The 71,655-nt window shown below is 48.2% G+C and overlaps 1 protein-coding gene and 1 long non-coding RNA gene across 2 annotated transcripts; one reads left to right on the top strand and one right to left on the bottom strand.

The window, feature by feature from the left end:
- Window positions 1–31,388: 31,388 nt before the first annotated feature.
- On the bottom strand, window positions 31,389–50,700 carry Bmf (Bcl2 modifying factor). Its single transcript, XM_038331265.1, is given in 7 exon segments — window positions 31,389–32,383; window positions 46,126–46,286; window positions 47,719–48,015; window positions 50,078–50,164; window positions 50,167–50,206; window positions 50,577–50,648; window positions 50,650–50,700. Coding segments are annotated over 7 exon segments (810 nt in total). The 3' UTR covers window positions 31,389–32,281.
- A 323-nt stretch (window positions 50,701–51,023) lies between these two features.
- Window positions 51,024–54,065, top strand: LOC119814989. The gene is made up of 3 exons (XR_005285485.1): window positions 51,024–51,812; window positions 53,086–53,251; window positions 53,745–54,065. It is a non-coding gene; the product is annotated as an uncharacterized LOC119814989 (long non-coding RNA).
- Window positions 54,066–71,655: the final 17,590 nt, after the last annotated feature.

Here is a 71,655-nt window from a genome sequence, read left to right as displayed (position 1 = left end):
AGTGTACTTTCTGGCCCTCCCAAATGGCCTTTCTCTTTTCCTCCTTGCTTAGAGACACACATTTTACACTATCATAGCAGCATAGACCCTTTGCCAAGGCGCACAGGCTCCATTGCTAAATTAGGAAACGTTTCTGCTTGTTCGTTAATTCATATCTCATTCAACAGCATTAACTGAGTGGCTTCTGTGGGTGATCTGTGGTGCTGGTGTTGGGAACACTCCGAAGAAAACAAAACAAAAGCAGGCATGTGTCTTTGGAGAGCTCACAGGCCACATGCCAAGTGCCATAGTCAATGCTGGAGGTGGGTTACACTCTGTACCCAGCCGTGACTGCTGAATGCTTTCAGTTTCTGGAAAGATTCTAAAGACTCACATAACTATAAATTTCATAAATAGAATGCTGAGTTTTTTTAAATTTGGTTTTCTTTCTGTAATGATCACCTAAAACGAGGAAAAAAAATCAAGAAAGCAATTCTTCTACTTTCTTCCTATGTTCTCCTCTTTGCTATAAAGTAGCTTCGTGGACCAGGAGACACCTCAGTGAGTAAACGTACTTGCTATGCAAGGGTGAGAACCTGAGTTCTAATCCTAAAAACACACAGAACTGGACATGGAAGGATTTATCTGTAATTCCAGGGCTCCTCTGGCAGGAGTGGGCAGAGAGAGGAGAGCCCTGGAAACTTGTAGGCCAGCAAAAACAAGGGAGACAATTTGACAGGAAGGAGGAAGGGTAAGGCCTAATGACCCAGTCAGCCTGGGATCCATGGAACTCTGTACTAAAAAGAGCAACAATAATACACACATATAAAAAATAGAGAATGAATATAAAGTGTAACGAGGTGGGTTTTCACCAGGCCTGGGGGGAAAGCCTTGACAAGTATCTCTCTGTGTAGTGCTGGGGTAGCTCATCTTATTGCTTTGTTTTGTCTCTGTGAAACAGGGTCTCACTGTGTAGTTCTGGGATAACCTGGAACATGCTATATGGACCACGCTGGCCTCAACTTCACGGAGATCTGACTGCCTCTCCCTCCCAGAGTTCTGAAGTTAAAGGTGTGTGCCACCATACCCATTCTGGCATGGTTTATGTCTTACTAGATAGTCCAGCCTAACCTCTAACCCACCATCCTCCTGACTTAAACTACTGAATGCTGGAATAAAACCTATCACGCTTGCCACCAGGCACACACCATCATGCCTGGACTCGGGGATTTGGATTCTATTTAGGAATAAAGGGAAAAGAAATGGTCACCAAGATCACATATTACATGGACCAGGCTTTTTCTTTTGGGTCACCAACAAGTTCCCAGATCATAACATGGAGACAACTTATTAGTCATGAATGCTCAGCTTAACTTAAGCCCACTTCTGGTTAGCTCCTTGAACTTAAACTGTTCCTCTTTATCTACCTTTTGTCTCGGGACTTTTTACCTTTCTTCCTTCTGTGTATCTACTTTCACTGCTTCTTGTGTCTGGTGGCTGGTGGCTGCCTAGCTTCTTGCCGAGCAATGTCCCCCTCTTTCTTTCTTGTTCTCTTCCTTCTCATTCTCATATTCATTCTCTCTGCCGCACAATGCCACCTATCCCTCTCCTGCCTAGTTATCGGCCGGTCAACTCGTTATTAGACCAATCAGGTGCCTTAGGCAGGCAAGGCGAAACAAATGCAACACCTCTTTACATAATTAATCACTAAACATCACTAAACAAATGCAACACACCTTTACAGTAATATTCCGCAGCATAAACAAATGTAACACATCTTTGCCCAGTTAAAACAATATTCCACAACAATTACGTGATTCATTTACATGAAGCACCCAAAATAGAGCAATCTGTAGAGAAAGAAGGCAGGAGATTAGTGGTTGCCTGGAGCTGGAGGCTGGGAGGAAACAGGGAGAGAACATTAATGGATACTGGGTTTCTTTGTGGGGAGGGATAATGGAGATGTTCTAAAACCGATTGTGGTGATGTTTGCACAACCCTATGAATATACCAAAAAGCCATTGAATCGTACACTTTAAAGGAGTGAATTACATGGTGTGTGAATTATATCTCAATAAAGCTGTTATTTTAAGAAGGATCATGGGCCATTAAGAGAGTTGCTGTAGTCATTCAGGCCACTGTGGGAGAATAAACTATAGAGGCAGCGGAGAGGAGAGGGAGAGGCAGGAAGACAGTTGGGAGGCTATGGCATGGGGCCAGGCACAGCTTCATGGAGACTTGACTGGGACTGGCCACTCTGTGATGGGAATTAATGAGGAGGTCAGGCTGGGGTGTATTTTGAAGTCAGAGTTTGGTAAGGAACTAGTGTAAGGGTTTGGGGTGGGGGAGAACTGCGAGGACGAAAAGTTGGGTGAGGGGAGGGACAAGGGATCACAGCTCTGCTTTTGACACGTCAGGCCTCCACAATGTTTACTAGGCAAAGGAGATGTCAGGGAAAGGGTCTCCACCGTGCTGATGGGCACTGCTGAAGGGTGAACACGCATTTATTTGTTTAATTACCCGAATAATGGAGCAAATGCCACGTTATCCCCACCCATGCTGGACACATGTGCACAGACACATGTCCTTGAATTGGGCTGGGGAGATGGTTCAGTACCCACATCAGATAACTAACGGCTGCCTGTATTACCAGTTCCAGAGGATCTGATGCCCTCTTCTGGCCTGTCTAGGCACCTGTATCACATGGTGTGTATATTCATGCAGGCGCGCGCACAGACACATAAACAAAAGAAAAACTAAACCATAAAATCTTACTTAGAAACTAATAAATGTCCCTAGCCTCACTTCTTGTTCTAGCCTCTACTGCAATAACCAGCTTTGCATAGGTCTTGGCAAGTGTCACATAAAGGCACCCTGCCTGGGCCTTTGTGATGCTTCTGTCTCCTGACCCAGTACAGGGGCAGTTATTACGCGTGCTTAGCATTGTCATATGACCCACCTAGAATCAGAAGAATAAGGGCCAATAAGATGGCTCAGAGGGTAATGGTGGTCACCACACAAGCCTAGTGAGTTGCTCATCTGAGACTCATACAAAGGCAGGAGGAGCCGGGTTTGCTGATACACACCTTTAATCCCAGTACTCAGGAGACAGAGGCAAGTGGATCTCTCAGTTAGAGATCAGTCTCGTCTACAGAGTTCCAGAACAGCCATGGCTAATTTCCAGAGAAATATGGTCTTCAAACAAAACAAAAGGCAGAAGGAAAGAATGGACTCCACGGAGTTATCCTCTGACCTCCACATATGCATTGTGACGCACGGTCCCCACATACATCATACACACACACACACACACACACACACACACAAAGTGCGCGCACACACACGTGCGCGCACACAATACAGAATAATGGTGCGTTCTATGAGCTACTGCATGGAAGCTTCGGGACTCTCTGGCAAATTCTGAAATACTTTCCTAAATCTCAGAAGGATCAAGGAACAGCCACCAATGGTGATGTTTGTTTGTTTGTTTGTTTGTTTTTGTTTTTCAAGACAGGGTTTCTCTGTAGTTTTGGGGCCTGTCCTGGAACTCACTCTGTAGATCATGTTGGCCTTAAACTCACAGAAATCTGCTTGCCTCTGTTGGGATTAAAGGCGTGCACCACCACTGACTCATTTCTTAACGTATCTTGCAGCAGTACCCCAATGTCCTATTTCTCTCTTCCTCCCCGTCACTCCTGCTATCTGGAATCACATCCCCAAGTCAGCTACTCATTCTCTGAAGCCTGTTTCTCAAAGCTGCTGAAGGGAGAACCAGGGACACTGCCTTCTTACTGAGGCAGGAGACTCATTAACAACAGCGCAGCTACACAGCTCGTCTGTGCAGAGTGGGGTTTCCACAGGCCAGGCATGCTAGCACATCAGATTTTTTGTTTGTTTGTTTGTTTGTTCGTTTTTTGAGACAGGGTTTCTCTGTGTGGCCTTGGTTTTCCTGGAACTCACTATGTAGACAAGGCTGGCCTCCAACTCACAGAGATCTGCCTGCCTTCTGAGTGCTAGGTTTAAAGGCGTCTACCACCTCCACCTATCTTTAAATGTTTTATTGTCTACTTTCTCCCCTGTCACTTGCAAAGATTCCAATCTCTGAATTCCGTTTAAGGGTAGAGGCCTAGGTAGATCTAACCAGGGATAAGAAGAAAATAAATCTCATGTATTTTCTAACTTAGAAAGAAGTTTCCCAAGCCATGCTCATATTTAGAGGTCAAGAAGAGGGAGAGCCATGGAAGGAGGAGGACAAAGATCTGCCACAGAGAAAGAAAAGCTGGCTAGTGTGGTGTCTTGACCGCCAAGTAAAGGCACGGAAGAACCAACGTTCTTCTTGCCGTGCTAGTGAGACGCTGATGAGAGAAGGCCAAGAGATGGACCTCTGGGTGTGCCCACAAGGAAGTCACTGACGACTCGGACAATCTCAGTGCACAGAAGGAAGACGGTGACGATGGCTAGGGGGAGGGGCAGCCAGCACAGATGCAAAGGGGATGTGCAGAGAGCAGAGGGAGCAGGCAGGACAGAAGCTGGGGACAGAGTCTAAGAAGTGTTTGTTTGTAAGATGAGAGTTATATTACTCTGTCCGGAAGGAAATGATCAGCATGGTTGGGGTGGTGGGGTGGAACTCAGGTGGACAGAGTAGGGGGATGGGATGAGTATTTGTGATAGTTTGAAGAATGATCCTCATAGGCTCATATGTTTGAATATGTGGTCTCCAGTTGGTGGAACTGTTTGGGAAGGATTAGGAGATGTGGTCTTGCTGGAGGAGATTTGCCACTGGAGGTGGGCTTGGGGGCCATTCCTAGTGTCTCCCTATCTGCCTCCTGCTTGCAGATCAGACCTAAGTGCTCAGCTCTTTCTACTGTCATGTCTCTGTCCTGCCGTGATGGACTCGAGCCATCTGAAAGCGTAAGTAAAAATTAAATGTTTCCTTTCGTGAGCTGACTTTGAAAGGGCATCTTCTCTCAGCAATAGAAGAATAACTGGGACAGTTCTGGGTGGAAAAGGATTAAGATGTGATACACAGGGGCCAGGGTTGCTCGGGGATGAGAGAAGAGGCCACACATGGGCACACCCACCCATGAATTCATTCACCCAATGTGAGAAGGGAAGGCAGTTGCTAGGGCACACATACAGACACCATATGAGACCTTGGGGGAAGGCAAGCACCCTGCTTCTGTTTTCTCTCAAAAGAAGGAAGTTCATCAGCTATTAGTAAGAACAAAGGGAAGGGATCTTCCAGAGCAGAGAAGATTTAGGCGGATAATTCACTGGGGAAGCAGGGCAGGAAACTCAGCAGGGAAACACAGTAAGGCTGTGGGCAAGCCGAATACCTCTGTGAGGACCATGATCAGAAATGTGCGTGTGACCAGTCAGCATGGCTATGGATGGCCCCAATGACACTGCTCAGTGCAGGCGTGGTGGAGGCTGCTCCTCCAGGAGAGTCTGGCTCAAAGGAGACAGGGAAGGCTGCAGAGAGCTCCTACAAACGGCTGTCGGCTGTGGTGGAACACGGACTCTAGCTGGAGGAGGAGGTCACAGGGGCCAACAGATGGTGAAACGAGGCTCAGTGGGATAAGGGAAGGAAAACCAGAGTGGGAGTCCCAGAGTGGGGGTCCCAGAGTCGGGGGTGGAAATGTGTGGTATGAAGTACGTCCATGAGGGTGGCAGATGCCAAAGAAGAAGAGAGGGGAGTGGTTCTCAACCCAGAGCAGGGGGTGTTGGGAAGATCTCTGGCTAGCATCTCCAGCATCCCTGCTGCTACTCCCTCATCTATCCTGTTCTAGTTCCCAGACTTCCTCCCTGACATAGCATGCAGGACTGGCTTCTTTGTTAACTAGCCCTGCTCCCATCAGCATGTAAGCTCTTCCAGGCTGAGACAGTTTATGGCTCTCTGATTTATCCCTTAAGCTTCAACCTGAAGCAGCGTGTCTGATGTGTGGTAAGTGCTCAAATATATGTGTTGAATGAAAGGATGAATGAATGAATGGTAAGGCCTGAGAGTGATGAGGGAGCAGTTGTAGGGACCATGAGCCAGGAACTAAAATCTGAATGAACTGAAGTGATACAGAGTCTAGCAACACTAGAAGGGATGGGTTTGAAAATCCTCAAAGGAAATGTGGGGCTGGGTTGTAGCTCAGTGGTAGAGTACTTGCCTAGCACACAAAAGGCCTAGATTCGACCAGCAGCACCACAACCACCCCTACTAAATAAATAAGTGGAGAGAAAAAGCAAAAGACGTGCTTCAAAGTGGGGTGAGTTGGCTGTGGTGGACACCCTTTTAATTCTAGCACTGGGGACTGAGCTCAAGGCCAGCCAGAGCTACGTACTAAAAAGAGGGTAAGGGGTCTTGAGAGGCAATTCAGTGATTAAAAGCATAGATTCCATTCCCTGTACCACCTGGTGACTCACAGCCCTCTGTAGCTCCGGTTCCAGCTCCCTGACAGCCTCTTCTGGTGTCTAGGACACTAGGCATGCAGGTGGCACACACACATACACAGAGACAAACGCTTACACACATAAAGCAATTTTTAAAAGTGGAACGAAAGGAGGAAAAGAATCAGAAATCATTCCTAAGAGGTAGGTATGAAGGATCAGCATCAATATACGAATACCCACCCCCTCTCACTTTGAGGAGAGCTTCACTAAGAAATGTCCCTAAAGGTAGAAACCTCAGAGACTAGGGAGATGGTTCGGTTGGTAATAGTGAATAGTTAGCAGGCACAAGGGCCTGAATCTGGTCCCCAGAACCCACATTAAACACACACACACACACACACACACACACACACACACACGGGCTGGAGAGATGGCTCAGAGGTTAAGAGCACTGATTGTTCTTCCAGAGGTCCTGAGTTCAAATCCTAGCAACCACATGGTGGCTCACAACCATCTGTAATGAAATTGGGGCCCTCATCTGGCCTGCAGGCACACATGCAGACAGAACACTGTAAACAAAATAAATAAATAAATCTTTAAACACACACACGCCCATACACAAGACAAACCAGCTTGTGGTGGTCTGGATGTGGTGGTATATGCTCGACTCCAGACATGGAGACGTCTACTTGCAGAGTTCCAGGCCAGAGGGTGACCTCATCTCAGAAAAAGTGGAGACTGCCTGAATGCCCTCTCTCCTCCATACTGACACATGCATGCATTATTGCACACACACTACAAAGGAAAAAGGAAGAAAGAAATGAGACCCACGGCGCCCAGAGCGACAACTGGGGATAGCAGAGAAGATAATAATGAAGAAGTCAGTGAAGTGATGGAGGAGCAAGCTGAGCACTCTGTTGTCTTCAAAACCGAAGGGCTTACTAATCAAACTGTCAGTGATTCTTTGATAATACTATATAACTTGGAAGAAGTTCAAAGACTTGAATGACATCTCTAGAGTCAAACACACTGGTCCCCGACTCTGTATTTATTTATTTGGATATACAATTTCTCAAAGACAAAGCCTGAGCCGGGCCTGGTAGTGCACACCTGTGATCTCAACGCTCACTGTGGCAGGGGGCTCAGGAGTTTATGGTCAGTCTAAGCAACATAATGAGACCTCACAAAGGAGGGCAGCCTGTGATCCACAAACAGAGTGAAACCGAGGTTGAAATGTGTCAGTCAGTTTAGCAACAAGCCATTATCACTGTCACATAGCATGCACTAATTACGAACAAAAAATGCCTAATCATCTCATTAAGAGATCCATTTCTGGGCAGACAAGATTGGCTCAGCAGGGGAAGGTGCTTCCCTGCCAGGTCTGACAACTGAAGTTCTGTCCCTAGCACCCACGTGGTAGAAGGAGAGAGTGACTTCAATAAGTTGTTCTCTGACCCACATAAGAGCAAATGCATTGTGGTGCACACACAAAATCACACACACACACACACACACACACACACGTGCAAAAACAAATATTCTAAAAAGAGATACATTGCCAATAAAACTTTACTTCTTACATGTAATACTTATCAAATTTTATAATCAATGCTGTTAACTAAATATTAACTATTACAATAACTGAAACCATAAACAATAAAATTTTCTAACATTCAGAGTTTGATTAAATGTGTTAAAGTTTTTGATTGACTCTTAGAAGGTGGAGCTAGGAGAATCAGGAGTTCAAGTCCAACCTCAGGAGCATAGTGAGTTCAAAATCACAAAGTTGCAGAAGACTTGTGTTTCCTTCCTGCCAGACATGTCCGGCAGCTTCCTGACTGGTAACTCCAGCTGCAGAGGAGCATTTGCTGTCTTCCGAGCTCTAAGGGTACCTGGACTCTCATGTACACATCCCTGCACACACACCCTGCCACATACGCACAGTTACAAATAAAATAAAACTTCAAGATTTTTATTAAACTGAATAAATAAAACACCCAGGAATGGTCGTGTACACCTTTAATCCCAGGTTTCAAGAGGCAAGAGGTAGGCAGACTTCTGAATTTGAGGCCAGCTTGGTCTACATAGAGAGTTTCAGGCTAGCCGGCAATAGTAAGGCCCTGTCTCAAAAAACAAAAAAACAACAACAAAAAAAAAAAAAAAACAGTGTCTTCATTAGGGTTTCTACCTGCTGTGACGACACCATGAACACAGCAACTCATATAATGGAAAATATTTCACTGAAGCTAGCTTACAGTTCAGAGGTTTAGTCCATTATCACCATGGCAGGAAACACGGCATCATGCAGGCAGACATGGTGCTAATGAAGGAGCTGAGAGATCTATATCTGGATCTATATCACCACAAACAACAGTTAAAATACCCATAAAGCCAAACATTCTTAAAAGGGGACTGGTTAATAGTGGCATATACTTTTAACCCTAGCATTTGGGAGGTAAAGGCAGGTATATCTCTAAATTCAAGGCCAGCTTGGTCTACAGAGTGAGTTCTAGGACAGCCAGGGTAAACCCTAGCTCAAGAAGAAGAAGAAAAAGAAGAAGAAGAAGAAGAAGAAGAAGAAGAAGAAGAAGAAGAAGAAGAAGAAGAAGAAAAGAGGAGGAGGAGGAGGAGGAGGAGGAGGAGGAGGAGGAGGAGGAGGAGGAGGAGGAGGAGGAGAAGGAGGAAGAAATAAGTGAAGGATTAGTTGGGAGGCTGAAGCAGGAAAATCTTCAGTTGAGGCCAGCCTAGTCTGGGCTATACACTAAGACCTTGTCTCAAAAACATAAATCAACAGAAACTTTAGTTTGTTCCACTATGATTTTTATATGGTCTCAGAGAAACCTGGGGAAAATGACTGAGATGCCTATTCAACGTATCAAAGCAGATGCTGGCACCAGGCTCCTCTTAGCCTTCCCACCACCCCCCAACCTCTCCTACTCCTGAGCTCTGCTCCCCCCACCCCACCCAGCTTCTCTTTCCCTGTCAAACCCAGGCACTTGATTATGCTCTCTCTTGGTTCCTCATTTGGTTCTCTCTTGTTCTCCCCCCCCATCTCTCTCTCTCTCTCTCTCTCTCTCTCTCTCTCTCTCTCTCTCTCTCTCTCTCTCTCTCTCTCTCTCTCTCTCTCCTCATGGCCCAGGCTATTCTGCTGGTCATGCTCCATCTGGACTCTTCGTCTGGACTCTTCCGGAGGCCTCTGGCTGTTCACTCCTTCAGATCTACAATAAAAACCTTCTCCTCACCCACACCTAGGTGCAATCATGTCCTCATTTTATTCAGTGCAAAACTGCTGGGGGGGGGGGATGCTGCGCTATTTAGCCAGTCTTGGCTATTTAAAAGAACTCTACTAGCTCGCACCTATCATTGCAGCACGTATGCAGGAGGATGGCCACAAGTGAGTTGGAGGCTAGCCTGGGCTATATAGCGAGTTCCAGGCTAACCTCAGCTATGAAGTGAGACTCTGTCTCAAACAAAACAAACAAACAAATAAGAAATCAGGCCAGGTGGATAGTTGAGAAGGTAAAGGCATCTGTTGCCTGAGTTTGAGTTCTAGGATCCACACGATGAAAGGAGAGAATCTCTAACCTACGAGGACACAAGCCACTCGCGTCATAGAAAGAAGCAAATAGATATAATGAAAATTAAGACAAAAAAAGATAAAGATGCGTTATTTTTGTTTTTGTTTTTGTTGTTGTTGTTGTTTGTTTTTTTGGGTTTTTTGGGGGGGGGGTTTTGGGTTTTTTTTTTTTTTTTTTTTTTTGCCAGACAGGGTTTCTCTGTGTAGCTCTGGCTGTCCTGGAGCTCACTCTGTACACAAGGCTGGTCTCAGAGATGTACTTGTCCCTGCCTCCCGAGTGCTGGAATTAAAGGCATAGGCCACCACCACCCGGTAGAGATGCTTAATTATAATTGTAAAATGTCACTAAAACTTCGTGACTATTCCGTATAATGAAGACACTGGAAAGAATGATCTTGGTAACTAAACTTGTGATGAAAACATTTAAATGCCAACTTTAAAAGCACAAGACGGTATTTATTAGAGGTCTTTAAAAAAGTTCTTCAAGGGGCTTTGGAGGTAAGTGTGGTTTAAGAGTCGTGGGTCTGGTTTAAGGGTCATGGGTGTGGTTTAAGGATCGTGGGTGGGGTTTAAGGGTCTTTATTCTGCAGCACCTGCACCTCTGACTGGAGCCCTGAGGTGGCTTGGAGGTGCTTCTGCTTCTACCAGGAATCTTTCAAGCCCCTAAAATCCCAAGAAAAAGCCCTAACAGCAGGCCTGCCCTGGCGCTCTGGAGGCCTCCCCTGCACCCCATCCTCTCCCGCCCGCCCGCGCTGGCCGCCACCTCCCGTCCAGCCTGGAGTAAATAAACCACTGGGCAGGGACCCAGACAATGGGCCTTGGCGAGGAGTTAATGGGCTGGGCCTCTCGCGCTAGCCTAGCCGAGTGTGACCGGAGCTGGCAGGGGGCCTGGCCTGGCGCCAGCATCGATTACGACTAGACGGAGCCAGGGCAGACTTGGCACGGACAGGCCCCACAGCTGGCAGATTCAGTCACCCTCACCGAGAGGGCACGAGGCCTACCCTGGGCGCCCGCTGTCACCCGCTGGCTGAGCTCCCGCCACCACCATCACTGCAGGTGGGGGGAATTGGGAATTGCCAGTTATCTTACACACACACACACACACACACACCCTGGGCCCTGATTTGTGATCCTTCCCAGGTCTGTTCTTGATCGGGCCTCTTCTGTCACAGCCTGTTTGGGGCCCGCACAGACTAGGGGGATTGAAGGTTTGCTGTAGGCTATAGGCAGTGTTCTCCTGCTGTGAGGACAGAGCTTGGCTGGGGGCTGTCAAGCTGGACAGGTTTCTTTTCCCGCCCCCCCCCCCCGAAAGTCCTGCTGGACACGATGCTCCACCTCAGCAACCCCACCCTGGGAAGGCAATGGGAGGAGCAGGGAGCTGGGTTCTATGAAGCTGTCCAATGCAGAGCGCATAGCATAGGCATGTGGGGAAACAGGCGTCTTGACCTAGGACATGATGTCAGCTCTCAGCCTCCTTGCTGCCAATCAGGAGCAGTCAACTCTCGCTTAACGTTCACACCTCCGTTGGAAGTTGGCTTCTCATTCTGAGATCAGCAGTCTCGGAGTCTGAGCACAGGTGATACTGTGTGGCGCTCCCTCTGGCTCCAGTACCTCTTCACCCTCAGTTTCCCTCACCTTCATTAGCTTCCGCTCCAGCCGCGGCAGCAGCCTGCCTCTGCTGCCAAAGCAGTTAGGGGCCTTTCCAGCCTTGGCTATTCGACGTGTGCACCCCTTAAGAGTGTCTGCGGGGCACGGTTCGCTCTTTTGCCTCTTGCTCCTCTCTTAACTCTCTTGCTTCTCTTGCTTCTCTGTTTCCTCTTGTCTCTTCCCTCTTCTGTCTGTCTGCGCCTCTCATGTCCCCGCTCCGAGCAGATCTTTCACTCTTTCGCTCTCCCTCTCCCGGTCCCCCAGTGAAGCGCTTGCACGAACTCTTGCCTGTGGCATACCTTGGCAGGGCCGGAAAAGTACCCACTTCGCCTTTCTTTTTTTAATCCTTTCAACCTTTCGCTCCAGGCTCTGGACCAGATCCTCCCGCTCTGTGAGCTCCGATTTCCAGAGGCAGTTTGAAACACATTGACCGACAGCCAAAGGGAGAGCTGGGCTTGGGGTGGGTGGGCAGGAAGATGTTTGAGCCACCAAATCACCCTGGGATGACTGTCTCCAAACCGAAAATAAGACAGTGGCAAATAAAACTAGGGGTGAGAGGCGTCCATACATTTGGACAGGTGGGAGGGAAGGATTTTATTTATTTATGTGAGTGTTTGTGCTGTGTGGGGGCCTGTATACATGTGTGCTTGTGAAGGCCAGAGGTAAGCGTTGGGTGTCCTTCTTTGCTAATTCTCCACTTAAGCTTATTTTTTAAATTATTTTATTATTATTTATTTATTTTTGCTTTTTCGAGACAGGGTTTCTCTGTGTAACAATCCTAGCTGTCCTAGAACTAGCTTTTTTTTTTTTTTTTACAGAGTGAGGTTGAATATTTATTCAAGGGGGTTATGAAGGGGGAAGGGAGATGTGAGAGAGAGAGAGAGAGAGAGAGAGAGAGAGAAATAGAGAGAGAGAGAGAGAGGGAGAGGGAGAGAGGGAGGGGGGGGGGCAGAGAAATGGGGAGAGAGGCAGAGGCGAAGCTGCTTCTCAGAGAGGAAGATGGAAAAGAGTCAAACTAGCTCTTGGAGACCAGGCTGGCCTCAAACGCACAGAGATCCCCCTGCCTCTGCCTCCCGAGTGCTGAAATTAAAGGTGTGCGCCACCACCACCCAGCCCTAAAAAATTATTATTTATTTTATGCATGTGCCTTCAGAGCCAGAAGAGAGCATCAGACCCCTGGAACTTGAACTACAGGTGGTTATAAGCCTCCTGATGTGGGTGCTTGGGACTGAACCCAGGTCCTCTGCAGAAACAGCAAGTAAGTGCTCTCAACCTCTGAGTCACCTCTCCAGCTCTCCACCTCCAGTTTCTGAGACAAGGTCTCTCACTAAACCTGAAGCTTGTTGATTTGATGAGGCTGCCGGCTAACGAGCTTCAGAGGTCTCAGAGGTCTACCTGTCTCTGCCATTCCTACGCTCTCTGTGCGGGGTGACTGGCACATGGAGGCTATGCCCAGCTTTTTATGTGGGTTCTGGGGAATCCGAACTCATGTCCTGTGCTTGCAAGAAATACGTGTTACTACTGAGCAATCTCCTCTACTTCCCTTTTTTTTCTTTCCTTCTTTCTCTGTTTTGGTTTTTGAGACACTGTAGCCCAGTTCCAGGCAATAATCCTGCTTCAACCTCTCAGTGGGATTACAATCATGAGGCACCATACCAAACTGAGAAATAGATTTTTTTATGATTTATTTTCATTTTCATTTATTTATTTGTGGGGGGGGGGAAGGAGTGGGTGCATGGATTCCCTCAGAGACCAGAAAAGGCTTTGGATGACCCTGGAGCTGGAGTTATAGGTGGTTGTGAGGCCCCTGACATGGCTGTTGGGATCTAAACCTGGGTCCTATGGAAGAGCAGCAAGTTCTTGTAACCACTGAGCCATCTCTCCAGCCCCAACACTTACTTTTTAGTGTCCGTGAAGGACCTACAAAAATTACCGAGGTCGTTTAGGAACATAAAATGTGCTACGCACAACTTGGCTCATAAAATTGTCACCTTTGTTATATGGTTTCAGAGATGTGAAGTCCTGTCTGAAAGTTTAAAATGTGTTGTTAATAGAGTCTATCTGTCTCCAGTGTTTTGGGGGCACCAAAGGACTCCTCAGGGAATCCCTCCCATCCCCCTTCCCATTTAGTCCAGGTTCATCCATCCCATGTCCCCTGCTCTCTGCCCTCTTCTCTCTGCTTAACCTCACACGCCCTCCTAAAGCAGCCAATGGCACAGGGCCTAATGCTCAGAAGGGTTTAATTAACAGCTTAAACGCATCTTTAGGGTTTTTTGTCTGTTTTGTTGTTGTTTTAACAGGGAACCTATACTTTCTTTGGCTTTAGGTCCCACAGGACAGGTCTCACCTCATAGCCCTGCCTAAGGCCATTGTTGATCTCCTCCAGTCTTCTGGACCATGGCTGGGCCTCATCGTTGCTATCCTGCCAGGACCCAGGCCGCCCTTGCCCTCATGTAGCTCCTGCCAGCCTCCGTGGGGACCACCCCTGTTGGTGACAGCTTCTTACATTCCTGTCCTCTGGTTCTGCTGATGCTGGGGACTCAACTACAGGGAGCGCAGCCTGCACCCAGTGTGGCTGTGAGGTGATGGGGAGGTTTACTTCTCGCTCCTCACCCTTAGTCAGGGTGGGAGCCTTCAAAGGAGCTCCTTCATCCTGGCTGCTCCTTCACATCCTGCTGGAGCCTCGTGGTGTTTGTGCAACTTTCCTGTCAGCTCGTGGGAGAAGTTCAAACAGTCTCGGCCTTCCTCTCGAGCTTCCTCTGCAGACAGGCAGCTTTCCCTGCTGGTCCCCTGCCCTGGTCTCTCAAGGAAACTACCTTTTCCTCCCCTCCCCCGCCGCTCTCCCCAGCTTCCCTCCCCCCCCCCCCCCCCCCGCCTCTCTAGAGCAGGTCATGGGAGTATCCTGAGAGCAGATGGGGCTATCTGAAGCAGGTAAGTGGGAAGGAAATCCACCAGGGCCCCCTGGAAGACGGAGTACGGGGGAGGGAGAGCGCCTCTGGTCACTAACCCCATAGCTGCCACAGTCACCAGGCTTAGGGAAAGTTCATGGATTGTTCAAGAACTTGGATCTCCGGGCTGTGCTTCCCTGTGGCCCATGACCTGAGAATCTGTCCCACAAGCTGCCTTCTATTTGAGGAAGATTAACCCCTGGGCCTCTTCACAGGGAAGAGCTTTGGATCCTAGGCCTCTCAGGAAGAGCCTCAGAACCGAGAATATTGTAGTCATTTCTGACTGTCAGTAAAGGCCAGAACTCTGAGATAGGTAAAGTCTGCTTCTCCAAGGCATTAATCAGACTTGCCCATCCTAAGAACCTCCAGAAAACCTACATGGTGCTCAAGGATACATCCTGACTCAGTGAATGCTACTCTACCATCTTGTCCTCCCTGTCTGTTCCTCCTTCACTAAAGAAGACCTACAGGTAGGACATCTTTCTGGGGCAACCGTTTTCCAGGCCCAGGGAGAAGCAGAGACGCCTGACCCCTCCAGAGGTGGGTCTAAATAGGCCGGCCAGGAGACCTGGTAAAGAGTGAGTCAGAACTGCCGAGGGCACACTCAGAAGATCTACATAGATCTAGAAACAATGGAACCAGTTTCTAGAGAAGCCACAGGGGTCAGCCTTGCAGACAAGACTCAGAAAACACGTGACTTCAGAGAAAGGGGCTCTGGACTGTGGGGCAGAGGACAAATGAGTTAGCAAAATGATTTCTCATGCCCCAAAGGGGAAGAGAGGGAGTATGGGGAATTTCCACCATCAAAGATTGGCAGGTGGTTGGGTAAAAGCTGAAGAGGAGACGGCTGCTTGGGGTGGGAACATAACACCACTGGATCGAAGTGATTTGCCTTGTGGCTAACGATGAGAAGAAGGGGAATTAAATGGGTTTTAGCCATTTCAGTGAGTTGTGTGACCCGCCAGTGTCTCAGCCTTCCTTTACAGAGTTAGTTCACGTGAACTTGGAAACGCGTGTTGTAACAAAGGGGAGAGCTAAGTGAGAAAGAAAAAGCCGGGTGCAAGTGAATGACTTGTATTCACATAACCAGAAGGCTATTGGTGCAAGCTCAGTCCTGACTGACAACATTCGTGTTCTAGGTCTTCTGGCGAGCGGCAACAGCAGAGAAGTGTTTCAGGGAACTGACTGCCTGTAGGAGAAACCCAAACTATAGTTCTCCATCTCAAACACATACACCAGAAAGAATGTCAGTTGGAATAGATGACTGTCTTTTGAAGGGAAGCAATGCTTTATTTGCTCGCTTGCTTTTTGAAATGCGGTCTTTTTCCATCATTCTATAGCCCAGGTTGGCCTAAGCTGAGATCCTCTGTCTTGGCCTCTTGAGCATGTGCTAGAGTTACAGGCAGGCATCACCAAACCCAACAGAAGTGAAGCACCAGGAAGAACTAGAAACTTTCGTAGATACACGTTTTGGGGTTTGCTGTTGCTGTTGACTGGTGCTAGGAATTGGACTCGGGGCTTCATGCATCCTGGACACGTGCTCCTACCACTGAACAATGTCCCCTCCTCAACCAACATTTGAATATTTTTCTTTTTTAAAGACTTACTTATTTTTATACAAAACATTTTAGAGGCATAAAAGCAGCAGAAGACATAAAGGAAAAGTATGGACAATTTCAGTATATGAAAAAATGTTGGAACTCACATAAACAAAATTATCAAACAAATAACAATTAGTAAGGAACTTTTACCAATGGACAATAAAATACTAACACCATAAGCTAAAGGAGTTAAATACTTATGGGCATGGTGGTAAACAAAACACCTGTGATCTCAGTGCTCAAGGGACTGAGATGGAAGGATTGCAAGTTCGCGGATAGCCTTGGCTATATATTAAGATCCTGTCTCCCCAAAAAGAGCTAATAACAAAGAGACAATTAACAGAAGAAACTATGCCAATTAAGCATGCACATATTTCTTGTTATTTTAGAAAATATAGAATATATCAAACAATGAAATGTTCCCCTTTCGTTCAAAATTAGCAAAATAAAAATGTTTTAGATTATAGTACTGCATTTCATTTTAGATAATCTTTGCTCAGTAGGTATTGACAGAAGCTTCTGTCCTGTCCACCTGTTTCCAAATAACTGACAGCAGCTTCCCAAATGACAAACTCAGAGACTTAATATAAATTATAAATGTTTGGCCAATAGCTCAGGCTTGTTGCTAACTAGCTCTTACATTTAAATTAACCCACATTTCTTATCTATGCTTTGCCACATGGCTCATGCCTTGGTACCTCATTTTCTACACATCCTGCTTCCTCGGAGGCTGGCTGGCGACTTGTCTGACTCCACCCTTCCTCATCCCGTCACTCTCAGTTTGGCTTTCCCACCTAACTTTACGGTGTTCAGCTATTGGCCAGTCAGCTTGTTTATTAAACCAGTCATAGTGACATATATTCGCACAGTGTACAGAAAGAATTGTCATATACTAGAAATAACAGCATAAAGTGGTATAGACTTAGTGAAAGACAATTTGGACACAGGCATCAAAGCTTTTGAGATAACAGCTGTCTACAATCAAGTGGCCTTCCACAATACACAAGTGCCAAGGAACGGTCCCCTAGGAGTGTAACAGCTATCAAACCTAGAGCAACTATGCTTACCCACAAGCCAGCCTCAATTTCAGACCTGTTAACTGGGACAGAGAGTCATTAGATCCTCACCTGAGATTCTGACCCCTTCCTCCAAGCTGCCCATAATTTGTCCCCAGCTTGGAAGTTGCCAGAGAATACAGAAAGTGGGAGGCCCATTAAGGGAGCACGCACTCTCTGTGGCTCTGGGGAAGTCTGGGATTAGACTTTCTGATGATGTGGCTACTTGTGGGTACCCATTCTTCCTGTGAGTAACTCCTGTTCCTATAAGTGAGCCCGATAAATTCACTGGTCCCAGCAACACTTGGGTAGAATCGCCCGTCCTTGGTTCCCTATCTGGGGTAAATAGACATTTGTTCATTCTTACCAGAAACACCTCACATAACAAGCGTTCTGAGGATGGTTACCTAGCCAGCAACTGTAGCTTTCAGTTTTCCGTGAGGTAAGTTTGGTCCTAGGTCACCAGTCCTTCCCTGATGCCCAGGGAGTGGGGGTGGCACACAACGCTTCCGAGCTGAGAGACGGCTGTGTGCTCTCCACCCTGTGTTTTCCAGACTCCATGACTTTTAAAGGAACTCGTTGGCAGTGACATCTTAAAAAGCCGGATGGACTGTGAGTTCTTGAAGAGCCACGTAAAGGTCGAAGGCCACGCACTCACATTGGACAGACGTGTGACTGAGAAATAAACTCTTGCCTGAAGCTTCTGAAAATGGCAGTTTTGTCTATTCTAGCATTTAGTAGCCCTTACATTTATTACACAGACACTGCGCTTAGGAATCATTTCTAAAGAAATAATGAGAGGCCGGGCGGTGGTGGCGCATGCCTTTAATCCCAGCACTTGGGAGGCAGAGGCAGGCGGATCTCTGAGTTCGAGGCCAGCCTGGTCTACAAGAGCTAGTTCCAGGACAGGCTCTAGAAACTACAGGGAAACCCTGTCTCGAAAAACCAAAAAAAGAAAAAAGAAATAATGAGAGGCTGGGCATGGTGGAGTGTGCTTTTAATTCCAGCACTCACTCGGGTGGCAAGGCAGAGCTCCACAGTGAAACCCTGTCTCAAAAGAAAGAAAAGAAAAAGAATGAATGAATGAATGAATGAATGAGTGAATGAATGAATGAAGAATGAATGAATCAGGGGTCTAAGAATGGAACCCATTTGGTAGAATGCTGCCAAGCATCACGAAACCCCGGATTTGATCTTCAGCTCTGCATAAACCGTATGTATTGACATAAATCTGCAATCCAACACTTTGGAGAATCTAAAGTTCAAGGTAATCTTTAGATTCTTAGTGAGTTTTAAGCCCGTCTGGGCTATAGACCCCAAGAAAGGGGGTGGAAGGAGGATGAAAGGGTGAACTAGGCTGTGGTGCCAGGACAGCCAGAGCTACGCAGAGAAACCCTGTTTTGAAAAACCAAAACCAAAAAAAGAAAAAGAAAAAGAAAAAGACAGAGAAAAGAAACTGATCTCTAAGTCTTATAAGTCTTATGTTTAGTACATACAGAAGCTGACCCTTTGCTTTGCAATAAAGCTTGTATATATTTTGTTAATTGTGATCGGAGGGTCATGTGTTGGGTTTGTTTGTTTTTTTGTTTTTTTGTTTGTTTTTCCTTCTTAAGAAATCTTTTGATGCATGACTAAATTGCCAAGGTCTCTCTTATGCTTTTACTTGCTTACTTGTGTAAGACAGGGTCTCATTATGCGCCCTAGGCAGGCCTTGAACCTCTCATCCTCCCACCTAAACCTTCCAAGAGGCTGGAATTATGGCTGTTCACTACCTTACCTGGTCATTTTTGAAAACAGCAGCTTCAAGTATGGGCAGAAGGCAAACATAGTGGTGCATGTCTATAATCCCAGCACTCAGGGGACTGAGGCAGGAGGATTGATAATTCCAGCCCAGCCTGGCCTATATAGACAAACCAGGTGTGGTGGCACACGCCTTTCATCCCAGAACTTGGGAGGCAGAGGCAGGTGGATAACTGTGAATTTGATCAGGGCCAGCCTTGTCTGCACACCAAGTTTCAAGCCAGCCAGAGTTTGACCCTAAAAACAATGGGTAGAAAATGGAAAGGGGGTAACCTGCTCTCCTTTCATTACTGTATCAGTCAGGATGGGTTAGGGCACACTAGCCACATCCAGTGGACATGGACACACACACACACACACACACTCACACACAAATGGTTGTTTTCCTCTTGGCTACATGTTCATTTTTGCAGTTTGGCCAGAGGCTCTGTTCTGCATAATCAACCACGGGGACAGAGGCTGCCCCATTCTGTGAGTACATTGCTAGAACATGAGGCCTCTGAATCACAGGACCAGGAAGACAGAGTACAGAGTGACCGGCAATTATCCTCTGCCTCGGTTCAAAGGTGAAACTTCACTTCTGCTCAGGTTTCCAGGTTCGCCTAATCCAGGACTACAGTGTTGAGTGAGCCCCATTGTCTCCTCTGCCGACCTGTTTACCCTTTCCTCTCTGGGACTGCCTACTCTCTGCTTACCTTCCCATGCGTGTGGTATGGCCACTTTCTGAGGCTCCCTCGGCCAGAGACAGCAATTATGGTTGTGGTGTTCCCTTCCTGTACGCAGGCACACTGCTCATTGTCCTGAGCTCAGACACAGCATCTGAGCTGCGTTATCACTGGGAAGGAAGCTCACCTGCCTGAAGAACTCCTCCAGACCCTATCACTATGATTCTCACCCTGGGGGTTGCAACCCCATCAGAGTCCAAACAACCCTTTCACAGGATGTGCGTATCAGATATCTTACATTATGATTCATAGTAGTAGCAAAATCACAGCTATGAGGTATCAGTGAAAACAGTTTTATGGTCGGGGGTCACCATGACATGAGGAACTGTATTAAAGGGCTGCAGCATTGGGAAGGGTGAGAACCACTGGGCTAGGACATGGAGCTACCTTCTGGCTCCTTGTCTGGGGCTCCACAGCTCGCTCACGGGTGCACAGAGACCAGCAGGTGTGTGATCCTGGCTGTTTTCTGTGTGACTCACCAGTGGCACCTCATCTGGGGACTCTAAGTGTTGCCAGTACTCCTGGGCTCTGGTGTTTTCCCTTCAACTTTTACCACTTTGATCAGAATAAGAACAATCAAAGGAAACTTGACTTCCTTCACAGTAAACGCGGGCACTACTCACAAAGCGAAAGAAAGGGATCTTTAGGGCACAAACAGAAAAAAACAAAAAAGCAAAAAAAAAAATTTTTTAAATAAAGAAAAAAGATCTGAGCCCAGACGTTTCATGAACTCATTAAACACACACAGTCAAAACAAAACAAAGTCTTTTTCTTAAAAAGAAAGAAAATATCACTTTCTTCGAGGATTAAACAAAATATATCTAGAATGTTCTGCCTCTTAGCCCTTAAAACTCGGCTCATCCTTTTGTTGCTCCCAAGCTTTGTCTTTGGCCCCTGGGGTCTCGGGTAAAAGATATTTTAGAAAATAGAGAAGTTGGGACCAGCTGCTGGCTTCCTTGTATTTTCCCCCCAAGCCAGTTCCCAAAACTCCTTCAAGTCCCCTCGTTCTACAGAGTGAAGATTTGTTCTCTCTACACCAACAGTAGGGAAGTCGCCCTGGAAAGCAATTTTCACTGCTGTAGCTGTTTGGAACTGGCTCCACAGACGTAAACAGGGTCATCTGGGGCCAGAGAGGGTGGGTGTTTCGTTTTAAAGCTCTGGTTAAGAGTGAAAGCATGTGACTTCAGTGGGGCCAGAAACAAGGGAGCCTTTGTGTGCACCAGCAAAGCCAGCAAGTGCAAGTGAGCGGCAATCCTGAGGCTACACACAGGGGCCGCGGCAGCACGGAAGGCTGAAGCTGGTTCCAAGGCTCTGGTAGGACACCACTAGGGGCAGGTTAACTCTTTACTGCAAGTCCCAGGTTTTCTTGAGGAGACAAGTAGCGTTTCCTGGAGGTGGGGGGGGGGGGTGTAGGGAGGAGATGGAGACAGAGAGATGGGGTGCGGGGGCGAGCTTGCGAAGGAACACGGTATTCCTATACCCAGCTGAGAGGCAGTCCAGAGCCGTTAGAACGATGTCTCGGGTGTTTAGATGGACTCACCGCCGAGTCTCCTGGTCTTCACATCTAAACAGCTGCAGCCTCGCTTCCTCGGTTCACCCTCTGTTCCTGCATGGCCGAGAGACCTGAAGAATTCTGCAGGACAGTCCTAGCGCTCAGCGACCTTGATTCTTGCCAGGAGTGGAGGATTGATAGTTGGCAGGCCACGGCTGGAGGGAAATTGGCAGGTTGCTGACTCAGCCTACCCCGGCTGCACCCTCAGGCACCAACAGTCACGTGCACCAGCCTTCACCAAGCTACTAAGGACCCGTGGAAACTGGGCAACCATGGGCTCTGCTCATGGTCCCTCTGGACAAGGCAGATGGCCCACCCCGCTGTCTGCGCTGCTTACAGCTTACCTGCCCCATGGCTAGCGTGTCTTTCCCCGAGCGGCACCTCAGCCCAGGGCTGCAGGGAGCCTTGCTGAAGTGAGACAAATTTTCTGAAAGTCTCCAGACCTGACTTCGACACTTCGGCACCAGGAAGAAAGGAAACGGCTCAGTTTTGCCGTACAAAGCCGAGTCTCGTGGACCGCTCAGGGCTTCAGAAGGGAAGCAGGCAGCGGAGGTCGTGCTGAACACCATGCCTTTAGCGATCATCACTTCACCCCACTCAAAAGGAGTCTTCACACCCTTCTTCCAGAGATTTCTGAGCTCCTTGTCAAGCTCTTTCCTAGGTGGTGGAGCTATGGTAGGGAATAAGACTGACCAGTTACCGCAGGCCCCACCAGGCCCCATCAGGGACCTCCAGTCTATCTAGGGATGTCCAGAGCCACTCACCCAATCACAATCCATTGATGATCAAGAAAATGGTACCTAGGTGTGCATAGCGACCCACGCCTTTTACTGCAGCACTTGGGAAGCAGAGACAGATGGATCTCTCTGAGTTTGAGACTAGCCAGGGCTACATAATGCGACCCTGTCTTGAAACCCCCTGCAAAAGAAAATGGTGCCAGATGTTAGAGATGCCTTAGTGGTTGGGAGCAGGTGCTGCTCTTGCAGGTGACCCAGGTGCCTTTCCCAGCACCCACATGAAACTCCAGTTCTAAGGGATCTAGCGCCCTCTTCTGGCTCCTAGGAGTCCCAGGCGTGCATATAAATGCAAGCAAAACACTCACACCGGAATAAAAGAAACCAAAGTGAAAGGAGAGGGAGGGAGGGAGAGAGGGAGGGAGGGAGGGAGGGAGAGAGGGAGGGAGGGAGGGAGGGAGGGAGGGAGGGAGGGAGGGAGGGAGGGAGGGAGGGAGGGAAGGAGAGAGGGAGGGGGAGAGAGAGCAGGAGGGGAACACTGAAATTCCATATTTAGAATGATCAGTTGTGGAACACTTAATTGACTCTGTACTGGCTCTAATATCAGCAGAGAGGCTCACGGCTTTGATCCTACCAGACTCAGGACTGGAGGGGTTTTCTGTGATTCTGTTTAGAATAGTAGCCAACTCAAGTATATTCACATTTTCGGAGCCTCTGAAATTGGTGCCTGGGGCTCAGGGGCACTTGGTAAATGTGTGTTAGAAATGAGGTAACCACCGGGCATTGAACCCTCCCCACTTCAAAGTCAGAATCATGGGGCATAACCCTGGGCTCACTCAGGTGACAAACAAGAAACTTATATCAGGGTCATATAGACCTCCCGGCCTCTGCCTGTTCCTCCTCTGGGTCTCCCATAGCCTCGGGCCATGTTGTCTTATGCTTTCAAGGTCTGATTAGTTCTCAGACACTGATTCAGGGTGAACCCTGAGACTCCGTGACCAGAAGCGCCTTTCTGTGTTTATGAAAAGGCACCCCTCTTTAAACTGGCTAAAAGTGCTACAGAGACTGGCCACAAATGTCCTGTCTGGGTCAGAGTCATGGCTTCCAAAAGAGCCAGTCCATTGTCACGGCTTTGGTCTGAGTATGTGGACAGGAAATGTGGGTCCCTGACATCAGGAATGCAGTCTGATAAACACAAGTCTCCAGCGATTGCACAATTCTCCTTCACAGTACACAGAGGGTGCAGAGGCAATGTCTCTCCTTGTGGATAAAGAAGACCCACGTAGGCTTCTAAGCCTCTGCAGTGCTTGCTCTTAAGCTTGTTGCTTTGCAATAAGACAGTCTTTATTACATTTTAAAATCTCTCTTAGCTGGGCCTGGTTCCAGCACTCAGGAGGCAGAGGCAGGTGGCAAATCTCTGTGAGGCCAGCCAGGTCTACATAGCAAGACCTACCTCAAAACAATCAAATACACAAAAAAACCCTGATTTTGTTTTTGTTTTTGGTGTGTGTGTGTGTGTGTGTGTGTGTGTGAGAGAGAGAGAGAGAGAGAGAGAGAGAGAGAGAGAGAGAGAGAGAGAGAGAGAATATGTCTCACTGTACAATCTCTCGATCTTTTTGCCTCAACCTCCCCAGTGCTGGGATTTCAGGCATGTGCCAGCCATGCCCCAGCTAAATGCCTGAAATCTTACACACAAATCCTTGAGTTTAGACACACTGTATGCTTTTTTTCCTGGGGAGATGATCAGTATTTTGTTTCAGTATAAACAAAAGAATTCAAGATCTCCCACCCCCACAAAGAAACCAATGGACAAAGTATGGACAGATAAGCCTAGTCCTATCTCACTGACGGATGAGGATGCCCAAGACCAGAAAGGTCCTGCCCCAAGTCATTTCCCCAGTTAGTAACCGAGTCATCTTACAAATTGCATCTCCTCAGTCCGGGCTGGGAAGGGGTTCCAGTGTTCCGCACCACCTGGATTTCTTGCAGGGTATGATCTTCAGGACAGGAGCTACGTGGCTTACTTTGGATCTGTGCCCTGGGCTGAGGATGGCTCCTTGTCTCTGTGGTCACTGGCTCATCAGTGGACCTCATTCTCTCAGGCACTGTTAGTGTCATTCAAATGCCGAGTGGCTTGGAGCCAGGGAAGTTTTCCATGTCAGTGGCTCACAGGATATGGTTAACATGGCTCCTTTTCACCTCCACAAGTGGCATTTCTTTTTTGTGTGTTTTGTTTTGTTATTCGAGACAGGGTTTCTCTCTGTAGCCTTGGCTGTCCTGGAACTCACTCTGTAGACCAGGCTGGCCTCGAACTCACAGAGATTGACCTACTCCTGTCTCTCAAGTACTGGGACTAAAGGTGTGTGCCACTTCTGCCTGGCCCAAATGGCATTTCTAATTTTAGTTAGAATTTAGTCCTGTACAGTCTTCCCCCATTAGGCAAAATGTTCTCCCAGGAAGCGGGTGATTAAGGGCAGAGAAGTCGGGTTTAGTGGGCCAAAAGAGTCTCGTTTTACAAAGGGATCAGTTCCAAGACCTCCAGTGAGGGGCAAAAAAAAAAAAAATCACACAAAGTAAAAATTGTCCTTGAAAATCCTTTAAGATGCCCATGAAGTTCAACAAGCAGACATGATCACTTCTCAGGAAAGCCCGGCCAGCCAGGTTTTTCTCAGTTGAGCAGCCGTGGAAAACACTGGTTGGCATTTAAAACACTGAAGCAGAGAAGGCTTATCTGTGTATGATCAGACTCTGCTGTGACATGACCAGGGAAGGGCCTGTACAAGCTCCATGTCACACACACACACACACACACACACACACCACTTGCACATGAAGTAGAAGAGCAAGAGAGCCGTACTATGTCACTGTGCACTAATACATCCTAATACATCATTGTGAGTCCCCCCCATGATATGAGCCCCTCTCTCTAGCCCTCCTCAGCTAAACCACACCCCTGACTTGATGCAAACTAAACGGGCCTTTCAACTAACCCCACTTTATACCAGCACTCCAAGCTCATTCTGCTGCCGTCTGTCTTGCTGCCATCTTGTCTTGTTGATCGAGAATTCCTGACCCATAGAAACCATGAGCTTGCCGGGCGGTAGCACACGCCTTTAATGCCAGCATTTAGGAGAGGCAGGCAGAGCTCTGTGAGTTCCAGGACAGCCAGAGATACATAGAGAAACCCTGCCTTGGAAAACAAACAAATAAAAAAAGAAACCATGAGCTCATAAGTGCCTGTCGTTATAACTCGCTATGTGTAAGGGTGATTGGCTATGCAGAACACACATGCAGAATGCTAACACGATAGTATTAGTATTCCTGCAGGCCTAGGGATGCTCTGGCAGAACAAGTTTTGTGGTAGGGGGACTGAGACTGCAGTGGCCTTTATTGTTTTAAGATCTGTTTGTTTGTTTAGAGACAGGGTTTCACTATGTAAACCAGACTGACCTCGAACTCATAGAATCTGCCTGCCTCTGCCTCCTGAGTGCTGGAATTAAAGGCGTGCGCGACACCACATGTTGTGAAATATTACTTGAAGATGTGGTACATTTGTCTATGCTGTGGAATGGGTTACATTCTTTTATGTTTTATTTGCTTAACTCTGTAAAGCTGTGTTACTGTGCCTGTCTAAAACACCTGATTGATCTAATAAAGAGTTGAACGGCCAATAGCTAGGCAGGAGAGGAATAGGTGAGGCTGTCAGGCAGAGAGAATAAATAGGAGAAATCTTGGCTTGAGAGGAGAAGAGAAGAGGGAGGTTTGAGAAGAGAAGGAGAGGAGGATGCAGGGGCCAGTCACCCAGTCACACAACCATCCATGGAGTAAGAAGAAAAGAAAGGTATATAGGATAGAGAAAGGTAAAAGTCCAGAGGCAAAAGGTAAAAAAAAAAAAAAAGTTGGATAGAAGCAAGCCAAGCTAAGGCTGAGCATTCATAAGTAAGAATAAGTCTCTGTGTATTTATTTGGGAACTGGGTAGCAGGCCCCCAAAGAGTTTATTTATGTGTATGTACACATATCTGTGTGAGTGCATGCCATGTGTGTGGAGTTAGAAGAGGGCATTGGCTCCCCTGAACTGGAGTTGCAGGCCGTTGGGAGCCACCTAACATGGGTGCTGGGAACTGAACTCTGGTCCTCTGAAAGAACAGCAAGCGCTCTTAACTGCTGAGCCATCTCTCCAGCCCCTCCATCTGCCTTTAGAAAGACCCCTGGCAGCTGAGAGGGGGGCGGTGGAAGGGGCAAGGCTGGGAGCAGCGGAGAGAAAGAAGGCTGCAGCTAAGAGAAATACTTGTAGTAATTATAGTCTGTTCAAACTTACTGGTTCCTCACTTACAAAAAGTATTAAAAAGCAATACTTTAACAGTTAACATTTATTGACTGCTTAATATATCCCAAGCACTTTTCTAAGAACCTTACATGTTTTCACACAAGTCTGGGTAGGTACTACAACTGGGGAAACTGAGGCACAGAAAGATTATGTCACCTGCCAGATGCCACACATCTGGAGAATGGTAGTGCCTGGCTCCAACTCAGACCACCCCGAGTTTCCTAAAGTTTGCACTGTGCGGCCTCCAGATAAGTCATATTCAAGAAGGAAGCAGAGTGGGACAAGGGTGAGCCTCCAGGTTGCTACCAAAAGTAGGGTCAAGATGACTTGCAAGATAGAAATTAAATGGCCAGACATGGTGACACTCACCAATAATCCCAGCACTTGGGAGGCAGACACAGGTAGATCTCTGCGAGTTGGAGACCAACCCCATCTACAAGAGAGAATTCTGGGCCAGCCAGGGTTATATAGTGAGATCCTGTCTCAAATTAAATAAATAAATAAGCAAAGTGTATCAAAAAACCTCAGAACTGGGAAGGCTGAGGCAGAAGGATTACCATGAGTTTGAGGCCAGTGAGGGCTATACTGAAAATTTTTGTATCAAATAAACAAATTTTTTTTTATTTTTTTATTTTATTTATTTAATTTTTTCGAGACAGGGTTTCCCTGTAGTTTCTAGAGCCTGTCCTGGAACTAGCTCTTGTAGACCAGGCTGGCCTCGAACTCAGAGATCCGCCTGCCTCTGCCTCCCGAGTGCTGGGATTAAAGGCGTGCGCCACCACTGCCCGGCTAAACAAATTTTTTTTTAAAAAAATTTTTTAAATAAAGACATAACTATCACTGGGCACCTACTGATTCTCCGCGTAGCTCATAGGAACTGCTTAATAGACTCAACTCCAGCTTAGCATGTAATGTGTAGGATAACATCTGGACACGGCAGCAAGCCTCACTTCCACCGTACTCCACTAAAAATAAACCTTACTGTTCAAATATAGAGTAGTTAGAAGTGCCATGTTTTACAGAAGAGGCAGTTATTTGGCATTAAAAATAGCCAAGTGTTGGCTTCCTCAAATAGCTGGGCATTAGCAATGTGATTTTCAAAATGGAAACCTGGCTAGAGTGAGACACTCACACACATCCGGTCTGACTCAGCTGCTTAAAGAGCCTCCATAGGAAAGATCAGGCCAGCGTGGGGCTCAGTTAACCCACCTGTAAAGCAAAGACGTAAGATAATATAGTCCAAGTTGCCACATTCTATAGAGTAGGACAACTGTGGAGAGCGGGTGGCTTCCCAGCAGTGTGGCACAGGGAAGGCCGGCTGGCCCTCTGCTCACAGAGCAGGGTCAAGCAGGAACCACAGCCGCTTTACCCTAAGGACTTGGAGAACTTGGTCAAGAGCTGGAAACCACCCTTGGAGTCTCACGCAGGGTTGATTCACACATACACAAGGAAAGGCCAACCAGGAAGTCCCTAGACACTCAGCACACAACTCCTGACAGGCTACCTTTTAATTAATTAATTAATTACTAGAGTCTCACTGTGGAGTTTTTGGTACAAACCACTGGTATCCACTGAGCCCTCTTCCTTCACTCAATCCCTACTCTTGTGAGCTGGGGGTTGAAACTGAGGCTTCATGCCTGCTTGCAATGTGCTCTATCACTAAGTAGTATCCCCAGTCTTCTCTGCTTTTACGACAGGGTCTTGAGCTGCTTAGAGCCCAGGTCAGCCTTGAATTTGTGCCTAGTCTCCCAGGCAGCTGCTACTAAACCAGGCCTGAGATGTCACCCGGTGTTTGTTGTCTGCTTACCAGGAAGCCAAGGTTTGGCATGCCAGGGCACAGGTTGTGTGTAGAGAGGCAGGAGGCTCCTCTCCACCGGAGAGAGCTGGGGTCCAGAGGTGGCACGGCTTGTGGCACATCCCATCACTGTCAAGGTCATTCCGCGGGTGGAGACCAGAGACTGGCCCCTCCACAGCCCCCTTTTCCCATGACACTGGGCTTCTGTGGCCCTGTTACTACGCAGCCAGACTGTTCTTCTCCACTCCAAGAAGCGAAAGGCAGTGTAGCAAGCACACAACACCTCTAGGGTAACTCAGGATGCCAGGGGAGAAACACATTACTAAGAGTGTTTGATGCCCCTTCTTGTATTTTTACCACATCTTAGAAAAATAAAGAACAGATTTGCTTTAAATGGTTTTATTAAAAATTGTACCAGTTGATGAGGGAGAGGATATTTACACATGTATACAAGTAAAGAACAACAACAACAACAACAAAAACCCAAATATTATGTACAGGTTAAAAAATAACAGTCCCCATTCCTCTCCTTAAGGCAGAATGCCCAGACCCCAGGGCAACCAAACTGGGGACGAATGAAATGCTACATCTCACTGGGTCTCCCCCGTCAGTTCCTGTGGACCCAGAGATGGGGTAGACCATCAGACACCTGTAGAAGGAGGGGCAGAGCAAGCCTGAGGCCACACACCTCATAGCACCTTGGTCAAAGCAAGGCATCCATGGAAGAGCCCAGCTTTGTTCTGCTGTTCCCTTGAGGCTCTGGCCCTCAGGTCTGTAGCTCATAGGAACCCCAGGAAACTCTGAATGCCTGTTGGTCTACCCTGTCCTACCAGGGTAACAGGCCACGATAGCCTGCCTCCAAAGGTCCTCATCTTCATGGAGCCAGTGTGCCCCACCAGGAGGATGGCAGCCACAGTACTGATTCCTCAAAATCCAGCAGATCCACAAAGACTGCTGGCTTTGGCTACTCCGTGCACCCGTACCCCACTCCCTATCAAATCTCCAGGAAGGAATGCTCTTCTCAGAGAACTTTGCTCCTCTCTGACCAGGATGCTCATAGTGAGTTCGCTACCTATTTCCTGGAAAGCTTGGGGCAGACGGGGGTTCTGGCCAGACTGTCCCAATACCCACTCCCCGCAATGCTCAGGGTTGGGCTTGGGTTTGTGGTTGAGGCTGCGAGGCAAGCCAGCTGGGCCTCTCTAGGCCCTGGAAACAAGCTTTGCCACATAGTTCTGGACACAGCCCATCCCTTGGGGCCTGAGGGAGGTCACCGGGAGGTGATCTTTTCCACCTCTGATTGAGCAAGACAAGGCCACTGGGGACAACTGCACAGCACAGCCAGACTTTGAAACAGACAGGGCCAGGCGGAGAGCCACCTCCCCCATCCCCCGCCAGCCTGTCCCAGCCTCACTGGGGAATCAGTAACTTGACTGGGGGGATGCTCCTTTTCAGATCTGTTCACTGGCTTCTAGAAATGTCTACTGGGAATTGTGAATCAGGAGAGCAGTTAGGCTCCTGAATATGGGCTTGTGTCCCTCTAGGGCATTTCTACACTGGGTTTTCCAGTCTCTCTCCCACCCCCATCCTCAGCACACCACAAAAGCCCACTGCCTTCAGCCAGTTACAGGTCATGACACAGGTCAGACATTCCCTCCCTCTAAGTCTGAATCTCCACTCCTCACTAGAGACAGTCAGGCTCCTGGAGCTGGAGAGAGGCAATGGGGAGGGGCGGGCTGGCTGGCCCGGGGCTGGACTGGGAGACTATAAAGCCAATTCACCAGGCAGAGATCACTGGCCAATTAAAGCAACCAGCCAGGGGGAACCTCTACCTCCTGGGGCTGGGCTGCCAGCTACCTACTAGGGCTTGCCGTGGTGGTAGGAGATATTTTTGTTTATTTCTACTTTATAGCCCTGGGGATCCATCCAAGGGTCTTTGGACTGCAAGGCAAGCACTCTACTACTGAGCTTCAACCCCGGCCTGGATTCAGGTTGGGGGAAGATAAAAGAGGGTTTGAATTTCACCCTGGCTTGCCCAAGTTAGTGAGTTTGGTCCTGGCTAGGCCCAAAGTGGAGACAGTGTATTCTGACCAGCTTCCACCTGGCCCCAGACTCAACATTCAGGTCAAACTCTGGGCTCAGTTCTCAGGACAGATCACAGGGCACCTAGCCTGCACCTGGCAAAGGTCTCTGAATGTAAAGTCTGCTAAGAGGCTTAAAGATGGCTGATGTACACGGTTCTCTATGGGGCAGGGGCACACATGTACCACAGCACACGTACCACGCACATACCAGAAGCCTGCCTGTCATAGCCTCGATCCCGGAAAGTGAAACCCCCCCTCCACATCTAAACTGCATGGGAGAGATACAAGAAGGCTGGGCTTCACAATGGTTAGTGCGCCCCAGAACCAGTCTTCATTAGTTAGGTCCCTTCTCCTCGCAAACAGGAACCCACTTCTTAGCAGATGGACCATGGTATACACCCTGAGAAAATGACTGTGGCCAAGAAGAGGTAATATCTCCAGATCGTCTGAGCAGAAAAACACGAAGGCTTATGTAAGTATTCTGAGGGACTTCTCAGGAGGCCCGCTGTGAGTGCATATAGTCCTTTGTGTAAATTAGGAAAGACATCCCTAAGTGAGCAGATCCAGCCCAACACACAGCCTAGAGAGCAGGGCACAGGCCAGACTTCAGCCTGTACAAACCCCTCATACCCTTGTGCACACCCTGGGGGTCAGTTGCCCTTCTACAGGACTGAAGCCCCACCCCCACCTCTCTGCAGAAATGAGTTACTGGGCTTGTTCAATTTGCTCCACTCTGAGTTCCTCCTGCAAATTCCTTGCACGACCCCAGAGTCTTCTTTACTCGGGGAAGCCATCTTTCTTTGAGCCTCATCTTTAGCACCAATGTCTTTACACACACACACACACACACATATGTGTGTATGTGTGTGTGTGTGTGTGTGTAAAAAGTACGATTTGATCTGATCTCCAGGTATCAGGTTAGGAGACACCCTGTGATGAAGGTCAGCCCTTTTGAGTCCCCTCCCTGAGTACCACAGCAGGGAGAGAAGGAAGTTGAGATTCCGCTGGGTTCAGGAACTCTCTTCTGGCCTGGCTGGAAGCTGAAGGAAGATAGGAAATGTGTACTCAGCTCTGCCAGCTCCACGTCCTAAACATTGTCTGTTGTTCAAAAGTCACCTTTCAGCTGGCAAAGTCACTGTGCCAGCTTCATCCTGTATCCTACTAGGTACAAAAAAGGAATGGGGATAAGAGGGAGGAGGTACATGTTTCCAAGGAAACCAAGAGTCAGACCCTGGGACTGACTATCAGCGGATCCCCTGATCCCACCCCATCTCAAAGTGCGGCTGCTGAGGTGGGTGGTAGTCCAATCCAGTCCAGTAGTTGGCAGGGTCTTTTGCAAACAGCTGACAAAGGCACAGGCTCCTGGGTACAACACGATGGTTGACCAGCGACTCGGCTCACACACGGCTGACACCCAGGCAGCAAAGGTGGCAGTAGTTTGCACCTTGGGACCAATCAAGGGACTTCCATGGGGGACCAAGTCAGACTTGAGACCTGTCAAGCTTGATTCCATTTTGAGGCACCTTTGAGAGGTTCTTAAAGAAGTTCGACCCTCCCTGAGGTCTTCTGGAGGTGACGGGTCTGGATAAGAATCCCTGAGCCCATGCGGTGGGCACTGGCTGTGCCAAGTGGGAATCCAGATGTAGGGCTGGCTAGCCAAGGCATCGCTGTTCTTAGCTAGGACGCCCAGGGCAAGGTCCTGGTGGATTAGAGCTGTGTTTCCATCAGGCGTGAGGGAAGGCTGACACATTTGGTGATACTGGGAGTCTAACCTGGTCTCCTATTTCTTAACCAGCTCCAGTAGGAAAGCCCCAGTCTACTTCCTGGAGAGCATCATCAGAGCCTTCGAGACTCCACCAGCCAGCAGGCACGGCCGCCTCTCCTTCAACAGTGTTTGACCAAAGCCCCCATTCCCAGTGCAGGTTCTGAACAGGGGAAGAAGATCTCACTGGAGTATGTTATATATACAAACAGGAAACAAAAGTTAAAAATAACAAAACTTGACAAGATAGCGTCCGTCCTCCCAGATGTCTGTCCTGTCCCAGACTGCACTCTGGTGCTTCATCCTCCACCCAGCCTCACCAGGGACCCACGCCTTCCCTGTTTTCTTCTCTGTTCAAGGCCAGGTTTTGCAGGAAGAGAAAGACCTGCCACCATGCACGGTCTCGGTTCTCCTGGTGCTGTAAGGGAAAGAGATGAGTGTTAGGTGCCAGGCACCAGCCTAGACCACGGGTTCCTTACTGTTTCCCCACAAGCTCCCATTGCCAGATCTCAGACTGGCACGGTTGTGCTGTCTAGCAAACCGGGGGGACACAGGACAAAACTCCAAAGACAACTGCAGTTTGGGAAACACTCAGCTAGGCTATGTGGACGGTGACGGGAGGATCAGACTTTCTCCCCTGCTCGCAGGACTTTTCCAGAGTTTAGCCAAGTACTGCTTTTAATCAGATTGGCTCCTGAGCCCCCCAAACCTCAGCTGCATGAACAACAATCTTGCTTGAGCGAGAAAGACAAGAAGCCCCTCCCTCTCCCCCATTCCAAAGGAACACAGAGAACAAGAGAGGGAAGGGGGGAGCCTCCATCTGCAAGTGATTTGACACTGTGAAGGTCAAAGGGTTAATCTTCAATTTAAACCACACTGCTGAGGCAGCAAAAAACTGATTTCATCCAGTACAAACACACACACACACACACACACACACACACACACACACACACACTTGTGTGAGAGAGAGCCCGCCCTCTCCCCCTTCAGCATCCCCAGCTCTGGGCTGCCCTTTTTTATAGCCGCTTTTGACAGTAAGCCATAAATAATCCCTCTTGGAGCGCTTTCCTACTGACTGGAGCCAATTAAACGTTAAGCAAGAACACACTTGAAAACAAAACAAAAACAAAGAATGCGCACCAGCTCTGGAGGTTATCCCAGGTCCTACTGTCAGGCTGGGAAGCCAGGAGGCAAAGTTCAGAGGTCAGAAGCACAAAGGTTTCTGGCTGGTGTCCTGTCCACACAGGTACCATTTCCCAGAGGCCAGCAGAGGCCTGGAGGGGACAAGGGAGTGCTGGAAGAGGCGGTCTTTGTTCTCTCCTTGTCTGCCAGGGGAGGAGGATAGGCTGGGGCCTCTCCGTGGGGTTCTTAGTGGACAGGGGGATAAAAGCCTCCTGGGCAGAAAGGGGGCCAGCCCAGGCTGGATTTAGAGTCCTTCAGTGGCCCAGTCAGCAAGCAAGTTTATGTGAGGTGTCCAGGGTGGGGGTGGTGGGGGCCTCTCAGGGTGTCTTTAACCACAGCCATCAGCTCCTACCAGGCAACTCCTACTCGCATGTAGAGTAAGTTAGTAAGACAAGCAGGTCACGCGCCCAGGTTTCCTGGACTCCGGGAGCTTTGATGTTCCATCCAGCCCCAGGTCTCCTCCAGGGAACCAAGCAGGCTGAGTCCCCTCCCCACTGCCCTCAGCCACCAAGAGAAATGTAATGTCCAGCTAAGGTTAGCACAGACTACCCCACGTCCACGGCAATGGTGGAGGGGAGCGTGGAGAACAAGCGAGCAGATCGGAGGCATAGTGCCTGCCGAGTGGGTTAAGAGAAGCGTGTGTGCCACAGAGAAGCCTGGCAGCAGGCTCTGGGGAGACTGATGGCTTCCTCCTGTTTTGTAAACAAAGATGAGTTAAAAAAAAAAAAAAAAAAAAGAGGAAACACGCGCAGCTTAACAAAGTCTGGTTCCAGTGGAGCGGCCTGAAGTTCAGCTGCGGAGCTAGAGACCCAGGCCTGCAGCAGCTGGGAGAAATCCCTCCACCAGGCCTCCCCAGCTGCTGCCCACGGCAGGTGCAAAGGTCACGAGTGGCACAGGAGACCCTGGGAAAAGACGATTCCTTGGAGTCGGAGAGGCCGATCTGCTGGCATTGTGAGTCTCCTCAGGTACCTGTCTGACTGACAAAGCCCAGTGACAACAGCAGCTATGTTTTCAACAAATTGTGGTAGTCCCATACTGAGGGTTCTACAGTTCTGCTTCCTGAGGTGTGGTCCCCAGGACAGCAGCCTCAGCATCACTACCAGGGAAGGGCACTAGAAATGCTGACCCACTGAATCAGAATGTGCATTTTCAATAAGATACCCAGGATTTTGAGGTGTGAGGTACAGCACAGGATAACAAGCATTCTTCTACTTAGGATAAAAACCCATCACCTCCCTAAACCCTATGAAATGAGTCTGTTATCATGCCCTTAACAGACGAGATAACCAAAGATCTAACCCAGCTATCCCAGAGCTAGTAAGTGGCAGGGACGGGCTAGAACCCAGGGCGACGTCCCTACCTACGATCACTGTATGCTATATGTCATCAGTAATCTTTCATTGTGTCAGAGAAGACCCGCCATCCATCCCTTTATTACACCATCTCAAAACAGCAAGATGGCCAAGGGAGGAGCTCAGGACCCCACGATCCACTACCTGCACCAATCCTATCTCCGTATGCCATGGTTTTTCCCCAATTCCATCCATGGAAGTCATCTGCTCAGAGGATAGATAGATACTTCCTGGGCCCCCAGGTTCCCCAGGTTCTGTGGGAGTGAGGGAAGGAAACAATCTCACCCCATCCTTTAGAGTCAGAGCAGCATCTGTGAGCTGGTGGGTGGTCAGTCAGGATGGATGAAGACTTCCGAGGGGCGGGGCCAAGCCTGAGTGCAGGTGGTGGTGCAGAGAGCCCTGCCTTTGAGCAGAAGCCAAGGCCACCCTGTGAGTTTTCAGGGCTCCTGACCTGGCAAGAAGGCACTAAGGGAGGGAGCTAGAGCCTCAGTCGAGCATCGGAGTCTGGCTTTAGGCTGGATCTCCCACTAGCCTGTTTGTGAAAACCCACCAGTGCCCTATTAGATCCATAACTTCTGAACCCAACTGTGTCACAAGATGAGCGTCCCAGCCCCACCCAGGCCAACAGGGTCAGAATGTCCAGGGAAGGGGCCCAGGAGCTTCCATACTGAACACACTCCACGAAGAGGCGGACAGGCTAGAGATCTCAGCGGTCAAGAGTGTGTGCTGCTCTCGCAGAGGACCAAAGTTTGGTTCCCAGCACCCGTACCAGTGGCTCCCAAGCATCTGCAACTCTAGCTCCAGCGGATCTGATTCTCTGATCCCCAAGGGCACCTACACCAGCATGCACTTGACCCCACACAGACATAAACACACTGCGGTGGTTTGAAAGAAAATGGTCCCCCCCCCCCCCCGGGATAGGCATTATTAGGAGGCATGACCTTGTTGATGGAAGTGTGTCACTGTGGGGACGGGCTTTGAGTTATCTTTTGCTCAAGGTTCCTTCAGTGTGACTGTCAACGTCCTGCGACCTTCTGATCAAGATGTAACCAGCACCACCTCGGCCAGCATGCCACCCAGCTCCCCACCCTGATGGTAATGGATTCAATCTCTATGTTTTCTTTATAAGAATTGCTGTAGTCATGGTGTCTCTTCACAGCAATAAAAACCCTTACACTAAGACACACATAAATAATTAAAAATAGCGAAAATATTTTTTTTAAAGCAGAAATCAGCTGGGAACATAGCTCAATGGTAGACCACTTGCCTAGCACACATGGAGGCCCTGGTTCAATCCCCAGTATTACAAAAATAAAGGGAAGGAAGGAGGGAAGGAGGGAGGGAAGGAAAGAGGGAGGGAAGGAAAGGTCAGAAGGAAAATTTATCATGTCTTTAAATAATAAAAGCAATACATATTCAATGTAAAACCATCATAAAATATAAGTACAAGTCCTTCCAAAAGAGAATATAAAAGCCGCTAGTGATCCTATGGCCTAGAAGAAAACACTTCAGAGTTTGGCACCTTCTTCAGCGTCTTTTAACCTCTTTCCATTAAACCACTATACTGCCCTGATGGCCAAGCCAGACGTAGATCCTGCCCAGGTGCTTCTGCAGCAGTCAGGCCACGGGCAGGCTTTTGGAAACCACTGAGGTACTTTCCAACCCCAAGGAGTTTGTGACCGCAATTGCTTCAGGAATACAGCACGGTGCCAAGGACTCGGTCCTGTCAGCCACCCCAGTAGTGCCCGGGCAGGCGTGGACACTGGCTAGGGAGGGCTGGAGCCCGTCCCCTGGACTCTGAACACTCCCAGGGCACAAACCAAGCCTGGAATACTGCACTTAGGTCTCTCCTGCACACCCCAAAATGGAAAGCAAGCTCCCACACACCAAGAGTCAAAGAGCACCCTGATTACAAGGAGTAACAATAAACAAAATATTTCTACAAGTCAAACAAAAGAGACTAATGAGAAAGGAAAGAAAAAGGACTTGCAAGGCGGCCAGAGAGAAACTGTGCAGGAAGGAAGTCAGCCTCTAGCAAACAGGAAGAAGGATACAAAGACAGCAAAACAGCAGAGAACACAAGTCCTTCCATAGGAGGGAGAAGAAAGGGGGAACCAGGAAAAAGTCTGCCGGCCTCTGAGTCTGAGGTACCTGGCCCAGCACCCAGCATACAAATCCATCACTGAGGGCAAACCCCTGGAACAGGGCCCAGCTCTCCCAGGAGGGGCATGTGTGTCTCCGGCTGGGAGCTCGCAGAAACCACAAGGAGTGACCCAAAGATGAGAGACTGGGAATAGGGAATGAAACACCCCAAAGCCCCCCCCCACCCACTCACCAAGATTTAAACCGAAGAGTGGAGGGAACGAATAGCAAATGTTCAAGGGGGCTGAGTAAATGACTCAGTGGATCAAGGTGCTTGCCGTCAAGCCTGGTAGTCTGAGTTCAATTCCTAGAACCCACGGGGCATGGCAGCACACGCCTCTAATTCCAGCATTCAGGAGACACAGATAGGTGTATCTCTGCATGCCTGGTTTACATAGCAAGTTCCAGGCCACTCAGGGCTGTCTCAAAACAAACAAAAAACCCCCGGACTCCATATAGTGGAAGGAGAGACTCCTGCAGGTTGTTCTCTGACCTCCACAGCACACATAAGCAAAAACCCAAATGTTTAAAAAAGAAAGAAGAAAATTGAGATGAGTCACCTCTGAGCAACCGGGGGTACATCTCTCTTCCCTGCTATGGTCGGGAAGGGCAGATATCACAGACAAGTTTCTAAAGCCCCACTGTGAACAAGGGACTACAACGGAATGTTTGGTCGCTCGTTGCTCGTGCAGTGGAGGAGAGAGGCTGGAAGTCACACCATGCATCCCAACATGTGCACACGGGGCTGACAGCAGAAGTGTCATACTTAAAAGGGGACCCGGGACCACCCTTCCCCCCACCCTCCCTCCCATTCTCACCCCCTGTCTAAGGCCAGTGTTCCTGCCTGGTCTTCCCCAGGGGGAAGAGATGTCGCCTATGTGATAGATTCAGCTTCTTGTCTGGGAGAGGCCAAATAGCAAGGAGAGAGGAGAGAGAAACAGAGTGAAATCTAGCCAGTTGTACTATCTGACACAGTTAGATTACACATATCAGACTCTGTTTGGTCCCACGGGGCCTCTGCCCTAAGTACAAAGCATGCTCCTGGCCCTCTCTGGATAAGAATCTCCCGTTGCCTCTCCCAGTTCAGATTCAATTCCTGCCCTCTGGGGGCTTCATGTGTCACCAGGGCTCCAGAAGCAAAGGCAGAGCTAAGTCACCCAAAAGATCAGAAGAGGTTTTCAAAAGGTCTACCACCTGAAAAGCAAATTTACCAAACAGCAATTTGTACCATCAGAGAGAAAAAAAAGTGTTTTCAGATCTTTTCAGCTGGTCACAGGACAGGCAGGTGTTACCAACCTTGTTTTACGGATGGGGAAGAAAGGCCTCCACAAAATCATCCTAAGCAAGTTTGATGATGAGTTACTCAAACCCCTGACTTCTGAATCCCAAGGTATTCTTTTTTAAAATGGAGAAAGGAAAGGAGGGAGGGAGGGAGGGAGGGAAAAGGCCCGGAGAGGTTAAGAGCACTTATTCTTGCAGAAGACCTGGGTTTAATTCCTAGCACCTACCTACATGCGGCTCATAATCAGCTCCAGGGGATCTAATGCCCTCTTCTGGCCTCTGAGGATAGCAGACATGCACTCATGTGGTGTATAGACATATATTCAGGGCAGCAGGCATGCACTCATGTGGTCATAGACATACATGCAGGACAGCAGGCATGCATGCACTTACATGGTGTATAGACATACAAGCAGGGCAGCGGGCATGCACTCATGTGGTTATAGACATACAAGCAGGGCAGCAGGCATGCACTTACATGGTGTATGACATACATGCAGGCAAAACAGCCATACAAGAGGATTCAAGAAACCCATTTATTTACTTACAGTGCTAGGGATCAAACACAGAGCCTTAGGAACGTCAGGCAGGCACTCTACTTCTAAGTCGCCTCCAGTCCTACAAACTTTCCTTAATATATTGCAGTGTCAGGGCTGGAGAGATGGCTCAGCAAGATTAAGAGCCCCAAGTGGTGGCGGGGCACTCCTTTAATCCCAGCGCTTGGAGGCAGAGGCAGGTGAATCTCTGTGAGTTCAAGGCCAGCCTGGTCTACAGAGATAGTTCCAGGACAGCTAGGGATGCACAGGGAAACCCTGTCTCGAAAATCAAAGGGAAAGGAAGGAAGGAAGGAAGGAAGGAAGGAAGGAAGGAAGGAAGGAAGGAAGAAAGGAAGAAAACTGGTTGCTCTTTCAGAGGACCGGGGATCAATTCCCAGCACCCACACGACAGCTCAAGCCTGTCTGTAACTTCAGTTGACACCCTCACACAGACATATATCTAGGCAAAATACCAATAATGAACCTGAAATAAAAACAGTATATATATATATATATATATATATATATATATATATATATATATATCTCAGCTGGGCAAAGTAGTGCAAACCTTTGGTCTCTGAGTTCAGGACAGCCTGGTCTACAGAGTTAGTTCCAAGGACAACCAGAGCTATACAGGGAAGGCCAGCCTGGTCTACAGAGTTGGTTCCAGAACAACCACTAGGGCTACGTGGGGAAACCTTGTCTTAGAAAAAATAAAATTGCAGTGTTTACTCACGTTATGCAAATAGTATTACCTGTACAAAGAGAACCATCACCGAACTGCTCGCTCCCCAGTGTGCTTAAAGACATTGTTTCCAGATCATTAACTGTTCAGAAAGGATGATGTGGACCAGAAAACAAGAACCCTTTCAGAGGCAGCGCTGACTGGAGATCAAACAGAATGAGAGACTGGCTGAAATTAGGACCTCAGACCATGTTTTGAAACCACCCTCGTCTACTTCCAAACGCTGAACTGCACCGTCTGTGTCACAGAGGGGCCTGCACACTGGCCCTTCTCACTCTCCTGCCACACCGTGAAACCACTCCAGGCTAAGGCCGAAGGAAAGAGCCTGTGGCTGAGAACAGGAACAATGATATGGCAACCTTAGGAAAATTCCACACTGCACAAGGTGGGAAGATGTTTTTGCTAAAGCCATTGAGGTTGAATGGAGCCCAGAGAGCTACGAGCTATGAGGGATTCAAAGGTGGCTCAGAATAATCTTGTTCTCACTTACTTTACAACCTCATGAGGAAGAAATCAAGAGACCAGAATTAAGTATCATGAGTCAAATTGGAAGGTGATAAATGACAGCCCCATCACATCCTTGCCCTCTTGGCACATGTTTGCCAAGAAGCAGGAATGGTGAGGTGGAAAGGATCACGGTTTTAGGATCAACATAAACTTCGCAACTCTGACTGCAGCCACTTAAAGAGTAACTCAGGTGCAGTGCTTGGCTTCTCGGAGCCTGTGTTCTATAAACAAGGGCTCTGCTGATTAAATGAGAGACTATACATTCGCCCTCGGGCCTGGTGGCAGCACTGAGCAGCCTGGACACATTCTGCTCACCAGCCTGCCTCTGCCCGCTAAGCGCCAGCTCCTGCCCAGACGCATGGAGCCCTTGGGACAGGCCAGCCTTCCTATTTTGAGACAGCTCACAGTAGCCAGAGGCAGCTGGGTTCGGGTTTCAAAGCTTTCAGGCTGACTTGGGGTCTGGCACCCAGAGGGTCATCCAGGGATCCAGGGAGGCCCTGCCCAGACACCCCATGATTAGCAACAGAGCAAAGTGGAAAGGGACAGACACTCCCTGCCAAGGGCTCTCTCAGCGCAGGCATCAGCACTAACAGGATGTCAGTGCGGCCAAGGAAGAAAGGGCAGCCTAGAACAGCCACTTCTTGGCCAGGGTGGCGGGGAGTCCTCTGACCCAACTGGAAGTCACTGGATCCGGCCACTGGGGGCCAAGAGGCTAGGCAGGAGACACTAGCCTATCTCCATAGCCTGGAGGTGGAAACTACTGTCATCCTGACCCATCATCTCCCTCCGGGTGTCTCAGTTTCCCTCCTTCTCAGACCAGACCCTGGGTAAGTTCTGAAGCGCTCTGGAGGGATGTGGTTGTGTCTCAGGGAAAGGGAGAGGAGACCAGAAGGGGCAGCCAGTTGTGAGACGGCACAGCTATGGAGACTGAACACCCCCAGGCTCATTCTCAACTTGGAGCCTTTGCAGCTGGCTGTTCTTTTCCTGTACGGGGTCGGTCTGCTGGGCAGGACAGGGCAGACCGGGCAAGGAAAAGGCTTGGAACCCTCCTCTCGGCACACAGGCAGACTGTTCTTGCTGCGGTCATGGAATGTGCCCTCTTGACTGGCCAGGCCTGGATCAAAAGGCAAACCAGGCACTTTTCTTTATTCTTCTTTGTGCTTCCTCCAGGCCTGTCTTCCCACCCACCCCCCACCCTGAAAACACACTAAAGCCAACTCCCATCCCTATGGCCCGCCTTGGTGGGCAGAGAGGGATGAACTGCCCGGAACTAGAAGGCCTTCTCTTGGAAGAAAGAACAGTCAGGTGCAGAGTGTGTGGGGAACTCGGCCTCCAGTCTGCCACGCTGATGACTCAGAAGCTAAATATAGCGAGTGATATAAACAGAGCCAGCCACAGAGCAAACACAGGGCCCCCAAGCCCCAGCACAGGCTCTCACGAACATTAGGCTTGCAGCGACCCCTCCCCCAGTCCCACTTTTCCCTTAGCACTGTCCTGCATAGACCTCCCACTCCTGGGACAGAAGATGGCTTCCTAGGGGCACTTTTGACTCTAGGACAAATCTCTAGGGCCCCTGCTCTCTAGAGCCTGATTGACCTCATTAGCCATGGTCTCTGCTCCAGAAAAAACACTCACCAACATGGAGAGCATCTTAAGGGTCAGAAAGCAGTCAGGGATTCCCAGAACAAAGGGTCCAAGATGCTGGGCAGAAAAGCTACTAGGTGATGAGCCATGCAAACAGCAATCTGGATACAACTTCCGAAAGAGCGCCCCAAGAATTATAAAGTCAGGCCTAAACAAAATGCCAAATTCATGGTGTATGTGTGCATGTACTAGGTAAGCTTTCTCCCACTGATGTACAGCTTCCTTTGTGAGACAGAGTGTTACTAAGTTGCCCTGATGGTCCTTGAACTTGTGATTCTTCCGCCTTGCTAATAGCATGTGTTCAACTCTCCAAGCAATCATAGTTCCTTCTTTTTTGGTTTTTTTTTTTTTTTTTTGCAGCCAGGAGTATCAAAGCCAGGGCCTCCAGGATGCTAGGCAAGCCTCTAATGCCCACCTGAGCTATAAGCCCAGGCCAATGGTGCTTTTATTACAATTCCCAAAGATCTTTCATAGCAACTCTGCAAGGTTAGCTTTGGAACCTGAGGTCTGGACCTGTAAAATGATTCGCTCATAAACACACAGCTTGTGTAAGTGACAGGAAGGGAATTCTCTCCAGACCCACTTGGAAGTCCACCATCCTTCCTTTGATATTACAAACGAAGTTGGTTTCAAACAAGGGTTGAAAGTTTCCTTAGATTTCATTTTCCAAAGTATCTAATTACTATTTAGGGAATTTCTAAATCTGATTTTTCTCTGAATGGAGTCACTCACGGGCCAAGTGAAAGAAAGAAAATCCCAACATAAAGAACCCTAACCTCCTGTTCACTTACTCAAGGGCCCACAGGAGCTACTTTTTGTGAGTTTCTCAACACTGTCTAGAAATATCCCTTTAGACTTGGCCACAGCAGGCTTTTCCACAGGGTAGGAGCAAGGTACTGACTGTCCCTGGGCCCACAGTGGCCGGAGGGGCTACTCACAGAGAACACAGGACAACAGAGGCTCCGACCTTCTTCTGAACCAGGGCAGCTGTAAGTTTGTCAGGAACTGAATCTGATCCTCCCACTTCATAGAGAAACCGGAAGGGCCATCCTCTCAGAACCCAAATCTGAGGACACCCTGGGCAGGGAGGTATTAGAGATCCCTGCTGCAGACTGTCAGCCGAAAGAAGCCAAACAGGAGTCTCCCTCTGACCCAGCAGAAAGAGGTGGAACACATGGGGAAATCTGAAAAAGCTGGACACGGCGGTGCATGCCTGTAATCCCAGCACTCAGGGAGACTGAAGCCAGTTTAAGTTATATAGCAAGTCCCTGTCGCACCTACCCAAGCCCAGAAGGAAGGGAGAAAAGGAGGGAAGGAGGGAGGGAGGGAGGGAGGGAGGGAGGGAGGGAGGGAGGGAAGGAGGGAAAGAGGGAAGGAGGAAGGGAAGGAGGGAAAGAGGGAAGGAGGGAAGGAGGGAGGGAAGGAGGGAAAGAGGGAAGGAGGGAGGAGAAAGGGAACCTTCCTCCTCCACTCACATCACCTCCATCTTTCTCACTGCTTTAGAAACCAAGGAACTCACAGTGAACAGCACCTGCCAATGTCCGCCTACAAACTCTGGCCCACGAATCCAGAGGAGCCACTCTGAAGCAGCCACTCGGGGAACCAGGTGAGTCCTGCACCTTGCCACACTCGTCAGGAAATACGGTGAGATAACAAATGGCACAGAGGTAGGTAGAAGGAATGTGGCCAACATAAACTAACACCCAGGGCAGTTTGGAGCTGTCACATATCACCCTATCCAATCTGACCCATGATACTCAGTACACCCTGTCTGCCAGCATGCCACCCTGCATCTGCGTCATTCCCACATCTCCCTGGGCAGGAAACGGAGAAAAGAAGAGAAATAGTGGTAACAACTAGAGGGAGAACTCAGTTGGCTGAGTGCCTGCCTAGCATACAGGAAGTCCTGGGTTTGGTCCCCAGCACCACAAAAATAAAGCACAATGGTGCAAATCTGCAATCTCAGTACTTAAGAGGTGGATCGTATGTTAAAGGCCATCCTCAGCTACGTAGTGAGTTAGTGGGCAGCCTGGACTGAGATTCATCATCATCATCATCATCATCATCATCATCACCACCACCACCACCATCATCATCACCACCACCACCACCACTGAAGTCTGAAGGACTAAAGGGCAACACTCTCGTGCAATTCTCCTTCTAACCTCTTGGGGGCGCTCTGGATGAGAGGCTAGCACCTCATCTAGAACTGACCTGTGCCCTCAAAGAAGCAGCCCTAAACCAGGAGAAAGGTATCAGCTAGCAGAGAGCAGGGGCCACTGTATTGGAATAGAGTATTAGTTTAACTATGTAAAGATGTGTTGCATTTGTGCAATAGAATAATTGTTTAACTATGTAAAAAAGTGGTGCATTTGTTTATGCTGAATTTTTTTTAATTATGCAAAGGTTTGTTGCTTTTGTTTATGCTGTTTTTGTTTAGGTAACAATGTGTTGCTGTTTCACCTTGCCTGCCTAAGGCACCCGGCTGGTCTAATATAAAGTTGAATGGCCAATAGCTAGGCAAAGGAAGGAATAGGTGGGGCTTGCAGGCAGAGAGAAAATGGGGGTGGGGGTGGGGGTCGGGGGTGAGAAGCCAGCTGTGGGCCAGTCAGTCAGACACAGACAAGGAGGAAGCAGAAGCAGCAAACAGGATGGACAGTATATAGGTGAGGTAAACGAGTCTTGGAGCAGCACACAGACTAACAGAAATGGGTCAGTTTAAGTTTTAAAAACACTAGCTAGAGCCAGGTGGTGGTGGCATGTGCCTTAAATCCCAGCACTCGGGAGGCAGAGGCAGGTGGATCTCTGTGAGTTCGAGGCCAGCCTGGTCTACAAGAGCTAGTTCCAGGGCAGGCTCCAAAGCTACAGAGAAACCCTGTCTCGAAAAATCATTAAAAAAAGAGAGAGAAAGAAAGAAAGAAAGAAAGAAAGAAAGAAAGAAAGAAAGAAAGAAAGGAAGGAAGGAAGGAAAAAAAAAAGGAAGAAAGAAAGAAAAAAGAAAAAACCCACTAGCTAGAAACAAGCCTAAAGCTAAGGCCAAGCATTCATAATTAATAATAAGTCTCCGTGTCATGATTTGGGGGTTGGTAGTCCAAGAAAACCTGCTACAGGAGACCTCAAGATAGGGTCTCCTTCTCCTGAACCTAAAGAGGCCTCTAACCTGATCTTCAATATGTCAGGGTACTACTGGAGAGGGGACTATCCAGGAAACAGCTGCTGAAGAGGCCAGGTCATTGTGAATGAAGAATGTTTTCCAGATGTGCTCTAGATGAGGCTAGAGTACAGCCACTGTGTCTTCCCATGCTAGCATCAGGACCAAATGCCATACGTGAGCTGCAGACATGGACCTGCACAACCAAGGTGGATTAAACGGGCAGGATGGAGGCCAAGAGGCTGAAAGCAAGAATCAGAAGCATCCACACATGGATGGCAGGGGACTCACTAGGCCCAGTTTGTATAATATAATCATAGAGGGAATGGAGACTGTGGCTGTGCCACAGCAATTAGCCAGGCCCCGTTATACCTAAGCACAGGGCCACATCACTTAAGGGCTGGGGTAAACCCTTCAGAAACAGCTGTGGCCCCAAATCTCTCTCAGACTCTCTAACAGATACCAATACGCCCTGTGGTCTGTTCTCAGAAAACTCAAGGTCAATTCCTCCACCCACTGCCGCTGGCCATGGTTTGTTCCCAAGTTATTATTAAAGTTATTATTGCCAATAACTGTTCTGGTCATCTGAAGTTACCCATCTAATCCCAGTTGTGCCCAACCCTGATAGTTATTTGTTCCTGAGATCTACACAACACACACACACACACACACACACACACACACTCTGCTAGGATAGGAACACAGTCCTGTAGGTAGAGATTGTGTTCATTTTCCTGTGTTGTGGCTTTGCCAGGTAGTATCTGTACCAGCAAGGATCAAGCTTCAGGCTCTGCCCCTGCCTTGGCAGCCATCCAAAAAGCCAGCCAGTCTGGGAAGGGTTAAGCACCTGGGGGCCCAGCACAGCCGGTGGCTGAGCTGTCGAGCAGGGCAGCCTCCCATCCATGGCACAACGGGCTCACGCACGAGCCTGCCAGCCGCCGCCTTTGTTGATGGACTCTGCCACATGCTCGGCTGACACGCGATGCTCCGCCCTGGCGGGGCTGGTGCCAGGCCGCCGGCCAAGCACCAGGCAGAGCGCCCCGCCGCCGGTCGCAGGTCTGGGGAGACTCTGAGGTACAATCTCCAGAGTCCTGGGCCTGGGTTCCCAGACACAGACAGTGAGGAGTGGCTCCCCAGCTGGAAAGTGTCAGGTTTCAACCGGTTCTACCACTTTCCCCCACTCAGGCCCCAGCTCAGGACTGATTACCGGTTTCCCACTGTTCCTCGGCCAGGCACACCCCCAACTGCTCAGCACACCCCCAACTGCTCAGTCTCACTGCAGCTTTCTCCTAGAGGCAAGCCCCCAACTTGGGTCTGGGGAGTTTGTCCTGCCAGCCTGCAGGAAACCATCCCATTGGCAGGGAAGGATTCGCAGTATCTCTCTCACCTCTCGTGAAGCTAAGTAGGCAGCTTGAGCTCTCAAGGTCAAGAGTACCCATCTAACTGCGCCTACCCAGTCCATCATAATGACAGCAGCCAAGGCCAAAACTCTGAAACACATCCTGAGGCCTGGCAACTCCAAAGTTACTGACGAGAGGACAAAGGCGGGCCCAGGCTTCCCAGCCCCGTCGGTCTCAAGCCCCGCCGCCCCCCCCCCCAAACCCGCATGCCTACTTGCTGCATGTGAAGCCGATGGAACTGGTCTGCAATGCACTGAAGCTTTCTGGCGATCTGTACCTCTGCTCGATGCTGCCACTGCCCTTCAGGGGGCTGCTCCCCAAGGGGCAGGCCTGCAGGGAAACTGGCAGGGAGAGGAAGCCTGTAGCCAGCATTGCCTGCAAAGACAGAGGAGCCACAGCTCAGCATTTTCTATCCCTACCCCATCTTCTCCATGTCAAGACCTGGAGTTGCTGGTAAACCTTATGATAGAAGGAAGAGGAAGTGGCCTGCCTGCCTTTACCAGGGCATTCTGCCAAACTTGGAGAGCTGCCCAAGAGTATAAAAGTTGGTACAAGGGCTGAGAGTGTAGCTTAGAAGTAGTTGAATATTTAACACACTCGAGGGTTTAGATTCAATCACTTACGTACACTCACACACTGGAAAAACAGAAAAGAAAATAGACCCTGCCTTCTTCTCCACTCTCAGTACCATAGCATAGCGCAGGTGCTAATGTGTATGACGAACACGCCAATAATCTGTCATTTATCAAGCTACACTTGACCTTGATGTATTGTTCGTGTAGTGGCAGGTTGAAGCTCTTCTTCTCTGGGAAAACTCTCCAGAGTTCGTGGGCTGAGCAAAGCAGAGAAAAGCAAAACAAAATAAAATAAAAAAAACCAAAAGTGTCTTCGTTTTTCTAGTACAGTTAAGGAAAGTTGGGCTCAGCACTCAAGATGAGAGAGCAGCAGCAGAAAAGCCAGTGAGAAAACTCCTGAGGCTCACATAGCAGCCAAGTCGGCTCACCGAGTGCTGGCACCAGAATGGCCGCTGGGGGCGCCTGCCACCTCCTGCCTCCTCCCTCTTCCAGCCCGAAGCAGGCCTCCTCCAGCTTCTCAGACTCCCGCCAGAACAGCTTTTCCAGAAGTGCCCTATGGGCAGTTCCCTCTGAGATTAAGCGCAGCGGCTTCTCAGTCTGCTCCCGCAGACACAGCAGGATGACCTCTGAGCCTTTACCCTCCCTCCACAGGCCAGTGTGCTAAAAGAAGAAAACAGACCAAGTGTCTAATCCTGCCCTTTTGCCAGAGGAGGGCAGATTTCTCATAAAACAAACCATTTAAGCCCACAAATGAAGGGGTCTTGTCTGATTTAGCCTTGGGAACAGCCCCTACTCTGGCGCTGAGCCCAGGCAGGCCCAACCTCTTTCTCCAGTTCCCCTTCCAAGCACAGAAAGTCCCAAGTGACAACTCAAAGTCACCTTCTGTCTTCAGGAACCTTTCGTATAAGAACTGGCTGGGCTTTTCCTTGAGTGTCAACAGTGACACACAGCTTAATAGTCCTTCCACTCCGTGAAAGACAGATCATCACCAGGGCCCAAAAGGCAGAGCCACAGAAAAGATATTAGGATGTGAAGGAGACTGCATGGACCCAAGGATCCCTCCAGGAAGCAACAGAGCAATTTGCCTTTTGGGGGCCCAAGCAAGGTGAAGAAGGTTGAAGGATTGATAGATAGCCCTGGCTGTTCGGATTGGGGAAGGAACTAGTAACCAGCAGGTTTGGCAAGGGAAAGTACCCTCATTTCCCCCAATCTCTAAGGCTAAAAGCACTCACCGTAAAAGAGTCTCTGGGGTTCCTCTGTCACCCCACAAGGCAGCATAACACCCTGGCTTGGGGAAGCTGGGCTGAGGGTCTGGGTGGCCTTGTCTTCCTGACTTATGGTCCGGAGCCCAGGACCACAGCAGTGGGTGAGGGGGAAGAGCTGAAGCCGACTGAGGGGACAATCCAGCTGGCTCTGGGCAAACAGGTCAGCAGAGAGCAAGCTCCCAGGTTGTGTCCCTGGCTCCCCATCCTCTGGCTGAAACACATCATCTTCCAGCTCCTCCACACACTGAGGTGGCTCCATCTCTCCTGTCAGAGAACAATGGAAGCATCTGGAATGCTGTCCTACTGAGGCCAGACCAAGGATTCTCCTCCCTCCTTCCTCTCCCATTCTTCTTCTTCTTTGAGGGAATCAAGCCAGCTTCTGATGATGCACAACCCGGTAATAAAACACTGCCAAGGGTGGTAATCACCCCTAAAGTGTGGACCATCTCAGTGGTCAGGGGCCCTCCATACCTCCTCCTTGCAGCCACCGGAGCCACCCTGCCCCACCCCCTCTGACCTAGGTGGGTCACAAAGTTTGACACTGAGGGCTGTAAGCAAGGGGTAAGATCAGGGGCTACCACAGGATACCTGGGAAAATATAAGTGACTGTGGGGGCACAGAAAGGGACAGTGACTAACTGTACAAAGTGTACAAAGTGTTCACAACATACATATGTATGTACACACACACACACACACACACACACACACGCACGCACGCACGCACACACACACACTAAGGAGGAACCTCCAAGCTCTTGCCTAAGTCTGAGCTGAACTCCAGGCTCAGAGCAAAAACAAAAGCCAGCAATTGTAGAGCCGCCAGGTTCCCTCCTAACGTGCTAAGCCCCACCCTCCTGCGCATCTCCACCCCCCTCCTTGCACAACACAACAAACAGGCTCTGTGGTGTGGTGAGTGTCCTGGAACAGGGGACCGAAGCTAGTCACTCCAGCTGCCTGGCTCAGCTTTCTTCCAGTGGAGCAGAGCTGTTTGCCCACCACAGGTTAACCTCGAGGGTGGGATCAGCCCTTTAGCAAGTGTCTAGCTAGCTCTACCCACTAATCTCCATGACTTCAAATTCTCATCCCCTCAGCCTCCCACTCCTGCCGAAGCTGAACCTGAGATAGGTACAACGAGCCCCACAGAAGGAAGTGAAATTCAGCCCGCTTGCCGCGCGTTCTCTCGCTGCCTACACCGTGGGGCTGTTTCTCAGTGCTAAGTTCCTCTCGCTCCACCTGACGGCTCTTGAAATTCTGCCCTTGGAGTCACCCAGCAGCTTGAGCTTCCAAGCATGCCCGTAGGGCAACCAGAAGCATCTGCAAGCACCTGAATAGTCAAGGCGATGCAAAAACAAATTCTGTCACCTTCGGACTCTGCTAGAGATTCCCAGGAGGTCCGGCACCCTAGGGTCTTGCCTTTGAAAGACAAGCCAAGTGGTTTGTGGGTTTTTAAGGAAATCTTTTTTTTTTTTAAATCCTTGCCTCTAAAGAAATCTCAGTTAAGTTCAGAAACCTTCCTTTCCCAAATGCGAGCTCTGTGAGGTTGCTTCAGCTTCCCTCCACCTCATCCCATCCCTGAGCTATCTGCAGTCCCATCTCTCTCTGGTCTCTTCCCTGGAGAACGATGCCATGCCTGCTAGGATGGCAAAGCAGAGATCTTTGGATATTGTTCCAATTGGTCAGGGGGAACATCAGCTTATCAGCAACAGAAAAATCAAGTTCCCAGATAAAAGGACCAAAAGCTGTCACCTAGCAGGGCTTCTCCTGTCCCTCAACCCCTTCTCTGCAGGCTGGCAATCCCAACCAAAGTGGGGACCCTCCAGAACCAATCACAAGTGGGCGTCATTGTCTTGGTGTTTCTTTTGATGCCTATCACTCCCCTCCCCCTCGCAGCAAAGCCCCAAAGTTCAACCCTTGCTTAGACTGGACAGTGGGGGAGGTGCAGACAGAGGGTGTGATTCTGAAAAACGCGGAGACCCTCTCCCACTCCGCACAAGAACTGCAGGTGGCTCTCTGGTTGGTGTGAGCCTCCGAGGGGTTCTGGGCAAAGACATATAAAACGGGGAAAAGTAGAGACCCTCGGCTTCCCTGAGCTAAAGTGGTAATGATAGAAAGAGGGCACTTCCTGAGAGCACCGTCAGAGAACGCTTTATTCCTAGCAAAGGGATTAAAGTCCGCTGAAGCCATACCAGAGCCTCAGAGCTCCAACTGGGATGCTCAATTAAAACTCCTCCTCTTCTTAGGAGCTGGCACTAGCCAGATACCTTGAACCTCGATAGTGGCTAAAATCTCAGAACACACGCGCGCACACACGAGCGCACACACACCTGGGTGACTCCAGGACAGCGTCTCAGCCTCCGAGTCGTGATGCCAGGGCTCTGCGCCAGGGTCCAGGGTGACGAGCACTCGGGGGCTTGGTGCCCACGCTCGATTGGGAAGGAGGGGGCAAACTCCAGCTGTTAAGAAGAGGACCCTTCAGACTCCACAGGGAGGCAAAATGCACCACAACTCACAGCCCCACCCCAGAGTCAGACCCAGAGGCCAGAGCGTTCAGGACGCTTGGCAGTGCATTTTAGGGTCACTTGCCCACCTACTCTTAACTCCTAGTTTCCAAATGTTTCCCGCAAGCCCCGCCTGGAACAGCACGCCCAAATTTGTGCTCTGCATCCCGTTCCCACATCCCGGCACTCCAACTCCTCATGGTCACCCAAGATGCCCACAATCCAAACCATTCCCGGGCCCCCACGCTCCCCGCGACTCCGCTCCCCACTTCCCGGAGGAGGTACCATCCAACTCCGCCTGGCCCCCGGCCGCCCGGGCGCTCACCGGGCTGCGGCGGGAGGCGGTGGCGCGAACTGGAGCAGCGACTGCTGCGGGCGCGAGCTGGCGCGGGAGGAGGGCCACGGCGCACCGCGCGGTATTGTTTCCAAAATACGCCCGCTCCGGGCATCCCGCAAACAGCTGATGAGGCCCCGCCCCTCATCGCGTCACTCCAAACATTGACCAATGACAAGTGGAGCTCCAAGTCTCAGGCTGGGCAGCTGCCAGGGACGGTCACTAATGTACGAACCTTCCCTTGGAAACACTATAAGGGGCCGAGCGCATTTCTGACCTTCGCCAGAAGCGCAATTGGAGCGCCGTGTCGGGTGAGGATTCGGTTCCAAAGGCAGGCCCCAGAAGCACCAGAGAGTCCCTGGGTTCTCCGCTAGTTTGGGGGGGTGGGGAGGCCAGGGCGCCGAAGTGACTTTTGTCTACTTGGAAATGGGCTGAATTATTGCGGGGCTTCCAGAAAGCCGGTTCAGAAGGCGGCTAGGAGCTTTCAGCGGCTTGCAACTTGTAGCGGGAAAAACGAGTTGTCGGTCCCTAGTGAAGAAAACAAAAACAAAAACCGCCCCCTCGCCTGCTTGGGCGGGTCCGAAGAAAGGAGAACACGTGTGCCCGAGTCTGTAACCAAATGACATTTGGTTTCAACAAGTGCAATGAGAGACCCACATCCTCTCTTCTAGACTGGGCAAGAACACGGCGAAAAAGGATTCTGGCAGAGGAGAGTTCAAGGGGGCAGCTTGGGCAGCCGATATACTTGGTGGTAGCGTCGGAAAACTGCGTGGGCCTGGAAAGCAAAACGCAGCCCATGTGCTATGGTCAATCCAAGGAGGACTGCACATTTCTTGAACACCTACTATGTGCCGGGTACTGGACTAAGTGCTAGACTTCCGGTGCCTGTCCTCAGCGAGCTTCTACTCCGCCTGCGAATAACGGAAGCGGCGTGAATGAAGTTCGTTTTCAGGATAATGATGGCTGATGGGTGCAGAAAAATTCAGAACGCAAAGATTTTTGAGTCGGGCCTAGAAGAACGGAGAATTTTTCTTTTCTTTCTCTTTCTTTTTTTTCTTTTTTTCTTTTTTTTGAGAATTTTTTCATTAAGTGAAAACCAAATAAAAACAACCCAGGCCCAGAGAGGGCGGGAAGCTAGAATAAAACACTCAGCTGGAAAGCTTGTCCAAGAAAGAGGGGCAGGCCACTTCACCAAACTCTTTGATATGCACACCTTGATTTAAATGTGTAAGTGTGGGGAGGTGGGTTTGGGTCAGATTGCAGAGGTGCCCCTGGAATAATGCCAGGCTGAGGAATCTGTATTTTTTTCTTTTTTAAAAAAAATATTTATTTATTTATTTATTATGTATACAGTATTCTGTCTGTGTGTATGCCTGCAGGCCAGAAGAGGGCACCAGACCCCATTACAGATGGTTGTGAGCCACCATGTGGGTGCTGGGAATTGAACTCAGGACCTTTGGAAGAGCAGGCAATGCTCTTATCCTCTGAGCCATCTCTCCAGCCCAGGAATCTGTATTTTATAGAGAGCTAGCAGCAAAGATTTTCCAGAAGATGAATTTGGGGAAAACACGGAGAAGAGGAAAGGGGAGGAAGGGGAGGAAGGGGAGAGGGGGAGCAGAAGTCAGTGAAAGGAAGCGATCCCTGCCACAGGCTAATTATATATATATAATATGTATATATATACATATAATTATATATACATATAATTATATATAATATATATATATACACACACACACACACATCAGGCATGGGCCAACCAGAGCAGCGGGCTAAGTAGTCTCTACCTGCCAATCTGCTCCAAGATACCTGTTAGATGGACTGATGCGCCTAGATGTAAGTGTCTTTGGCCATTTTTGTTTTTACATTTTTACTTTTGTTTCTTCCTTAATTCCTTTTTTAGTTTTTTTAGACTTATTTATTTTTGCTTTATGTGCCTGCACGTATGTCTGTGTAACATGTGTGTGCCTGATGCCTAAAGAGGTCCTAAGAGGAGGTGGAATCCCCTGAAACTAGAGTTAAAGATGGGTGTGAACCACCATGTCAGGGTTCTGGAAACCAAACCCTGGATCCTTAAGTTCTCTTAACTGCTGAGCTGAGCCATCTACAGCTCTTTTTTTTTGGGGGGGGGGAGGTTAGGGGGCGTGGTTCGAAACAGTTTCTTTGTGTGGCACTGGCTGTCTTGGAACACACTCTGTAGACTAGGTTGGTCTCACAGAGCTATGCCTTCCAAGTGCTAGTATTAAAGGCTTGTGCCACTATTGCTGCTGCTGCTCCTTCTCCTCCTCCTCCTTCTCCCCCCCCCTTATTTTTTCTTTTTTCTTTTTTTTTTTTGTGATAGTGCCTTGTGTGTAGTCGGCTGACTTCAAACTCTGTGTGTAGCCAGAAATGACCTCTTGATCTTCCCACCTCCGTCTCCCAAAAGTTGGGATCACAGGCATGCACCACCACGCCAGGCTCCCTTTGCCTTTACTATCTGTTATTTCCTCTGTTTCCTCAGAATTCCTCGCAAAGAAGTAAAGAATGAAGCAGGTGTCCAGAGGACTGTGGTCTGTGATCCCTCCTGTAAGGGAATTCTAATCCCCGACGAGAGACAGAGGTGAGGAGGGTCAAGGCTGGCCAGGAACTGATAGATGTTCAGCAGGAGATGCTGGAGCCAAAGGGAGGTACGTTATTTCACCAAGAGGCTTGGTCAACGGAGACTGTCAGAGGGTCAGAGTGACCTAGGACCCATGCCCGTACGGGGAGGTGAAGGACCGGTGGCTCAGAAAAGCATGAGGAATCCGCCACTGCTTCCCACGCGGGACCCTTCTCCTTCCCTGTGTCTTCACCACTCACGTCCTCCTGGGGCCTGGGCCTTAGGCTGGCTAAATGCACCTCTTGAACTTGCCAGAGGATAGGAGGCTCAGTCCCTCTAGTGGTGTTGCTTTCTAGGCCCTCTCTCCAGCATGCTCCCTCAGGCTACTTCTGAAGGACACTGATGGCTTGGTCTCTGGTACCCTGCACCTTTAGGGTCAAAGAGCAAGAGGCCCAGCCTTCCAGTGGGAGAGTCCAGAGAAGGGATGTCTGGGATAAAGAGGTCAGAGAGGTCAGGAGCCTCACTCCCACCACTCATCATTGTCAAAGCAGACTCCTCCCCCTCTGCCCTTTCTCCTCCAGCAGCACCCGGACAGAGCAAATGTCAGGACCTGCCAGCTGGGGATCCCGGTAGAGTCTCCGGATGTAGAGCAGCAGCAGCGGCAGCAGCAGCAAAGGAGTCGCGCGGCACGCGAGCCTTTGGGCTCTGAGCGAACGCACGTTACAGCATAGCAATCTGTCTTTCGGGCAATTTTCTCCTTCCCTTTCCACCTTCTCACTCCAGTTTGTTCTCTGCTGACTGATGCTGGCACTGCCAAGAGGGTCCCCAGAGAAAAGCCTTGGCCAGGAGGCTGAGAGGGAGGAGGAGCCTCCGGACAATGTGGGGGAGATGCAAAGATGAGGCCGATCCTCTGTGTCCGCAATGATTCAAGGGGGAAGGGGAATGGGCTCTGAAGCTCCAGTAACTGGATCACTGGGGAGAGTGGTTTTTAAAGCCCAGGCAAGCTTTCCTGGGGTTACTGAGGTTTGTAATGTAACCTCCAGAGGAGGGTTAGATGGGAAACTGATTTATGTAAGGTAGGGTCCTACTGGGGAAGTCCATGGTGCTTTACTCTTGACCCCCTTCAGGAGGGATCAGCCATGTAGGAAGACTAGGGACCTCCAAGGTTTAGGGGTCCTCTCCTTTGTTGGACCCGCCTAGACAGATTCTCAATGCATCATCTTATCTGTACACACACACACAGTCCTCTTTTCTGAGTTGCAGTGTGTGTGAGAGAAATTGACAGACACAGACAGAAAAATGTAATATACTAGGCAAGTGTAGAAGCTCTACCTGTAATCCCAGCACTGGAGAGGGATGGCAGGAAGACTGCCAGGAATTCAAAGAATATACCAGAACGGACTGACTTCTGCGCACACGGAGGGACTTGATCTGCACGGCAGTGAGCTTACTGCTCACTAATTATGGACTCAGGGGGATTCAAACATGAGAAACGAGTGCTGAAGAGGCAGCATCCGGGGATTCCAACACCAAGAACTAAGGTGCACTAGATCCAGGGCAACCTGAAAGATGTGCAGAATTCAGGACCTGCCCTGTGCACTGCGAGCACCCAGTATAGGTTCAGTCTGGTTTGAGAGACTACTCAGCATGTGTTTGCAGAGTGAGTACAAGAGTGCTCATTCCCATTTTCAAAGGAACAGAAACAAGTGCCACAAAGTGTGGAGAAAGCAGCCGTGGAGGATTTTCAGTGTCTTTGTCCTTGGGACACCTGACCTTTCTTAGGTTCTCATCAGCAGAGGGAACCCCTCAAGGAGGCAGAGGTGATGTCAACCGCCCCTGGTCCATATTTGGGACATCATAACTTCACTGTCTGTGCAGGCAGTTTACTAAAAAATTAACCCCAAGCCAGGTACCAGGGCTCCTCTCCCCCCTGCTGTCCAGACCAGGGGAAAGAACTGACTTTATCTTACCAAGGACTGGAGAGACCCCTATCAAAGTATACTTCTTTTTGCTTCACTGGTAGCCTCTTTTGGACAAATGTACATCAGTATATTATTACATACATTTTACTGTATTAGCAGAGAAATTACAGGATTTTTCAGGAGAGACCAAACAGATGGACAGCTATCAAGGAATCCTGACATTGGGAAGAGCTGGGGACCAATCCCTCCTGACGTTATCTGTAGTAGTTTGAATAAGAATGTGCCCCTAGTCTCAGGCATTTGAACACTTGGTCCCCAGTTGGTGGTGCTGTCTGGGGAGAGTTAGACGACACAGCCTTGCTAAGGAAGTGCTGTTATCCCACCAGGCAAGAATAAGACCACTACTACAATTTTGAGTCAAATTTGAAGCAAGCTTCAATTAAATACTGGCCAGGCCCATTCCTGGGTTCCTAGAAAAGGGTGATGATCCACATTTTGTGGAGGCTTAAAAAGATAACCCCAAGCCGGGCGGTGGTGGCGCACGCCTTTAATCCCAGCACTCGGGAGGCAGAGGCAGGCGGATCTCTATGAGTTCGAGGCCAGCCTGGTCTACAAGAGCTAGTTCCAGGACAGGCTCCAAAAAAGCTGCAGAGAAACCCTGTCTCGAAAAACCAAAAAAAAAGAAAAAAAAAAAAGATAACCCCATAAGCCCACAGTATTTCCCATCAGGTCCAATAGGGCAAGAATACATCCTAACATATTTCCTGCCTGTGTACCTCCCACCTACACATGATCAATCAAATGTAGTTGAGTCAAACTTGTTTAGGGTGGTGAAAACAAAAGTAGCCTCCAGCATTTCAGGAAGTATCTGCCTTTTGTTTGTTTGTTTTGATTTCTTTGAGACAGCATTTCTCTAGCTTTGGTGCCGTCCTGGACCAGACTGTCCTTGAACTCACAGTTATGCCTGCCTCTGCCTCTCGAGTGCTGGGATTAAAGACATGTACCACCATTTCCCAACTGACATTTTTGTTTCATAGATCTCTTAGGCATAGCAATTAAAACTTAAAACATAATTTTGGTTCTCAAAGCGCTTCCCTGGAGGCTTTGGAATTAAAATCCAAGAGCCATTCATGGATGACTTAGTCCGTCTTTCATGTCTGCTGTTGAAGATAGGCACTTCTCAGCTTTCTGTCCCTGCCGCCATGCTGAGCCACCGAGATGGACTCTTACCCCTTTGCCACCATAAGCCAGAACTCTTCCTTCTAGAAGTTGATTTTGGTCACGGGGCTTTATCACAGCTAGAGAAAAGTGACTGATCCAGTGCCCATTAGATTTTGAACCTGGTACTCAGAGGGGTAGAGGTTGAGAAGGCAAGTTAGAGCAGCAACTTCCCAGCCAGCCCTTCTGTCCCCACCGTTCAGAAGTAGGAATAAGTCTCTAGCAATGAGGGAAGAGATCAGAGTTTATCAGACAAGTAGTGATGCTTAGTGTTAAACTCCATGCCAGGATCTAGCAGTACAGGTATAATCCCAGGTACCCGAAGTGTAAACAGCTTATGCCCTTTCATACACTACACACGGGGCACACGACAGACACTAGGGACAGGAGCAGGTTATAGCAACAAACAAACAAAAACCTCTGGAACTAGACAAGCAGTAGAACAATACGCTTCTCGGGGAGGCTGAGTTTTCTCTCCAGTGGCTTTGCCTTTGATTGCACGGAGATATCTAGAAAGGTCTGATGCCCCACTCCTTCGTGCTCCCCAAGCCCACCTATCATTAGATAGAATGGAAGGAAACCCAGACCAAGCATCAGATCTGGGTTCTGCTCCCATCATCAGGACCAACAGGATGACCTTCCAACATGCACACTTAAGTCCTCGCCATGCTGACCTCTGAGTAAAGTCGGCCTCAGCAGTGGTTCAAACCAAAGGCCTACAATAGGCTAGCAGTCCTGCCCAGGTCCTTCAGTATAGCCAAGCCACCCCTCACCATGAGAATATTTTCAGATAGTCAGACCTGATGGTATAAGATGGCTCTCATTCCATCTTTGACAACCCAAGACTGAGCTGTTCTACACTTCTGCAAACTCAGGTCATTTCTCCAGCAACAGCAGCAGGTGAACAATGTAACCCTGGTTTAAACTGTTGGCTCTATCTTCTGCCTTGAAGGCAAACAAGCCCTGCCTCCACCCATAAGACACCACCTTCCTGTCCCTAGAATAAGTGAGTGCCTGGGGCAGCCTAGTGAGGTAAATCCCAGCCTGTCAGTTGTGGACACGCCCACTCACACCCCCTGGCCACCTGTGGCAGAAGCTGTTGCATCATCCACCGGAAGCAGCCCAGCAGCTGGCTCCTCTCTGAGGCACATTTTCACTTCCTACTTCCATCCTCCTGCCTGCCACCCTGTTTCCTGCTCCCTGCCCTGACTGTGGGTGCCGGCGACTGTGTATAAACACTGTGTAGTCTGTCATAGGGATGGGATTTGTCTAGGACCAGTAGGGCTTTCTAGTGCCTGTTCTGAGCATGGCCCTGATGGGCGGAATGGGCTCTGGCTGAAGGGATTTTCCCAGCTAAGAGCCACTTCGGGATCCTATGGGCTCAGAGAAAAGCCCTCTGTGGACAAGGGACACAGGAGGGAAGGAACTTCTGGGTAGTCAGCAACCACTTACATTTCCTTTCAAGGATCAGTGGCCCACGTTCTGGGTCATGTCCTGTTGTTGGTGAACACTAAGCACCATCAACACAGGTGGATGTCTCTGGGATGGTGTCCGACTCCAGTAGGAACTACATTTGGCTTTGCATTCTTCCCTTATATTTCCATAGAATCTTCTGGAACTAAGAATAGGTTCCCCCCCATCCTGAACTTGCGCTCTTCCTGGAGGGAAGAACTGCTTCCTCTTCGCCCACAGTTCTTATCTCTTAATCCCCCACTCTTTTTTCTGGCTAATTCCTGTATCTGCCGCCTCACCCGGAGCCACAAAGATGGCAGTCAGCTCTTCCTCAACTGGAAATACTCCATGACTCTTGCTTTTTTGAGACAAGGTCTCCATTTGTCTCTCAGGCTAATCTTGAATTCAAGATCTTTCTGCCTCAACCCCCCAAGTGCTAGATTACAGAAATGTGTTACCACACCCAGCAAACAGATGAAAAAGTATTTTAATGCAGGACTCCAGGTGGAGAGGATACTTTTAAGGTTATCTTCTCCATTTGAAAATGGCTTTTAGTCCGGTGGTGGTGGTGCATGCCTTTAAATTCAAAACTTGGGAAGCAGAGGCTGGCCAATCTCTGAGTTTGAGGCCAACCTGGTCTACAAGAGCTAGTTCCAGGACAGGCTCCAAAGCTACATATAGAAACCCTGTCTTGAAAAAAAAGAGAAAGAAAGAAAGAAAGAAAGAAAGAAAGAAAGAAAGAAAGGAAGGAAGAAAAGAAAAGGTTTGCTTATGCCTAAATGACTATTTGCTTGTATATATATATATATATATATATATATATATATATATATCCTTAAATTCACTATATAGTTTAAACTGGTCTCAAATTTATGGTAATCTTGCTTCCTCAGACCCTCAAATGTTGGGATTACAGTTGAACGCTACCACACCCAGCCAGGTAAGATTTTATTAATTAATTAATATTAATTAGTGTGTGTTATATGCATGTGTATCTGTGTTGGATATGTGTACCTTTGTACACGTGTGTGGAGGTCACAGATGGGTATCATTGTTATCATTTATAAAGAGGTGGTGGGTGAGCGGTACCACCAGAGGCCTTGGTGGGCCCCCTGGCAGGTGGCCTGAGGCTTCAGCAGGAGACAGACAGTAGATACGCCATGCAGAGAGAGCTTGGGTATGGAGTTTATTCAGTGGGCTATGGAGGGGAAAGGGAGAGGGGCCTTGGAGAGAGAGAGGGGGCAGAAGCTGTTTCTCCAGAAGAAGGGAGAGGGAGAGAGAGAGAGAGAGAGAGAGAGAGAGAGCACTGCAAAGGAGGTGGGAGAGGAAGAGGGAGAGAGAGAAAGAGAAAGAACAGGAGAGGAGGTAGGAAGGCAGAAGGGGGGGCTTGTCTCTTAAAGGGATAAGGTACCCAGGTGACAGACTAGGCCAGCAGATTACATCACAATCTTTCTATAGAGAGTTCTGCACTCCACCAGACAGCTCTGCCAGTCCCCTAGTTCTCTGGTGGTTCTTTGCACGTCTAAGCTGACTTACTCTATGGTAAGTGTTAAGGATATTTGGTTCATTATTCTATCTATCTATCTATCTATCTATCTATCTATCTATCTATCTATCTAGTTAGCTATCATTCATTTATTGAGATAGCTCTATGTCACTTTGTAGACCAGGCTGACTTTGAATTCACAGAGATCTGCCTCCCAAATTCTGGGATTAATAGTGTGTATCACCACCCCTAGCCTGGTTCAATATTTGGATAAATATGAAAGTGTCTTTTTTGACAAGCTCAGCTGTAATTGCCACTATTGGATTACATTGTCTAAACCCGTGGTTCTCAACCTTTCTAATGCTGTGACCCTTTAATACAGTTCCTCATGTTGTAGTGACCCCCAACCATAAAATTATTTTTTGTTGTTACTTCATAACTGTAATTTTGCTACTGTTATGAATTATGATATAAATATTTTTGAAGACAGGTTTGTCAAGGGATCATGACCCACAGTTTGAGACCCACTGGCCTAAAGAAATGTCAATCTACAATGAAACTGGATAGTGATAAGCTCGTTTTAGGTTTTGATGTAGTCAAGTCTGTTCTCGATGTAACTAACCTATAGCAATGAAGGGGCAATCCCAAGAATTCTGAATTCTTCCCCTAGATCAGACAAGGTTCTGAGGCTCCAGGCTCCAGGCTTCAGCAGCAGCAACCATGTGGCCTTCTGATAAAGAAACTAAACACCAGGATCAATCATGGGTTTCACAACTGGAGAAAAACAGCACAAATGTTTTAGAGTGGAATTGTTTTTTCAGATCTGGCTCTCTTACAATGAGGGCATGAAGTATGTGAGACTGTTAGGTCCAAATTGGGCTTCCCCTAACGGCAGTGCTGGTGAGTGTCCTAAACAGGACGATGGCGGGGAAACAGTAGGATTGCTACTGGACAAACAGAAGCTTAACCTCAGCGTTCCAAGTGAATCTCAAATCCACCCCAAAGCTCAACTATCTCAGACAAGGGCAACTGGTTCCAGGTCAATACAGACAACTTGTCTCAGCTCAAAACCCCCACCCTAATGACTGTCAATATAAAGTCGGCTTGCTTTTCTGTCATTTTGTTGAACTTACCCACCCACCCAGAGATAGTCTTGGAAGTTTGATTCCCCCCAAAAATCTTTACTTCTACCCTCAGAGTAGTCTAGTTCTGACCCTTGTTCTCAGTATACATTTCTGTTGACTTCTCCAGTATCTTCTAGATGTAAGACTGTCCTTAACTGTGTCTTTGGATTAGGCAAGTTTTCAGAGATTTGAAGAGAAGAATCTTGTTTTGGAGTCCAGCTCTTCAGCAAGTATCCCTGATGTTTGTTAGTTTTTTTTTTTTTTTTTTTTTTTTTTTTTTTTTGGTTTTTTGAGACAAGGTTTCTCTGCAGCTTTTTTAGAGCCTGTCCTGGAACTAGCTCTTGTAGACCAGGCTGGCCTCGAACTCACAGAGATCCGCCTGCCTCTGCCTCCTGAGTGCTGGGATTAAAGGCGTGTGCCACCACCGCCTGGCTTTGTTAGTTTTCTTATCTATGGGAAGGATGTTTTTGCTTCAGTGTTTATTGCTTGACGATTTCCTGCAAGTAGACAAGCTTCCTACTTCATTTCTTCGGTTTTGGGGGGATTTGCTGTTGTTCTACAGTTCTAGAAACAGAACCCAGGGCTTTTCAGCACGAAGCAAGTGCTTTACCACTGAGCTACTTCATCCAAGCTACTATTTCTTTGTCACTTAGAAGGCTTAGGGTTGGCAATATGGCTCGATGGGTAAAGATGCTTGCCAGGAAAGCATAGAACCTCAGTTCCATCCTGGCACTTAGGGTGGAAGGAGAGAGAGACCAACTGCACATGCACCATGGCATACACAACTACACATGTAATCATAATAAATGCATACAAATATTTAGACTATGGTTGAAAAATGATCTTGAGATTTTAAAAATTAAGTCTTTTCACCAGGTGGTGGTAGCACTCCTCCTTAATCCCAGCACTCGGGAGCCAGAGACAGGTGGATCTCTGAGTTTGAGGCCAGCCTGGTCTACAGAGTGATTTCTAGGCCAACCAGGGCTACAATGAGAAACCCTTGTCTTTTAAAAACAAAAGTTTTCCAAACGTTCAAATCTTTCAGAATGTTCCCTGTTAACACAAAAAACACGACTCTTACCCCAAAGAGGATAAGAGATTATCCTGAAGCCAAATGTGAATGACTATGACCTACCAACACAGACTTATGTTACCCCAAATTTTATGTTTTCATAGTAACAGAACAAAAAAGTCATAAATCAGTGTGCTTTTCAAATACATTGGTGGAAATATTAAGTACATGGTTACAGCAAAGTGGAAAAATCTCAGCGATATGCCTCAAATGCTATCTGATGATGCTCTTAGTTTTTTCATTGGTAGAAACTGGGTTTTGTTAAGGTAATTACATTCTAAAAGGTTTTAAGTCAAAGGGTAGTTTCTAGAGCCTGTCCTGGAACTAGCTCTTGTAGACCAGGCTGGCCTCGAACTCAGAGATCCGCCTGCCTCTGCCTCCCGAGTGCTGGGATTAAAGGCGTGCGCCACCACTGCCCGGCCTCATTCAGTTTTTAATCAGTCAATCGGCCTTGTAGAAGAGAAGATGCAGCTTCTCTCTGGGAACCTTCATTCGCAGGCCACTGGGACAATAGTGGCATGGCTGCTGTGGGGCAACCCACTGCTCTCTGATCAGATCTTGCTCTGCAGGAGGGAACTCATGTCTGGTACGGTAAAGCTGATCAGAACCCATGTCTGAAGAAGTGATAGGCCCTAGGGGCAGCCTACTATTTCATTAAAGGGCCATGTTTGTCAAAACTCCATTCTAAATATTTATGTGTATGCCCCTAGAGTCACACTAATCTCAGCCGTGGTCCGAGAAGCCTCTCGGTTACACAGAGACTTCTGGTCAAAGTGCTAAGACTCAGTGTCTGTGGGCTTTCAGGCCCAAGGCTCAGGGCACACTGAGGAAGAGCGTGCGGAAAGAATGGAAGAGCCGGAGGATGGAAAGGACGGCTGTGAAATGTTGCCTTCTGGAGATGGCAGGCTGTGGCTCTCCTGAACTCACAGCAGCGGTGGTTGCCTGCACAAGATGAAGCCAGGCAGAACGCCAGCTTGATAAGGGAGAGTTCACGTGGCCCTACCCCTAGCTGAGGAGCTATTTGCATGGATGGGTGCATAGGAAGACAGTCACTTTTGTTCAGGGGCGTGGCTACTGGTAGGTACCCATGCTCCAATGGGTGGCTCCCTCTGCCCCTTGTACACAGAGCAACACTAACTGGACTCAGTGGACTGTTTGTCTTTTTAAAAGAAGAAAATGGATATGAAATGGGGAGGGGCAATGTTGGGGGGATCCAGGGGAAGTTAGAGGTGGGGGAGTAGATATGATCAAAATAATTGGACATATGTATGAAATTCTCAAAGAAGAAACACAAAAGCTACTAATAAAATATTAGATGCTTTTGGGTGGCCAGCCTCACCATGTAGCCCAGGATGGCCTCCTCAGCTTGACCCGTGCTAGAATTACAGGAATGTGCTGCCACACCTACTTTAAAATTTTTGTGTTTTATTTTGAGAACCTTGTTTCACTTTGTCTCTGACAAAAAGGTCACTTCCTAGTTTCAGACAATCCCAATGGGTTTAACTGAAATAATTATCACTTCTTCTCTAAAAAGAAACTTTCACAGTATTTATTAGGTGCATGCTATGTGCCCCAGGACACACAAGTAGGACTAGGAAGGCAACTGGGTGAGCAGCTCATCCCTCTTCCATTTTAGTCATGCCTGGCAGTCATAGAAGAAAAAGCCGGGATCCCTGGAGATCTAATTTGCTGGGCACAGACAGCACTGTAAGATAATGCTCTTACTTAGTGGAGCAATCAGTATAAATTACATATGGTGGTCCATGCCTGTAATCTTCATACATGGGAGGCTAAGGCAGGGTGATTGCCACAAGTTTGTCTAGTAAATCCTAGGCCATCCTAGGCTACAGTGACAGAAATTCTGTCCCAAAAAAGATTCTCTCTCTCCCTCCCTCTCTCCCTCTCTCTCTCTCTCTCTCTTTCTCTCTCTCTCTCTCTCTCTCTCTCTCTCTCTTTCTTAGAGCCAATGGCGGTCTGGCGGTGGTGGCGCACACCTTTAATCCCAGCACTCAGGAGGCAGAGGCAGATCTCTGTGAGTTTGAGGCCAGCCTGGCCTACAAGAGCTAGTTCCAGGATAGGTTCCGAAGCTACAGAGAAACCCTGTCTTAAAAAAACAAAACATACACACACACACACAAAACAAAACAATGGCCAATATAAAAGGATAAGAGCAAGATTTAGAGTCTGGCATGTGGAGATTTGATGTGTGATATCCCTCTGTATGCTGTGATTACCATTGACAAATAAAAAAAACTGCTTTGGGCCTATAGCACAGCTATAGGGGAAGAGAGCTAGGCACTGAAAACTAAGCTGAATGCTGGGAGAGAGAAGGCAGAGTCAGAGAGAAGCCATGGAGCTGCTACCAGAGACAGATGTGCTGAAACTTTGCTGGTAGGTCACAACCTCGTGGTGATGCACAGATTAATGGAGATGGGTTGAATTAAGGGGTAAGAGTTAGCAAATAAGAAGCTAGAGCTAATGGGCCAAGCAGTGTTTTAATTAATACAGTTTCTGTGTGATTATTTCGGGGCTAAGCAGCTGGGAACAAACAAGCAGCTCCTCCTCCAACAGAGATTCATGTCCCAGTTTTGCACCTGTTATAAGGTAGCCTCTAAGTTCTGTCACATCACCTATCAGATGGGGGTCTGCAGTGGCTTGAATAGACTCATGTGTTCAGGAGTAGGTATGGCCTTGTTGGAGGAAGTGTGTCACTGTGGAGGTGGGCTTTGATGTCTCATATGCTCAAGCTACGCCCAGTGTGGCACCCAGTTCTCCTTCTGCTGCATGTTGATCAAGGTGGAGATCTCTCAGCTACCTCTCCAGTACCATGTCTGCCTGCACACCACCATGCTCCCTGCCATGATAATGGACTAAACCTCTGAACTGTAAACCAGCCCCAATTAAATGTTTTCCTTTATAATGGTTGCTGTGGTCATGGTGTCTCTTCACAGCAATAGAAACCCTAACTAAGCCAGAATCCTTGCATAAGGTTGGAGTATAAACTGTCATAAGTTAATAAATAGATACAAATGAATGTAATAAGTAAATACAAAGTACCTTTATATAAGAGATGTTCAACTAACAGTAGATATGACCGTGGTCTCTTTGTAATAAAAATTCTCTCTCTCACACACACATACAGGCTCAGAGAGATGGCTCAGTGGGTAAAGACACCTACTGCCAAGGCTGACAAGCTAAGTTTGATCCCCAGAATCTACCAGCCAGCTCCCATATGTTATCCTCTGACCTCCACACATGTCACTTGCACCCAAACTCCTGTACACACACATTTGTAAATAAGTAAATGCAATAAAAATAAATCTACAAAACAAATGAAAAAAACCCACAAAAAATGATTGACCAGCTTTTCAGAAATGAAACCTGCAAAACGAACTAAAAATTCATAAATTATCATGTTAAAAACATGAATTATCTTAAAAGGCATGTATAGGATATAACTACTTTAAGAATAAATAAGGTGCTAGGCAGTGGTGGCGCACACCTTTAATCCCAGCACTTGAGGGGCAGAGGCAGGTGGATCTCTGTGAGTTGGAGGTCAGTCTGAACTACAGAGTGAGTTCCAGGACAGTCAAGGCTACACACACACACACACACACACGTCTCAAAAAAATAAATAAAAATTAAACAAACAAGAATAAATAAGATTATGTATTTAAATGCTTTATACCAAATTATACCAAAATTCCTAACACATAATGTTTGGTGGTGCCTTAGGGTTACCATAGCTATGAGGAAGCACCATGACCGGAGCAAGTTGGGAAGGAAGGGTTTATTTGGCTTATACACTTCCATATCATTGCTCATCTTGAATGAAGTTAGGACAGGAACCTGGATGTTCTGATGTAGAGGTTATGGCAGGCTGCTGCTTACTGCCTTCTCATCAGGGCTTGCTCAGGAGAGAACTCAGGACCACAGGTATAGAGATGTGATCACCCACAATGGGCTGAGCCCTTCCCCATCAATCGTTATTCAACAAAACGCCCTACAGCAGGATCTTGTAGAGGCATTTTCTCAATTGAAGTTCCCGTCTTTCAAATAACTCTAGTTTGCATCAAGTTGGCATAAAACTAGCCAGCACAGTGGTTGTGGTATTTTTTATTATTTATTTATTTACTAGCAAGCAGACTCTCCTGAACTCCAGTTATGCAAGTTCTCTAAGCAGCACCCTGGAGCATCAGAAAAGTAGGTTCTCAACCTCCCTCCCAGACCTCCTCACTGGTGAACACGGAGGGTGGGACCCAGCAAGCAGCCCTCCTGGTGATGAAGATGGGGTTCTCGGCAGAGCTGCACATTAGAATTGCCTGAAGATTGCCAGTGAGCTGGCTTGGTGGCTGAAGATGCTTGCCACCAAGCCTGCTGACCTGAGTTTGACCCCCAGAACCCTCATGAAGGTGAGAACTGACTCCCACAAGTTGTTCTCTGACCTCCACACATATGCCATGATATGCCAGCATGGGAGCACACATGTAAGTAAATGTAAAATAAAAAAAAAAAAGAATTACCTGGGAAATTAAAAAATTCGAGATGCTCCATTGAGATCAGTTGTCATCATCTGAGGGACAGGGACCAGTTATAGAATTTCTTAAAGCTCCAATATATATATATATATATATATATATATATATATATATATTGTTTAAGAAGAACCTTATAAGGCTGGAGAGATGGCTCAGCAGTTAAGAGCACTAGTTGCTCTTCCAGAGGTCCTGGGTTCAATTCCCTTCAACCACATGGTGGCTCACAACTGCTATAACTCCAGTTCCAGAGATCTGCTACTCTCACACAGACATACATACAGGCAAAACACTAATGCACACAAAATAAAAATAAATAAATTATTTAAACAATATACCTCTAGGCAGAGCTTTTTTGTTTGTTTGTTTGGGTTTTATTTGTTTTTGCATTTATTTATTATTTATTTATTTATCATTTATTTATTTATTTATTTATTTATTTATTTATTTGAGACAGGGTTTCTCTGTGTAGTACTGGCTGTCCTGAAACTCACTCTGTAGACCAGGTTGACTTCAAACTTACAGAGACCCGCCTGCCTCTGCCTCCCGAGTGCTGGGATTAAAGATGTGCGCCATCACTGACCAGCTAGGCAGAGCTTTCTAATAACAGAGTATTCTAATTTTAAAACGGGTATACCTTCTAATGCAGGCTTCCTAAAGGCCCTAAAATGGGCTCTTTCCATTTTGCCATCCTCGTCCCAAACTTAGCCTGTGAGATATAAAACCCAGATAGGAAATGAGCATCTCCCAACCTCAGCTTGAGCCAGGGTTCCTGGAGGCACACAGCCTGCTCCCATCTTTTAGAAGGCCAGCCAATCCTGAGAAGACTTGAAGTGCTTGAATTTGACACCTTAAACCCCACCCTGCTCCAGGCGGAGTATCCTATAGCTCAGCATAGCCTGGAACACACTATGTAGATGAGACAACTTTGAACTTTTGCCTGCACCTCCCAAGTGTACAGTTCATTTTAAATCAGTCAGTGGCAAATGCCTCCTAGAAGACAAGCTGAATTATCTGAGAAATAGGAAAGATGTTCTATTACCCAGCCTCAGTCATGCACTAAATGAGCCTGGAACCAGACCGAGGCTACACCGACATCACACACACACACACACACACACACACACACACACTGTCCAACCTGGCATATCTGCTATTTCCAGAGTCTGGGAAGTGAAATGAAAGCCAGATCACCTAGTACCCACATACATGACCAATTGGATAAGAGCTGATTTGTGCAGACCTGAATGTTTGCTTCTAGCCTCCTTGCTTTTGATTAGAGGGAATGGCCACCTGCTTATTGAGGACGCAGAGGAAGAAAACAGTAATCAGTGAAGGGTGGATTTGGGATTCTCAGCAACAATGGAAATCATGCTTTGCACCCTGTAAGTTTTTGTTGTTGTTTGTTTTGTTTTTTTAAAGACAGGTGCTTAACGTTTCCTGGTCTGGTCTCAAGCTCACCGTGTAATAATGATGCTTTTTACCTCCAGATCCTGAGTGCAGAGACTCCAGGTGTGCACACCACACCCAGTTTATGCCTTGTTAGGGATCGAACCCAGGGCTTCCTGCACGCCAGGCAAGCACTCGACCGACTGAGCTACTGTTTCAGCCCAGGTTGCTTAAATTTTGAGTCCCAGTGTCTTAGATGACGAATGTAGAAGTGTTCCGCATACTGTCAACTGTGTAGCTGCACTGTTAGTTTCTCTTCCCTTCCCCCAAAAGGAAACATAAGTGGACAGCCTCATCTGACCCCTTAGAGCCACCAGTGTCCTTCTGACGGCTTGTGCCTTTCAGAACTCCCACTACTAAAAAACTAAAAAGGCCAAGAGTTACATGCCATGCCAACTACCAACTACTTCTTCTTTTTTTTGTTTTTGTTTTTGTTTTTGTTTTTTGAGACAGGGTTTCTCTGTAGCTTTGGAGCCTGTCCTGAAACTAGCTCTTGTAGACCAGGCTGGCCTCAAATTCACAGAGATCTGCTTGCCTCTGCCTCCTGAGTGCTGGGATTAAAGGCATGCGCCACCACCGCCCAGCTGAGATAGTTATTTTCTATTAACTAATCAATTAACTGATTGATTTGTGAGGCAGGGTCTCAGTAGCCAAGGCCGACTTCAAAGGCCCTCTGCAGCCAAAGATGACTCTCCTCCCCTCACCTAGAGAGTACAGGCACGGGCCACCACCCCCACCCACTCTGCCCCACCCATTTGCCACTTCCTGTGAGAGAAGGGAGAAAAATGAACCTAAAGCTAAAGATGAAACCGAAAGCCTGTAAGAGAGCCCCAAGCTTTCATGAGCTCGGGGACCTATAGCCTGTGCGACAGGCTCACGGGGCTGCCATCGTCACATTTACAATAGTAATTTTGGGATGTTAAACAGAGAAAGTCATTATTTTGAATTGAACTCTTGTATTAGGCCACCTCAAACCAACAAAAAAATGGAGTCAGTTATGCTAAACATCACATTATCATACTGAGACTTTAAGGAACAAACAGGCTGATCCCAAAACAGATCAGCATTTCCTGAGAACTAGAGAGTTCAGTCCTAGTCATCTAGTAAGGAAGTTGCCCCTGCTTTAACCCCTAAAAAAAAAAAAAAAAAAGGCCTGGACTAACCTGGTGTTAACCAATCATCTCTCTCTCTCTCTCTCTCTCTCTCTCTCTCTCTCTCTCTGTCTGTCTGTCTGTCTCTCTCTGCTTTCCTTGCTTCTATAGTAGGAAACTTGCAATGCTACTATTGCACTATTGCTTTGAGAAAGCTTATCCTATTTACAGAATTCTTAAGTAAAAGCCAACTATATCTCTAAATGTGTTACGACTTTTTGTCTTTTGACAAGAGCCAAGCTATTGATTCTTCCATTTTAGTTCCTAAATAATGTACTAATGCATTGGAAATGGAAATTGCAATTGAGAGTGAGTGAAATCACACATTTAATTACTTTAAGGAATTACTGGAGAAGTAGTTGGCATGTGCTGGGCAGTGGTGGCACACGCCTTTAATCCCAGCACTCGGGGGCAGAGGCAGGCCGATCTCTGTGAGTTTGAGGCCAGCGTGGTCTACAAGAGCTAGTTCCAAAACAGGCTCCAAAGCCACAGAGAAACCCTGTCTCGAAAAATCAAAACAAACAAACAAACAAAAAACCAAAACAAACAACCAAAAAAAAAAGGAAAGAAAGAAAATAACTATCTCTTTAGTGCACCTGGGCCTCTGAAATGACCACATAAACCCCACATTCCCAGCTTGGGGCTCAGGAATAAAAGCAACCTCAGCCCTCTTGGGCTAGCCACAGATGGTATGTTTATTGGCATGCATTCACATACTCTGAGAAGAAAGCGGGAACAATAAGTTAATTAGGTCACTTAGTAATGATTGCAATCGGCCTCATTATTAGAAGCTGACCTGTGGGAAGCAGATGGCAGATCTTCAGAACAGGGGTGCAGGCCACAAGCAGGTAGCAACTGTTCAGGAACCTCCCTAAATTGAGGCCAAAGGCCCAAGGCAGAGAGACATTCTCCCCAGACGTCTCTGCCTTCCCAACTACTGCTTCTGCCTCCTCTAGAACCAGACGAGACCTGGCTCCGGGGCTCGCCACTTAAGCACCAGAGAAGACTCAGGTCACTTGGCAAGAAGTGAGTCCTCACTAGACACAGTGAGGAACCACAGTGAATCTACACAGCACCCACAACAGGACAAGCATTCAGATGCATGGTCACAGTGTGGGACCATGGAAGGAAATCTCCACGAGGGTAGGCAGGACAGACCTGGGAACGCGGAAGAACTTGGCCCTGATCCATTACTCCTGCTTTAAAGTTATATCATCAAAGTTTTGTGTTGTTTTCAAGTCTGCAGAGTCCTTTGTTCTCTGGCCATGGCAGAGCAGCTTGGCTCCAGGACAAAGTCATATTGTTCTAAATTCTGGTTTTCTATTGGCCTTCTGTATCCAATGCATTGTCACCCCAGAAGCCATCAGTGTGTGGAGGAAACCCAGCAGGAAACCCAGAGTGTGCGCCAGCATCCCCAGCTGGGCTGGAACTTTTCTGGCTTAAAGGGAAGTCTGGACTGCCTTGACTTCTGACCTCAAGTTCTACTCTCAAGGAACTCTTTAGCTTTTGGGTTGTCTGTATCGGAAAAGCCAAGCCTAACTGTGGGTAAGGTCTCTGGATCCCCCATGATGCTCAAATTTGGACCCTGTCTTTGGAGTTTCCACAGATCCCTCTCAGGACACAACTATTAAACCAGGAATGGTGGTACACACCTATAACCCTGCACTTAAGAAATGTAGACAAGAGAGTCAGGAATTCAAGGCCAGCCTCAGCTACATCGTATTAGGCCTACATTGGTTACATGAGACACTAAGTTAAAACACACATACTACTACTAATAATAAATAAACAAATCAATAAATAAAGTTGACGAAAAAGAAAGAAAAGCTAGCAAGGACAAAGAGAGGGGAGTTATGTCCTCTATTCCTCTTGGAGAATAGAGAGCAAAGAGGGCTGATTGGCTTTGGAGCCAATCTCAAAGGGCAGGGATGTACTTGGTGATTCAGTCCTTTAGAGGTAGAAGGAGAAAAGGCCATTATGGAAGCTTGAATGTAATTGGCCTCCATAAGCTCATAGGGAGTGGCACTATTAGGAGGTGTGGCCTCGTTAGATAAAATGTATTATTGTGGGGTGGGAGTTGAGGTCAATGGCCATGCACATTGTCTCAGCCCACTCCCCGTTGCCTACAGGTCAAGATGCAAGACCCCTCAGCTCCTTCTGGACTGAACCTCTGAACTGTAAGCAAGCCACCACAGTTAAATGCTTTCCTTTATAGGAGTTGCTGTGGTCATGGTGTCTCTTCACAGCAATAGAAACCCTAACTAAGACAGCCATACTACTTGACTGCTGAGTACGGTGTGAGTCAGCCTGGAGTTTTGATCCTTTCTGGCCCCGAGTGACAGAGGACCAGTGGAAGCAGGATCTAGTAGGCGCCCTCCCAAAGCCTGGCAGCCTGTGTGCCTGGGCTGGCAAAGGACAGTCCCTGTTGTTTTTCTGTCAGTACAGAGGCTGTGCACAATTTGCTGCTGTTTTAACCTGTAAACAAGGCCAGAAGTTACCGTTCTGCTTCTCTGGTAACAACCCTTTAATCTCTGGTAATGCCTTTAATCTCAGCACTTGGGAGGCAGAGGTAGGCAGATCTCTCTGTGAGTTCGAGGCCAGCCTGGTCTACAAGAGGTAGTTCCAGGACAGGCTCCAAAGCTACAGAGAAACCCTGTCTCAAAAAAAAAAAAAAAAACCAAAAACCAAAAACAAAAGAACAAACAAATAAAAAAGGACTTGAGAGTCAAAAGCTGGGATGAAAACCTGCTAGCTCAGAGAAGTTGAGTAGCAACTAGCTGACCTTAAAGAGAGCATCCTTCCGCCCTGTCAAAACAAAAGAACTCACACTACACGGTCGCTCTCTATGACTTCCTGTGTATCTATAGTCTTACATGTACCCTAGGACTCTCTGATTACTGTCAACTGGTTGCTAACTCAGCCTCCTGATCCAAAGTTGATTTTATTTAATTTATACAAATGTAAATTCAGGGTTCACAGTGTGATCAAATATCCCACAACAAGTTCTTATAAGAACATAAGTCTGGTTGTGATTTCAGACTTGCCTTCCTCTGACAGGATCCCGCTATGGTGTGGATGTAGTT

This window comes from Arvicola amphibius, chromosome 5 (genome assembly GCF_903992535.2).
Source record: "Arvicola amphibius chromosome 5, mArvAmp1.2, whole genome shotgun sequence".
Taxonomy (NCBI): Eukaryota; Metazoa; Chordata; class Mammalia; order Rodentia; family Cricetidae; genus Arvicola; species Arvicola amphibius.
This window is presented reverse-complemented; position numbering and strand designations above follow the sequence as displayed.